Source organism: Heteronotia binoei, chromosome 2, assembly GCF_032191835.1.
Source record: "Heteronotia binoei isolate CCM8104 ecotype False Entrance Well chromosome 2, APGP_CSIRO_Hbin_v1, whole genome shotgun sequence".
NCBI lineage: Eukaryota > Metazoa > Chordata > Lepidosauria > Squamata > Gekkonidae > Heteronotia > Heteronotia binoei.
The window spans coordinates 56,773,423-56,834,128 of record NC_083224.1 but is presented as its reverse complement, the minus strand read 5'-3'; the positions used below and the strand labels follow the sequence as shown (position 1 = coordinate 56,834,128).

The 60,706-nt window shown below is 40.8% G+C and overlaps 2 protein-coding genes across 3 annotated transcripts; both read right to left on the bottom strand.

Moving 5' to 3' along the window:
• Window positions 1–812: 812 nt before the first annotated feature.
• SLA2 (Src like adaptor 2) lies at window positions 813–11,343 on the bottom strand. The gene is given in 6 exon segments (XM_060232980.1): window positions 813–1,125; window positions 1,128–1,168; window positions 1,485–1,691; window positions 7,368–7,454; window positions 8,309–8,387; window positions 11,236–11,343. Coding segments are annotated over 6 exon segments (711 nt in total). The 5' UTR covers window positions 11,330–11,343; the 3' UTR covers window positions 813–922.
• Window positions 11,344–18,152: 6,809 nt separating this feature from the next.
• Window positions 18,153–55,978, bottom strand: NDRG3 (NDRG family member 3). Of its 2 annotated transcripts, XM_060231043.1 has the most exons (16): window positions 55,823–55,978; window positions 54,411–54,446; window positions 33,385–33,490; window positions 33,014–33,134; window positions 32,436–32,498; window positions 32,090–32,150; window positions 31,681–31,767; window positions 30,069–30,125; window positions 28,472–28,575; window positions 27,277–27,342; window positions 25,950–26,001; window positions 23,162–23,209; window positions 22,338–22,373; window positions 22,195–22,246; window positions 21,138–21,176; window positions 18,153–20,429 (listed from the first exon to the last, which is right to left on the bottom strand). In XM_060231043.1, exons 1-16 carry the CDS (start codon window positions 55,877–55,879, stop codon window positions 20,251–20,253), a joined length of 1,164 nt encoding a protein of 387 aa, XP_060087026.1. In that variant the 5' UTR covers window positions 55,880–55,978; the 3' UTR covers window positions 18,153–20,250. The 2 variants fall into 2 exon arrangements, with proteins under 2 accessions (XP_060087026.1, XP_060087027.1); XM_060231044.1 differs by lacking the exon at window positions 21,138–21,176.
• Between the last annotated feature and the right edge of the window lie 4,728 nt (window positions 55,979–60,706).

Genomic DNA, 60,706 nt, shown 5'->3' with positions numbered 1-60,706 from the left:
CGTTGCTTCCCTTCAAAAGAGTGGAGGATATAAGTCCCTCATTTACAGACCTCTGTAACAGAGTGACTCCAATAATATTTACTTTCTTTAGAAGCAGCTGGAAAATAGCAAGCGCTAAACCAATCCACAAGCCACTATTGTGAACACTTGAATTTACAGGCACAGGATATGTAGTGGGGCAAGCCACACTTGGACCTTGTCCCTTAGGCAGCCCCCAGAGGGTAAATGCTGTGTGCAAATTTGTCTTAGATTTGCTCAGGGGTCGTTTTGTAGAAAAATAGGTAGTGGAGCTCATCCAGGGATTGTTATGCAGCTGTACCTTCTATTCAATGGACAAGGTAGGTAAGTGAGGAGGAGGAGGGGAGGCCATCAGAAAGGTTCAGGAGCTGTGATCCTGTGAGCTCCTGCTGAATTCAAGACCTGGATTTGCTGCAAGTACAGTGGAAAAGAAGCAGTGGTGTATGCAAGGTGATACAGATTAGATTTAGATTTGTCAAGTGATCCATTACCTTACTATTCTTGCTCTTAAGGTAGCCTTCCAGTTTGGTCTTTATGAAGAGCCCTTTTTAAAATACCTAATTGTATGGCAAACAACTATATTATGTATATTTGTGCATTATTCTTGTTCATGAAGATTAGATATCTGCAGGTGTTTTGGCAATATAGCTCTTTTTGCAGCAGAAGAGCCAGATTTGCTTTCCTCTGTACAGCCTCTCTTGCTTACTGCATTTTGTTCATAATACTCCCTCCCCTAAGTGGAGAAGCCCATTCACTCCTGCAACCCTCTCAGAACCAAAAATACACCGCCGGAGGTTTTTCTATTGGAAATCATAATTCTTTGAGTTATTTTGGTGTTAAGAAATGGAAAAAGAATAAACATAGTACTTTGGACTAAAGAGCATCCTTCTGGAACTGAGATCAATCAAAAGTCCTCCTGCATTCCATAGCATGTTGTGAATGATGATGGTGGATCTTCTGTATTCCCCTTCAAGTTCTGTGGGACAAATGGTTTCCCAAGGTGATCGTCTTTGCATTTCTTCCTCTTTTTGGTAGATGTGTCCTCTAAAGACAGATTTTCAGTCACCAACAAGTAAGAATTGATGGCTTCCCGCAGGCCCAGACTGATCGAGAATCTTCTGGCAGTGGATCCTGTGACAACAGGTCTGAATTGGACAGGGAAAAGCAATTCTGATTGAACAGGATGTGAAGGAGAAGATTGAGTATTTTTCTCATGAAGAATGAGTTTATTACTTCAGTGGTACAGCTTTTGAAGATAGATCTACTCTGTAGATAAGGATATCTTTATACTTTTAGGAAGATTACTTTACAAACTGACATGAAATGCTTTCCTTTCAAAAGCAATACTTCCTTTCCATAGAACAAGAACTAAGGGGCTTTATGCTTGTTGTCATAAACAGACTGGTCACAAAAAGCAGCAGTTGAGTAGCTCACTATGCCCTGGTCTCTTCAGACCCTTGACATACCTGTTGATCTCTTGCCAACTGAGGTTTGGCTGCTTCACTATCACTGGTTTTGAAAGGTTGGGTAACAAGCCCAAGTCATATCCTTGGATGAAGCATGGTTCTTGCAGGCGGCAATATAAGCAATCCCTGCTATCTAGAAGCAAAGAAGGAGAATTACCTGAGTTAAAAGCAAAGTTAAAAGACGAAAAACAATTATTGTTTGGAATACTTGTGGTTTCTGCAAAAAAAACCCCCCATCATCACCGAGTTGCTGAACTGGAAGACGTCACAGGAAGTGGCGTAAAGCTATCGCGAGATCTTTCAAGCATCAAGAACATGAGTCAGTGGCAAGAAAAGCAGGAAGGAACCATTGGAAGAAGGGAATTTTTAAACCTCCTGGCCTTCTGTAGGATTTTAAAACCATAGAAAAATTGCGGTGGCCATTAAAGGAAGGTCAAAAAACTTAAAAGTTTTAGAAAAAAGAACGGGACTGCAAAAATCAGTGGAGCCGGCAGATATACAATTACAGAGTGAAACATTTTGGATTATATAACTGGAACTAGTTTTGGTGGTCTTTTGGGGAAAAAGGAAAAATTCAAAAGGGTTAGAAAAATCGCGGACGCCATTTTGTGCATTTTAAAAGCTTTAAAAATTAATATCTTGAGTTAGGAAGGCCTGAGAATGGTGATTTTGGGCTCATTGAAAAGGGCATCTTCTAATTTACAAGACCCTGTGGTTTAATTCTAATTTGGAGAGATCAACTTAAGAGCCTATTTTTGCAGTGGGAAGACAGTGATGTCTGAACACAAGCCAGGACTGAAATTGACGCATGCAAGGACCAGCTCACTGAAGGAAGGGAAAATGTCTAAAATACAAGATCAACTGGATGCCATGGAGGCAAGACTGGTTAAAGTGATGAAAAACTTAATAACTGATAAGAAGCAATTAATTAAAGATATAGAATCAAGTGCAGAAGTGATGAAGACAGAAATTAAAAAAGAAATTGAGGATCTCAGGAAGGACTCACAAGCAGCATTAAATAAAGTACATGTGGTTGAAAATAAAGTGAAAGATCAAGATTCCATTATTAATAAATTGCAGAAGAAAGTAGTTCTGCAGGACTGTAAGTTAATGGAAAACCAGATACGTCTGAGGAGTACCTGAAGATGAAGGTTCTGATTTAAGGACATATATAATAAGAATCATTGCTGAATTTCTGGAAATGGACCCTGATGAATCTAACTATCTTTATGACTATATATACAGAATCAATTCATTGTTTGCCAAGAAAAATAAATTACCAAGAGATGTGGTAATAAGATTTATGTCAAGAGACATGGTGGGAATGATCTTAAGTAAACAATTTGAAAAAACATTGGAAGCAGAGTAAGAATCATGAAAGAGTTGCCAAGAAAGGTTGTAAATGACAGACTGTACAAAAAACTGACTGACAAGCTGCGGGAGAATGAAGTGAGATACACATGGATATTGTCAGAAGGTCTATGTTTTGAATATGGAGGAAAGAGGATTACAATTACAAATGTACAAGAACTGAGGAGATTTTTGGAAGAAAATAGGGGGGTTGGGGATACAGAATAAAAAAAGAATCACTATGGATTACAAATTAATATCTTGGAACATAAATGGACTAAATTCACCGCAAAAAAGAAAGGCTACATTTCATTGGATCAAGAAACAAAAATGTAGTATAATTTGTTTACAAGAAGTACATATTAAACAAGTGGATTACAAATTTTTATGGAATAAACAATTAGGCAAAGAATTTTTTTCATTGGCTAAAGAGAAAAAAAGGGGAGTGATGTTCTATATTAAACAAGAATTAGATCCAAAATTGATTTTTAAGGATGATGATAGAAGATATTTAGCTGTGGAAGTGATGTTGAATGACAAAAAGACGTTATTGGAACTGTATGCCCCAAACGGGGCAAAAGACTCTTTCTTTAAAGATATTGGGCAACAACTAGACCAAGTGATTTATGAACAAATAATGGTAATGGGAGACTTCAATGGAACAATCATAAATACTTTGGATAGATCAGGAAAAAGAAATAATGAGGGGAAATTACCAAAGTCATTTTTTGATTTAGTGAAACAAGAAAATTTGGAAGATATATGGAGGAAATTTAATCCCAAGGTGCGTGATTATACCTTCTTTTCAGCTAGGCATAACTCTTTCTCAAGAATTGATATGCTATGGGCTACAAAAGATCTTGGACTTATGATGAAAAAATTAGAGATTCTTCCTAAAGTTGGGAGTGACCACAATCCATTGATGTGGTCAGCAAAAAGTGTGAAAAAGACTAAGAGATGGAGAATAAATGAAGATTTGCTACAGAAAACAGAGATAGTGACGTCTCTAGAAAAAGAAACTAAAGCTTTCTTTCAGTTAAATAAAAAGGAGGACATTCAATTCCAAACTGTGTGGGATGCGTATAAAGCAGTAATAAGAGGTATTTTAATTACAATGAACAACAAAGATAAGAGAGCCAAAGAGAAACAAATGCTGGGCATTCAAAAAGAGATTGAAAAAAAGAAAGGGAACTAAAAACAAACCGGGGAAAAAGAAAATAATAAGAGAGATTAAAATATTGCAGAATCAACTGAGACATTTGTTAAATAAAGAGGTTGAATGGAATCTTAAGAGACTGCAACAAAAATACTTTGAAGGAGCAAATAAGCCTGGAAAATACTTGGCTTGGCAAATGGGAAAAAAGGGAAAATAAATTTATTAATAAAATTGTATTGGGAGGCAAAGAAATTGTTGACCAAGAAGGGATAAAAAGGGAATTTTATAAATACTATGCTAAGTTATTTCAAGGTCAGAAGGTGGAGAAAAGGAAAATAGATGCATATTTACAGAAAATTCAAGTAAAACCCTTAACAGAAAATATGGAAAAGGTCTTAAATGAACCAATTGAAAAAACTGAAGTTGAAGCTGCAATAAATTAAATAAAAATAGGAAAGGCACCAGGTCCAGACGGTTTTACAGCAAAATTTTATAAAGTCCTCGAAGAGACGTTAGTACCAAAACTTCAGAAGTTGATGACTACTATAAGGATTGATGGGAAAGTACCAAATACATGGAAGGAAGCAGTAATTTCGTTGATACTGAAAGAAGATAGAGACATTACAAATGTCAAAAACTATAGACCAATTTCATTACTTAACAATGACTATAAAATATATGCTAGGATACTAGCAGAACGACTCAAACAGCATTTGAATAACTTCATTAAAGAGGAACAAGCAGGATTTCTTCCTAGGAGACAAATCAGAGATAATATTAGAACTGTTACAGATATTGTTGAATATTATGAGAAACATCCTGAAAAAGAAGTGGCATTATTTTTTGCAGATGCAGAGAAGGCTTTTGATAATGTGAATTGGGACTTTACGTTTGCAGTAATGGAGAAATTGGGATTGGGATTAGGAGAAGACTTTATAAGAATGGTTAAGGCGATATGTACTGAACAACAAGCAAAACTCTGTATAAATGCAGATTTGACAGAAAAAAATGGTAGTTAGTAAAGGAACAAGACAAGGTTGCCCTCTAGCGCCACTGATATTTATAATGACTTTAGAGATTTTGCTTATGCAAAAACAAGAAGATAAGGAAATAGAGGGACTGAAATTAAAAGGTTTTTCTTACAAATACAGAGCATTTGCTGACGATGTAATGTTTATCAACAAAAATCCCATATATGTAACACCATTGCTGCTTCGTAAGATACAAAAATATGGAGAATTGGCTGGTTTCTATGTAAATAAAGAAAAATCAAAAAATTTGTGTAAAAATATGACAAAGAGCCATCAGGAAGAATTACAAAGGGTAACAGAATGTGAAGTTGCGGCGAAAGTAAAATATCTAGGTGTGGAAATTACCATGAAAAATATAGCCTTGGCGTAAAATTGATGAAGATTTAATTAAATGGAATAAATTGAACTTGTCTGTGCTGGGCAGAATTGCTGCAGTTAAGATGAATGTTCTACCAAGAATGATGTTCCTATTTCAAACAATTCCAATTGTGAAGGACAATAAACAATTTAGTAAATGGCAAAGGAAGATCTGAGAATTTGTATGGGCCAGGAAAAAACCAAGAATTAAAATGAAAATTTTAACTGATGCAAAAGAAAGAGGAAATTTTCAATTGCCGAATTTAAAATTGTATCATAATGCAGTATGTTTGGTGTGGATCAAAGAATGGATAACGTTATTAAATAAGAAATTATTGGTTCTAAAAGGTCATGGAAATGTTTTTGGTTGGCATGCTTATATGTATTATGGGAAAAATAAGATGGATGGGGTTTTCACATCACTATATAAGAAGAAACTTGTTAAATACTTGTGTCAAAATATAAAAAATACGGAGATGAGAGAAAGCCATTATGGATTGTGCCAACGGAAGTAATAAAGCTATCATTAGATACTGAAGATGAGATGCGGTTAACATTTAAACAATTATTAAGAATAAATGGAGGAAAAGTAGAATTAAAATCGGCTGAAGAACTACAGTATAAATATAATTGGTTTCAACTACAACAAATTAAGAGTTTGTTGGAACAGGACATCAAAAACGAAGGTATAAGAAAGAAGCAAACAGAATTGGAAAGAATGCTGTTGGGTGACAATGAAAAGTTGATTTCAAGAATTTATAAATTATTATTGAAATGGTCTACGGAAGATGAAGTAGTGAAATCTCAAATGATAAAATGGGCAATCAATTTTAATAAAGATGGAATCATGAGAGTATCTTTGGAAGAACTCTATCAGAATATCGACATGTTACAATATTAAAGAAAATTGCTTTAAAATGCTATATAGGTGGTATATGACCCCAAAGAAACTGGCAAAAATGAATAATCAGGTGTCAGATGTTGGAAATGTAAAAAACATGAAGGCTCTTTCTACCATATGTGGTGGACTTGTGAAAAGGCAAGACAATTTTGGCAAATGATTCAGAAAGAAATGTCAATAATTTTAGGGTATGACATTCAGAAGTCTCCAGATATCTTTTTGTTGGGATTACAAATGGAAAATTTTCTGAAATATGACAGAACGATTGTGTGGTACCTGCTTTCAGCTGCAAGGACATTGTATGCGCAGTTATGGAAGCAAAGTAAAATACCAGAAAAATGGGACTGGATTTTAAAAGTTTTGTCTTGGAGTGAAATAGACAAACTTACAAGAATCTTAAAAGACTATGATTTGGAGAAATTTAAAAGTGAATGGAAGAAATTCCAAAAATATGTGGAAAAATACTGTAAAATAAAGGGACATTTAGTAATGTTTGACAGCAGTTGAAATCCTGTGGACTAACGGATAAAAAATACAAAGGAATAATTTTCTTTGGGTTTTTTTCTTTTTTCTCTGTGATTTGTATTTTTTTAAAAAAAATTTTATAAGGGTTAAAAATATAGGGTAAGGATGGACTATAATCAATCTACAGGGTTTGATTTTTTCTTTAGTTTTCATTTTTTTTATGTTGGTTATAAGGTTTTTAATATGAAGATTCTAGGATTAGAATTACCTTGGGGTTTTTTAAATAAATTTAGTAAACGCTGGCAGGGGTCTGGAAAGGATGGGAGGAGGGAAGGGGAAAAAATGTAATGTATTGGTGTTAATTTCATATTAATTTTTTAAAGAGTATTATAACAATATATTGCAAAAATAAAATTGTTTTACATCAAGACATGTTTACTGCTTTAAAACATGTCTCATACAGGTTAAAGGGGTGGTGAAGGACTGATTCCTCAGGACCATGTCCAGTCCCTCATGGAGGTTGGTCTTTTGATACACACACAGCTACCCTTCTACTCTCCAAGACACCCTGATGAGGCCATATTTTGTTGTTGCAAAATTAAAGGAAAAACATAAAGACTTACTTGTAAGAGATTTTGGCTATGTAGTTGCTAGGAATGTAGCAGTCTTTGCCACTTGCTACTGATACAACTTTCCACGATTCACCATCCCTGTAGGATTAAAGCATACTCATTTGTTAAAATATCCCTGAGCAAAAGCCATATACAAAGCATACAACTGCAAAGACCTTTTTGACACCAGCTTTCTTGGAGATCTTTCCTTTCCCACTGCCAAGTATTAGAGGAAGGGGCAGCTGTTACAATGAAAAGTTTATCCTGTGGCAATTTGATTAGTATCCTGAGATACTAACCGTCCATACAAACAGTAGTTTTTCCTTCGCAGTTCAGGAAAGAGGTTCACCACATGGAGCTAGTTGGAGGGAGGAGTGTAACAAGGGTTTGGTCCTTCAGCTTTCTCTGTTAGTGCAGATATTTATTTTATTTATTATTTATTTGGGGATTTTTACTCTCATCCTATCCCACAAGCGGGCTCACATCAACTCATAGAATAAGAAATTAATAAAAACATTACAACAATAAAATAATAAGGTTAAAATACAAATTAATCATTTAAGAGATCAATTAGCAGCTCAGTAATTAGTTTCCATTACAGTGTGCTGTGCTTATGCCAGGATCATCAGGGCAGTGGATCATTTGATGGAATAAGTCTGCTGCTCCTGTTTTATTTATTTAGATTTAGATTTCTAGCCCTCCCTCTCCTGCACAGCAAGGCTCAAGGCGGGTTACAGTAATGCATGTAAAACAGTAAGATTAGGTCAATTAAATGTACATACAATAATTAAAATTTATATAAAATTAGTTAATCCTAAACCGATGCCAATCCATACTACGGTAACAGCCACTCCTGGAAGCACTGTATCTGCATGCCCATAATAGTAAAAATGGATAGAGAAGAGAAATGGAGGAAGAATAGGGCAGGGGAGGCCAGTATAGGCATAACTCACTCAAAGAGCAGATGCAGTTGTTCCCCCATCTTCAGTATTGGCTCTGTCTGGCCAGAAGGGAAGTTGCATATTGCAATAGCTGCAAGACAAAATACAGTTATCACTTGACTTGCCATCCCCACTGCTGCAGTATTCAAACCAACCATGTCTTCGAAACGAAACTTCATCTTAGTCTTGTGGGTTAAGTGTGGCCCAGGATGGCCCCGTTCCTTGGTTCAAATCTCATCTCAGCTACAAATAGGAAGAGGCTTTAGGCAAGCCACTTTCATTTGGGCTTATATTTGGAGATCACACTAGTCTGCCGTTGGGACTGGACTTTACAACACCACTGAGCTTAAGAAGATAGAGCTGTGCTCTTGCAAACGGATAATGGGGACAATTTTGAAGCTTTGGCTTATATGTGAATGTGATTTATGATTATTTGTTCGGGTCTGCATGTTGTGAATTGTGACTGTCTTTACAGTATTATAAGTGTATTATGATTTTTATGCACTCATAAGCACTTTATGCGATTCTTCTAAGAATACAAAATACTTTTTGCAGTAATTGGCTGTGAGCGTGCGCTTTTGTGGTTAGCTTCATAGCATGGTCTCCTCTTGTGTGGGTGGAATTTTTAAAACTGGCAAGATTTGGTCTGCGTAACTTGCACCTGCTAGCAATCCAGCTGCTAACATTTTAATCATCTGAAGCTTCTCATCTGTCTTTGGAGGCAGAGCTGTATCTGAGGAAGTGTGCATGCACATCAAAACTCATATCTTGAATAAAACTTGGTTGGCTTTAAAGGTGCCACTGGACTCTTTTCTGCTTAGAGCACTGTATAGTGCTTCAGCCTAGATTAATTGGAATATGGAGAACTTTTACATAATCATTCCTCTCATGTGATTGGCAATCCACCCAAAGATGATTAAAGAGGATATGTGTAGCACTACCTGTAGCCCCAGTTAAGCGGCATTAAATTGTGCACCTGCTTTTTAACAGGGACTGTAACCCCATCCATAACTGACAGATTTCCTCCAGTCTTGACTAGCCTTTTCATCAACTGGCAGCACCTTGGTCTTTGGATTTCTCTTTTGTTTATTAGGCCTCATGCAGCATGTTACTGTTTCCAAAACCAATGTTGTGACCCCTCTTCCAAACTTTTTTTCTTGTCCTAGTGGGATGCTGGAAGACGTTTCCCAGGGGAGGGAACGATCCAATCCCTGCTCCCCAGGGAACTTAGTTGCTGCTGGGAGGGGACTTCATGAGAATCTTGGAAGGAGGGGACAGGTCACTGTGTCCCTCCTTGGATGCAACAAGCACCTTCAGGGAAGGATCAGAACTCTGACTTTGACCATATAATGTGGGTCCTGCAGGCTGCATCATGCAGACCACAGGCGTAGCTAATAAATTGTGGTATGCAAAATATAAGCTTATAGGATCCTGTAATTAAATGCTAGAGGTCAAGCAGTTGTTCCCCAATGCTATCTTCTGAAACTATCAGACAGGTCCCCATGATTCTGTCTCAGAGAAGGTCATCCCCCCATAGGGTTGCCAATCCCCAGGTGGGGGCAGGGGATCCCCCGGTTTGGAGGTCCTCCCCCCGCTTCAGGGTCGCCAGAAAGCGGGGGGAGGGGAGGAAAATGTCTGCAGGGAACTCTGTTATTCCCTATGGAGATTTATTCCAAATGGAAAATCACGGAGAATTGATCTGCGGTTATCTGGGGCTCTGGGGGAGCAGTTTTTTGGGGTAGAGGCACCAAATTTTCAGTACAGCATCTAGTGCCTCTCCCCAAAATACCCCCCAAGTTTCAAAATGATTGGACCAGGGGGTCCAATTCTATGAGCCCCAAAAGAAGGTGCCCCTATCCTTCATTATTTCCTATGGAAGGAAAGCATTGAAAAAGTGTGCCATCCCTTTAAATGTGATGGCCAGAACTCCCTTTGGAGTTCAATTATGCTTGTCACACCCTTGTTCCTGGCTCCACCCCCAAAGTCTCCTGGCTTCGCCCCCAAAGTCCCCAGATATATCTTGAATTGGACTTGGCAACCCTATCCCCCCACCAAGATTCCAATTTCTGCTCCAAAAGCAGGCCCACAGCCAGAATGAAATTGATCCAGATAATCTATTCCCTACCACAAAAGCCTGGAGTTGTGTGGCCACAATGCACTCAGATATCTTGCCCCAAAAGGATATTCTTGCTTGCCAACAGGTTAGGCCTTCAGGCTATAAAGAATGCTTTCTAGGATAAATCTTTCCCTCAGTGATGCGTTTACCACTCAAGTGACACAACCAGGGCATTCTCTAGGGTTGACTGCTCTAGGTTTGGAAATGCCTGCAGATTTTAGGGCTGGAGCCTGGGAAGGGCAGGGTTTGGCGAGGGGAAGGATCTCAGCAGGGTACAATGCCGTAGATGCCACCTGCCAAAGCAGCCATTTTCTCCCAGTGAACTGATCTCTGTCACCTGGAGACCAATTGTAATGCTGTAAGATCTCCAGCAACCACTGGAGGTTGGCAACCCTCTGGCTAGGTACTTTATGTCAAAATGGGTAAAGGCAGAGTTGTGATAGAATGCACTTTCTCAAGCAGCATGTCCACATCTTTGGTTTGCAATAACTGAACATCATCTAAAGAAACCTGACGATAGACTATGCTCCATTGACATTCTGAATCCAATGTGCTGTAACAGTCCCATCACAGATGCAAGCAGTTTTCTTATGTGGGTGTATGGCCCACATCTGCAAAAGGCATTGCACTACAGTCTTTTGTACAAGTTGGTCTTGAATTGTCAGAGGCCAATTGCTAAATTTAAACAGGCGAGCCCCACTTCAGTTTGAAGTGCAACAAACTAGAGTCATATTTAATCACCTTATCTTCCTAGATCTAACACTACAGCTACCTTCCCAAGTTCCTGGCCCAAGGCTTGTTTGTAGCATAGTGTAATCCCCACCTGTTTGTCTTGGACCAAGGCTGATGGGTTGATGGGTTTGTGGGGTTGGCTGAGTAGCAGCTGGCTTCCTCCTGCTGGGCAAGCTTCCCATCATAGTCCTCAGCCAGCTTGTGTACTAGTACAGATCAGAGAGAGGCATTTATAAAACAACAGTGGTAAGGCAGAAGGCAATGTGGAACACAAAACTACCAACTGTGATCAAAGCCCTCAGCCGGTACTTCTGAGTGGGAAGATTTTTTAAGTTTTGTTCTGAGTTAAACTCCACAGGGAATGTTCTTTCTACTTGAAGATAGGCAGTAATGGTGGAAGCAGGAAGCAGCTAACCCTAGAATGCACAAAACCAGAGAAAATAATTAAGTCACTTGTCTATTCCTCAGGAACACCTGGAGGGCTATCTGGCCTCCTGCTGTCAAGGATTCTTTAATTGAGGGTGTCAAGGACTGAACCTAGAGCCTGCTGCATGCAGATCACCAAGCCACCATTCACCTTCCTAAATAATGGAGTGGTAGAGGTCTGTTCTTCAAATTCATGCTGTTGTCCTCTTTTTAAAATGTTTTCTTTTCAAATTAATAAAATTTTAATTTGAAATGGTGGGAGAAATTCATGCTCTGATTTGGAAGATCTGAACCTGGTACTAATTGTTTGGGGATCATGATCATTGATAACAGGAGGGGGAAGCCTTCACATATGCCCAAAGGTATCATGTTTGCAAGTATCATGGTAAATCATCAAGTTGAGTCATAGTCCCTTTGCCCTATAATGAAAGTTAGATTTACTTAACAAAAAGCTGTTTCCTGTCAATGGACCTGTCAATGGTTGCTCTTCACAATACTAATTTGTCTTCTGCCATGTTTCTAGTATCTGAAACAGAGCATGTTTTCCCTGTATTAACCAAGCTCCTTCTTGTCTGAATTCCCCTCGAGATTCCTAGCAAACCATCCCTTGACCTACTCTGGATTTATTGACAAAATTTGGGGTGGTGAGAGTAGAAAGAAGACAATTGTGTGCCAATGTTTCCCATTCCTATTGTCCTTCGAATGTATACTGTAAGGCACTGCATCAAATGTCCTGAACTTCACATAATACACTGACAATATTAAGAGCATCATGGCCAGAGAAGCACTCTTGGCCAAATGTCTGATGAGACATTCGTAGAATGGTAACCACAGTCTTTGCTGTGTTGGTAAGCCAACATGTTCAGCAGGCATGGAGTTATAATGCATGCATTTCCAGACTGGTACGCAACTCCAGTGATGCTGCTTACTGTCCTGATAGGCTATATCTGTAACATAATATATTACAAGTCCAGGAGTGCACATCACTTACCTGTCATTAGATTGTAGTACTGAAAGCAGTAAAGTTCTTTTGCAAGATGGGAGACTTAGAATCTGATGGCAGCGCAGAGTCTAATCTCAGGTCTTCAGGTTGCAACGGTTGTGTGCAGGACCTTGGCTCACATCAACACGGGAATGAACACAACCCAATTTCAGACTTATTCCTTTAACAAGACATGCCCAAAATATAACTCCTGACCAAACTGTAGGCAACTAGTCTTCTTATGCAGTATTGAGCCCTTGCTTCAAGATTTTGCAGACAACAGGCTGCTCATGTGCAGTGCTCGTGCAGGTCTTAACATCCAAGTAGTAGGACCCTCCCCTGACATACAGATTAGCTTGTTGGTTTGCATCTATGAAAGTGCCACTAGCTGCTGAGAACCCACAAACTATTCACATTTCCTATGACGCAAATGGAAAGCTGGTTGGTGTGATTTTTTTTTCTTTGCAGAAAACAAAGGAGTGTAATAGCCTGGTTCAAACATGCTGCTGTAACAAATTCCTTAGCTCTCTCAGACGATGCTCCCAAGTACAGTGTCTTGGCTTATTCCCAAACTGAATACTGCATAAACTCTGTAGACAAGGGCAGATAGCTAGCATGTATTTTATTATGAATACGTGCAACTCTATGCCTTTAAAATAAACATAGGCTACATATATTTTAGAAACAATCTAGGCTACTTTCTTCCAATAGTTTCTCCTTCCTCTCTGTTTAAGTTGCTTGGTGTCTTCTTGAATCTGTGGATCCTGGAGTGAAATACAGGAATGGGGCCCATGAGCACATCCTGAAACAGATGTTATTTCACACAGGATGTTTGCACATAAGTGAATTAGCAAGTGTGCATACTTGCATCCTCCTAATGAACTGCAAGCAGATGGGAGAGCTCTCTGGGCAAAAACAGCAGTTATTTTAGGAATAAGTAAAAAGTGAAATAAGTAAGACCTGCTTAGGGCAAACTGCCAGCATTTCCTTACAGTATGTGGCACCACAAAGAATAGATTTGTGAATAATTACAGTTGAAGTTCTTCTGTTAGTCCTTGATCTATGAAGTTGGCAGTAACTTGACAAACTCTGCACAGAAGGTGCAGGCTCTCTTCTCTACAAAGCGATACAGTGGCACAGATACAGATTTATTGTTCTGTTAAGAATTTCCCCATGGTATACCTCCCCCAACTCCTCCAGGAAGGCAAAGGCAAGTGGTGAGTCAGCATAAGACTATAAGTATAAATACACTTTCTCCATATTTAAATGCCCCTCATATAGAAAGAGGCAGGGGCTGGCCTTCAACAAAAAAGGTATGCACATGGTAAATACAGGATCAGCTCCCTGCAGTTAAGAACATAAGAGAAGCCATGCTGGATCAGGCCAACACTCTGTGTCACACAGTGGCCAAATATATATATATATATACACACACACACACACACTGTGGCTAATAGCCACTGATGAACCTCTACTCCATATTTTTTATCCAATCCCCTCTTGAAGCTGGCTATGCTTGTAGCCACCACCACCTCCTGTGGCAGTGAATTCCACATGTTAATCACCCGATGTGTGAAGTACTTCCATTTATCCTTTTTAGCCTGACTGCTCAGCAATTTCATTGAATGCCCATGAGTTCTTGTATTGTGAGAAAGGGAGAAAAGTACTTCTTTCTCTACTTTTTCCATTCCACGCATAATCTTGTAAACCTCTATCATGCCATCCCACAGTCGACGTTTCTCCAAGCTAAAGAGCCCCAAGCGTTTTAACCTTTTTTCATAGGGAAAGTGTTCCAAACCTTTAATCATTCTAGTTGCCCTTTTCTGAACTTCTTCCAACGCTATAATGTCCTTTTTGCAGTCCTTCCTCTTCTTTTCACTAGGCTGGCTCCTAGAAATGAACTCCAGCTGAGAGAAAGTGGCCTACAGCCCATAGAGTGTTGAAACAAAGATTTGGGAGGGGGGATGGTAGGATTCAGGTCTTCATGCAGGAACCTGGGCCCCCTCCAGTGTTCTACTTGATTTGCAGTAGACTTGGATTCCAACTTGTGTATCTGCACTGTCACACATTTGGCCTTAAGGAATGTAGCTGGCTAGCAAGTCCTTGCTTAATTCGCATAAGCCTTCATGTCATTGAAGGCCATGCCATGATTAAAAGTGTGCGCCTCAAGATATCTTGCCTTCCTCATAAGCCTAAAAATAGCTCTATATCACTGCTATCTCCTACTATGCTGCACAGCATGAATGTGTGACTTTGTGGGCATAAACATCTGCCATACTGCTAACCCTAGAAATGCAGGCTTCTTTACCAATTATCCTCCAGCTATACTTGGTGTAACTGTGCCTTATCCAACTTTTGCCAACGTTTTTTCCTTGCTGATAAGATGTTCTGATGTAAGTTTCTGCAGTTTATTTGGTCCCATGGAAAATGAAAAGGTTACTGTTGCCTGATACCAACATGTTCACTTGTATTTCAATCTCCTCTAAAATTGACATACCAGTTGTTCCACAGCTGTTCCGATTTATAGTCATAAATTCATTATCTATGTCAAGAGGTTTTGAGCCCCCCCTCCATTTCGAAAAAATGCTACTAGAACTATTTTTTTTTATCTCATACGAAAACTGAGAGTATCCTTAGTAAAAAATTGAGACAATTTATGCAGGTAGCACTCAAAAGATGGCATTCACACAGCATTTTGTATTACATAACTACTGCCTATTTATTTATTTATTTATTTAGTGGACTTATATCCCGTCCTTCTCACCAAAGTGTCTCAGGGCGCCTACTGGATCAGACCAGTGGTACAGCCTCCTGTTTCACAGTGTGGGGAAAACTCTTATCTACTTTCTCCATTCTGTGTGGAATTTTATAAATCTAAATCATATCCCCCTTTAGCCATCTTTAAAAAAAATACTGAAAGGTCCCAGATTCTCCAGTCTTTCCTCATATGAAAGGGTTCACCTCAGGCCCCCACATAAGATAATCAGCCTGGTGTGCTGAGAGTTGCCTCCTCCACCTCTTATCCATCTGGGATTGTAGCAAAAACCATGCTTTACTAAGGGTTTCCAATACTAGGCAAAGACAGTTTTACAGGTGCTGGGGGGAAGATCAATTCTACTCTTGCCTGTACCAGTTGTCTTCTTATTGCTCCTCCCCACTTATTTCCTCCCTCTCATATACATCTTTCTCCATGTTGCCCCCTCACCACTTATTTTTTGCATCTTCATGAGTGTACAGCATGTGCAGGACTAAGGAGACTTAAACCCACCCCCTTGATCTGCCTACTGTAATAACACAATGATAAATGGGCGAACAAGGGGGTGGGAGACTGCCCCAAGCCAACTGAACTGTTTCACTCCTATTTACCTGTCAAATATGCAGGTAGGAAACCCCTACTTTTCCCTAACCATCTTCCAATTTGCCTATTTATAAAATTTTTATCCTGCTTTTCTCACTATTTGGGATGCAGAGCAACTTAGTGCATCATTCTCCACTCAACTTTATCCTAACCATCACTTTGTGAGGTCAGTTTAGCTGAGAGATCACAATGGGCCCAGGGTCACCTGGCAGCCTTCCATGCAGAGTGCAGATTCAGACCCAGTTGTCTTAACCCTCTAAACACTATGCTTTGCCAGCCTATTTACTTAATGCAGAACAGAACAAACGGGATGCTTGCTGCATTATCCATCTTTGCCTTGTCTTTTTAATGGCTTACAATTCTGGACCCTTTTTAATTTGGCTTTAGGCTAAACTATATTAGGGCAGATGGTGCTGGTAGCCTTGAATGTAGACTAGAGGCCATGCCTCTTTGATGCTCCTATCTGCTTGCTTTGATACAGTAGACCATGCTATTGTGTAGAAACATTTGGCTGTAGCAGTATCAGGGGCTGTGCTTTGAATTGGTTTAAATCACTCCTTACAGACTGAACAGAAAGGGTTGCATGCAGCCGGATACCAGTTAGGAGTGTGGGGTTTGTCCTGAGGGGTTCCACGTGAGCAGTCCTATCCTCCATGCTATTAAAGCTCTAATTAAAGCCTTTAGGACAAATCATTTGTCATGTCAGAATTAGATGCCCATCAGCACACTGAATACACCCAGCTTCATATCACTTCATCTAAATCTCCTGCGGATGCAGTAGAGATCTTGTGCCACTAATCTGGTGGGTATGTTGTATGGCTGAATGAACAAACTAAGACCTAAATGGAGGTAATACCTGGGAAGACAGGTTTTGAAGGACAGAATGCTTTCCACTTTGATGGGGTCCAGCTGACCCTTGCTGAATCAGTCAAGAGCTCAGAGGTTGTATTGCACTAAGCAATACTACTGGATAAGCAAGTTAATGCAGCCACAAAGAATGCTTTCTTCTAACTTTTTTTATCTGGGAAGATAGTCCTCTACATTTACTCAGCTTATCTTATCACCATGGTAATATCAAGACTAGTCCACAGTAATGCACTCTATTAAGGTCTTTTTTCAAAATCAACTTGGAAGCTTCAGTTGCTGCAGAATGCTGCATGTTGATTGTTATTAGGAACCAGGTGCTGTTTACATATTACACCCATTCTGCAGTTCACTCCATTGACTCTGGTTTCCCAGTTCAGTTCAGGGTACTGGCTATCATATACAAAACCCTCCATGATCTCAGGACCTCTTCTCCTATGCCCCACCACAACTTTGGTTACCTGAAGAGAGCCTTTCCCCCACTTTTGGCTTTCCACAAATTACATAAAACAGAACTGACGGCATTTTTTATAAGGGAACAAGACTACATTAGAAAGGCATTTGGATAGTGTATATTAATCTGTTACTCTATGCTTTAATCTTATCCTTACTGCATTATGTTTCTACTTACATAGTGTTATTTATTGCATTGCTGAACATGACATGTTTAATACTTACACCCTGTTTCAAGTTTCTGCAGTCCTAGTCTGGGAGGAGACAGTCTGAAGGGTGGCTCTGCCTGGCAGTATGGCAGAGCTAGCCCATTCCGCCATACTGCCAGGCAGAGCTCTGGGAGAGGACAGAATACCCAGTTGTGAGGCCTGTCTCTGGTGATGAGCAGACCCCATTGCATTTGGTCTTGAATCTTTGGAAAATACAGGCTGCTTTGGATGGAATCGTGTGTGTGAAAAGATCCAACCTAGTATCTAGTTAGCCAAAGCTTGTTTGAACCTGCAAACATTGCACAAAATTCAAACCACAATCTAAAGCCATAACTAGCTTAAATTTATGTGCCTCGGCCAGGGTTCTCTTTTGACTGTCTAAAGAGCACAGCTACTGATCTGTTCTTTAAAAACAACCTGTAAATAAATAAATCTTTGTTATTTGCATACAATTTCTGTCTCAGTGATCTGTGTCCCTTTCGGTCACCACAAAATTTACCTCATGGCAGCAAACCCAAAGCTGCCCTAAGAACACTGAATGGAAAGTTTACAGTTCAAAGCAAATCTGGTTCCCCAAAACCTGAAGAGACTGCATGAGTTCCCTTCATCTGGAACAATATTTATTTATTTTAAAGTACTGTATTCTGGAAACTATGTACTCTTAAGCTCCATGTGTGTTTCTGAATATTAAAAGGAAGAAACAAATACAGTTACAATGAGATTTGATTTAGCTTTATTTAAATTATACAAATTCACTTTGAGGCAGAATGTCCGAAGTCCTATCTCCTGCCTGAAACACAGCCAAATATAATTTCGTCCACAAAGCATTGGCCCCAATGAGCCAGTAGGGTGCAGTAGGGAAAAGTACATTCTGCCATGACTTCCAAAAATATCACCTGCATTTCCCCATTCAATCAGCAGTTCTCTCTTGTCTCCTGCTACATCACACTCTTTTTGTCTTCTGCGGTCCAGCCAGAACAACAAAAAAGCAACTTATTTTGAATTCCAAAAAAACATTTTGGAAACTGCCTAGCTGCCAAAGGCAAACAGTCCTGAAGGAACACCATATTTGTCAGACAAAGTTTTATATCAGCCTATGAAAATATAAAAGTAGGCCTCAAACAGAACAGGATATTACAGCATACAGTACATCGATGCATTCCCTTTGCCATTCTTTATACAAGCTGGTTTTACAATGCAAGAACAAGTGACAGACCCAATTTTAAAAAGCTTTTGCAGCGAAACATCTGCTCAGGGAAAGGCTAAAAAGTGGCCAAAGTTTACTCAAAGCTACATGTAGGTTGTAACCCTAAAATAAAGCTGAGCAGGTGAAAAACTGGTTAATTTTTTCCTGCAAATATGAACAAGATGTCTCAGCTAGACAGGTATTTGAACATTTGAGATCATCATTATCCTTCTACTAGAGAACCACCATGGATCGCTAAAAAGAGCTCGTATTCTTCTAGGATGGGAAATTATCAGAAAAATGCGGGGGGGGAACCCACAGAGCTACAGAAATCTTCACTGATAAGCATGCTAAATGTAATGTATTTGTGCACCAAGCTAGTTACAAGTATTTTCAAATTTCTGATCTATCTAAAACTGAAAAAAATAGTTTCAACAATTACTGGATGTGGCATGTCTATTTGGATCTAGACTGGATGTCTCCATCTATGCTTCAGGAACAGAATTTATATTATGTGATTTCATCAGATGTATTTATGTTGACAATGGAATATATATGTTATTCAATCTACGTAGACAACAGGAGCGGTGTTGTTCCCTAAACAGGAACAGATTTACTGTGGCATAAGCTGTCTAGGGCATCCCAAACATTCTTTTTGCACTAATGGAATAAATATTTCTGCATCTTCAGCTTTAGCTTCAGACTGATTAACACCTGTATGTAATTACAGCAATTTAAGCAATACAGTTGTTGCAACAGAAGATTACTGCTTTAAACTTGATCTTAAGCTTATCCTAGTATAGAAAGCAGTGGTTCCCTTTGAAGTTGTAAAAACCAACCTAATTAAAAACCTCATCCCTACAGCCCCTGTACTGCAGTTCAGACTACTGTAGTGTATAAATCCTTATATTCTAATGAATAATGCAGCAGTTAGTGAGAATTAGACTTATCAGAAGCCTTGCCCTTTTTAAAAACACCATGGCCCCACAGGCCTTAGTCGGAGATAGCTTCCAGATAGGAAACCTTTTGGTTTCTTCCATTCAGTTCTAAGACCTAAACTCGCCTGTAAGCCTGCTAACTATGCAATATGTTAGGGTGCATTCTGAGTTTAACAGTATAGGATTGAAATTCCACCCCTGAATTTAAAAACAAAACAAAACACCTCCCTTTATTCCCACCTCAAAAACACTAAAGACTGCAGCTAAGAGCCCTAATACCCTTCAGGCAGAAACACAACTAGAAAGCAATTTTAACTGCACAAGCTACAGAAATGGTTACTTAAATTAAATTGGGGAGGGGAGATGGCAAGGCTCAACACTTTCATCTGGTTGAACAGCACAAAAAGCAAGGGGAAAGGATGGCATCAGCATACAGCGATTCTCTTCTCTAGCACCAATGGAATGTTAGCAGTTAATGTTTCTGTAGCCAGTTTTGTGTTTTGTTTTGTTTATTTTTTAAAAAAGAACCCAAAGCAATGCCCAGCAGACAGGTGAGAAGATGACAGCTAGGATGGGCAGGCACAAGTTAGAAAAAAAACTGTTAATGCCACTTTTCTGGGTGAACACTGATTCTGGGTAGGTTCAGAATAAAGGAAAGGGGTTGTCTGAATACACAAGAAGAGTGCTTGTTTAGCAGGATACTTCCATAGTCTGAGGAGAGTCACGAATGTCAGCTGCTGCAGGCATTCCAGTTGTTGCCTCTGCTGCTTTGCTGGTCTGAGACCTTGTTTGGGCACTCTCACCAGAGCCTACGCTCGAAGAAGAGTGGGTTCGGGAACGAATCAGCCTGGTCATACTAGCAGACGGCACTGTAAGAAAAGAGGCAACAATGACCAAAATTAAAGCAGCCTGTAAACTACTACAGATTCCCTTTTTGCAGTAGGAATGGAAGAAGAGAGATGCTACTGAGTAACAGATAGGGTTTTCCTAATCACTGGAAGCAGTACTTCACCCAGAGTGTGTTACTCCAGCAAACACAGGTATCCTTAACCTGTGTTTGGCCAAGCTAATGCCAACATGGTAGCATTTGCAAGGGAGAATCAGCAGGTGGGGGAGAGGGGTGCTTAACCCTATTATCTGCCAGCATTCCCCCAGCCCCTGATTTGTGTTAAAAGGTTGTGAATCCAATGGCTCTCCGTAACAGGTAGTTCCGCTCTTAAATGTAACAATGAAGTATCTGTATGGAATCAAACGGAGGATGCTGAAGGCCCACTGTGAACAACTGCCTACAGCTCTTAGCAAACGTGCTGTTAACTTGCTCAATCCACCAGGGATTCCTCGAACTACCATTAAAGAAAACCAAAAATCATAAGCATTACTCCTGAATCATTCGTGAGCTGCAAACCATGCAACAGCCAACCAAATACAAATGCAGCAAATGAAGTTGTTGTACAAAAGGTGTAAAAATAGAATGGCCTAGAAAACAGAGTTGCCAGGCCATGCCGTAAGCAGTCAGAGTTATGCAGCAGGGAGAAGGGAGATAAACTCAGCCAAGCCAGACACAAAGTTGTAGGTACCTGACTCAGCGCTGAGATGGCTGAGCTGCACGTAAGGGACTGGAAGCAAAAGGTAAGAGAAGGAATGGAAAACAGTTAGTGCATCTTGACTTGCCCAGGGCTATGCAAGCAGCTTGAGCACGAATTTTCAGCCCTTTGGGTGATCATCTGTTAGTACTGCCAACAACATGTGAAAAGTTATCTTCAGTCTTTAACAACATGATGCTATTCTCTTCCTGAACCCAAAGTTAATTTTCATGTCAGAAACCATGTGTAAGGGGGGACACAAGTGGTCCTCTCCCAATAGATACAAACATCTAGAAGCCAGTGCACACAGCAGCTGTACTGGGAGCAAATACAACATTAAAACTGAGTTTTCAGAAAAGAGCAGTAAGTCAGGTCTATCAGGAAGGCAGGAATGTTAGTTCCTTACCATCCTGTTGGCTGGTCAGCTCAGTAGATTTATAATCCAAATTCTGGTGTCTGGAATAAGAAATTCTAAACTGAGACACAGTTGCTAGGATAAGCACTTGGCATAACCTATGCGTTTCAACCATCGCTTGGTCCTGGTAATTTTTCTGGCTGCAAAGTATAATACCACTAGGGCAAACAATGCCTACCTAACTATATGCAATAGAGTTTAGACAAGGCCTGTTCCAGTTCAGTCGTATGTATGAACCATACAGGGCAGGGACGGTGGCTCAGTGGTAGAGCATCTGCTTGGGAAGCAGAAGGTCCCAGGTTCAATCCCTGGCATCTCCAAAAAAAGGTCCAGGCAAATAGGTGTGGAAAACCTCAGCTTGAGACTCTGGAGAGCCGCTGCCAGTCTGAGAAGACAATACTGACTTTGATGGACCAAGGGTCTGATTCAGTATAAGGCAGCTTCATATGTTCATATATGTTCATATGTGCGACCCATGGGCCAAACCGAACTGGCCCAGGGCTTCAATCATATGTTCATACTGGCCAATAAGGTGCTTAACTGAAAAACCCCATCATCAAAAGGTCTGTGGGATCTGCATAACAGTTAACCTCAGCTTAACATTTTTAAAAATAGTATAGTATTGTCAGTACTTACTGTAGCCCATTCCTTGCACAAAGTACTTGAAGGCTTCAGTCAATTTCCCAGGCTGGAAAATATAACAAGCAAGACTTAAAATTTAAGTAAAACAAAGTTTGTACCCTCATGTGTACCAAACCCAGACATCACTGTGATCTCACCTGAACAACCTGAGGAAGCCCTCCACAGTCTGCCATCTGAAAGAAGAGTTAGAACCAGTCATAATGATAACTATGTCTAAACCACAAATGAAGACTAAATTAATAGCAGCCCCATGGACAAAATGGGTAGGCTTCTGCAATGGGCAGTTTTATGCAGAATCATGATCTCTACGTTTCTTACCACCCATAGCTTTATAAATAAATTTTTCCAGAGAAAATGAAGCAGCTGCAGCAGAAGATTGAGCCAATAAGATTTACTAAAGGTAAAGGTAGTCCCCTGTGCAAGCACCAGTCCTTTTCGACTCTGGAGTGACGTTGCTTTCACAACGTTTTCACAGCAGACTTTTTACGGGGTGGTTTGCCATTGCCTTCCCCAGTCATCTACACTTCCCCCCCCAGCAAGCTGGGTACTCATTTTACTGGCCTTGGAAGGATGGAAGGCTGAGTCAACGTGGAGCCGGCTACCTGAACCAGGTTCCGCTGGGATCAGAGGTCGTGAGCAGAGGGCTCTGACTGCAGTACTGCAGCTTTACCACTCTGCGCCACGGGGCTCTTCCCTAAGATTTGCTATGGTTAGTTAATTCTTGTTTCTGGATGAGAGATTTGGAGGTGAGAGAAATATATTTTTGAAACATTTTTATGACAACACATTATCTGTTGCCTTTTAGTTTAAAACAACCATCGTAAGAGCAGGTATCTTATATCAATCTCCTAATTCCCCTCTCTTGTATAGGAGGCTGGCAAATATATTCCTAGAGACCTCTGTGGAAGCCACAAAGAGACCTCTCTAAAGTTCAACACAGTTGCCCACAATAGTTTATTACCTTCAAAAATGTTGTGTTTGCTGGATCCAGCCGTGAATTGCACTCAACCTGCAAAATACAGAGACACATTTCATTTACCTCCTTATATAAATCAATGGTGTGGTCTCATTTGGAATACTGTGTACAATTCTGGTCACTGCACCTTAAAAAAGATATTATTTATTTTCTTTATTTATTTATTACTTTTCATTTATATCCCGCCCTCTCCGCAAGCGGACTCAGGGCGGCTTACAACATTATAAAACAATTAATCCGATAAAACATATAAAACCATAATTTACATATCAACTTTAAAACCATTCTATAGTGCTATTTCAATCCAGTATAGGCGGTATTGACTTCTTAACTATGATCAGACCCACCGGTGTCCGGTGGCAGCCCTTTTTCCGTTAGACCACAAAAGCCTGTTTAAACAGTTCGGTCTTACAGGCCCTGCGGAACGCAGATAAATCCCGCAGGGCCCTTATAGCTTCTGGGAGGGCGTTCCAAAGTTCTGGCGCTGCCACCGAAAAAGCCCTGGATCTCGTTACACATAGCCTGGCTTCTCTTGGGCCAGGGGCGGACAACAGATTTTTTGTCCCTGATCGCAGTGCTCTCTGGGGGATATATGGGGAAAGGCGGTCCCGTAGATAGGCAGTCCCTGACCATAGAGGGCTTTAAAGGTTAATACCAACACCTTGAAGCGAACTCGGAATACAACAGGCAACCAGTGCAGCTCTCTCAGCATTGGCTGAATGTGCTCCCATCGCGGCAGCCCCATTATAGCATTGGAAAAAGTCCAGAAAAGGCCACAGGAGGTGGTGGTGGCTACAAGCATAGAGGGGATTGGATAAAAGAGGGGATTGGATAAAAATATGGAGCAGAGGTCCATCAATGGCTATTAGCCACAGCATATTATTGGAATTGGCTGGGGCAGTGATGCTCTGTACTCTTGGTGCTTGGGGGGGGGGGACTAAGTGGAAGGGCTTCTAGCCCCACTTGTGAACCTCCTGATGGCACTTGGGGGTTTTTTGGCCACTGTGTGACACAGGTGTTGGACTGGATGGGCCATTGGCCTGATCCGACATAGCTTCTCTTATGTTCTTATGAAGACACAGGCTATACTCAGGAGTCCTTGCCAAGGATCCAGGAGGAAGGGGGATTGGAAGGAAGAATAATGCATTTAAGCAGCAACACACTAGAATAAAGAACTTGGTCTAGAAGGAAAGGACTTGGTGAATAAAATGCAAAGGTAACCATCACTTCCTTAATAAAAGACCAAGCTCCTACAGATGGGACTATGAGTTCCGTTTGGTAGTACTGCAATTGTTGATGCGATTAACTACCAGTTTCCAAGAAGTAAAGAAACATACAAAAACTGGCATTTAGGGGAGGAATCCACAAGCAGAGGCCCAGAAAAATGCTTGCTGTCAATTTATTACATCAGATCCATGCTGTACAATGGGCAATTTGGACTGGAGAGACATGGACAGACATTTCTGCTTGGTTTGTTGTGCAAGTCATTCTGCCAGTTTGGTGTAGTGGTTTAGTGTGCGGACTCTTATCTGGGAGAACCGGGTTTGATTCCCCACTCCTCCACTTGCACCTGCTGGAATGGCCTTCGGCAGCCATAGCTCTGGCAGAGGTTGTCTTTGAAAGGGCAGCTGCTGTGAGAGCCCTCTCAACCCCACCCACCTCACAGGATGTCTGTTGTGGGGGGAGAAGATATGGGAGATTGTAAGCTGCTCTGAGTCTCTGATTCAGGGAGAAGGGTGGGGTATAAATCTGCAATTCTTCTTAACTTCATCTATCCTATAAAGCTGCTGTGTGCATTCAATAGGATATAATGCTATGTATATTGCTCTGAGTTCCTTGAAGTAATGGCAAGTTATAACTTTATACTAACATGCAGAGTTTTCACTGAAGGTGGGAATTAAAGATTCCATTAGTTATTATATGTTCAAAGAAACCAAGACTTCATTTATTTGATAACAACCAACAGGCAATCAAAGAGATGTTATGAGGGCCGGATCTGATGTAAATGAGACCTTGTGGGGCTGAGCCATGTGTGTCATATAATGTAATGCCAGGTAGTAGAGAGAGAAACTTTATAAAGGACACAGACAAACACAAAGATTTTGTTTTTTAAAAAAAGCTTTAAATAAAACATGCTTAAAAGATTAGCACTCTTGCAATATTTTATTTAACAGTATCTGATAACTGAAGGAAGTAACAGAGAGGGAGAAGGAAGCAGACTTCCTCACGGTCCTGATAGGAGCCTTCCAGGGGCCTGATTTGGCCCCCAAGTCACACATTTGACACCCCTGAGCTAAATTGTAAGAATGTAACCATGTGAATTGGCTTTAATAAAAGGTGTCAATGCAACTTTTGTCTATTTTTAAGGAAGCCAAAGATAGACTGGGAATGGGAAAAGGAAAAATCATTCAGTATTACATTGCCTTTCTAACATCAGAAAGGTTCATCATGCATCCTACATATCCTACTACCATTGCCATGTCACCCAATCCAGTTGACCAGACGCATGCCCAAATATGCACTAAGCATGGAGTCTCTCCCTGAATCCATCTTCATTTGTTTGGCTTTGTTAAACAAGCATAATGGATCATTCTTTAATTGTGAACCAAATTTCATCCTCACATGGATATACCCATTAACAGAAACACCCTTCTCTGTTGAGAAATACAATTAAATTGGCCAGGTGAATTTGAACAGTTTCCCCAAGACATTACAAGAGATCAACAAGATGAAAGAAGAGTGTATACAAGGCGAAATGACTAAGCGCACTTACCACAGCTTCAACTGCTGGAGAGTTATCCCCAACCACTAATAAGGCAGGACACCTGGATGAAAACCATAGGATATAACTGAACTTTGCACATATACACACATTCCCACCCTGCAATCTTTTTTTGGTTATGTATCCTGTTCAGCTCTAATCCACTGTGTGGGAGAAATTCCTGTGCAGAAAGCCTGGTTACTATAAAGGAGGACCCTCAATCCCCTCCCCCCAAATCCTTTTTTTCAGGTATGTATGTACACCCTGACCCCGACCTGGATGGCCGAGGCTAGCCCAATCTCATCAGATTTCAGAAGCCGAGCAGGGTCAGCCATGGTTTGCATTTGGATGGGAGACCACCAAGGAAGCCCAGCACCGCTATGCAGAGGCAGTCAATGGCAAACCTCCCTTGAATATTTCTTGCCTACAGGGTCTCTATAAATCAGCTTCAACTTAATGGTATTTTCCACTGCATGTACATCCTAACAGTGCTGGATTTACCCTGCAGTGAGTGAAGAAATGATCTCACCTACCTGATGAGTTTCATTAAATTAGACATTGTTCAAAGCCTAAGCTTTATTTTGCCTTTCATATTTTTCAATGAGCTAGGTGGACTTGTCTTGTTGGCCAAATCATGGTATAGTGGATAATGTCAAGAGCCTTTTTAGCTCTCAAAGGGGAAGGGAGGGGGATGAGAACATACAAGAGTATGGTAGCAGGCAGGCAGCCAGAAGTAACAGCAGATGATTCATTTAAAACAGAACTTCACATAGTTTCAAGCAAGGTCTCAAAAGTATTTTTTTTATTTTATATATATGTTATTTATAGTCTGCCTTTTTCACTTGACCTCAAGGCACACCAGAGTGTGTTAATCACCAGATGGGTTGTTCAACAAACAATACAATAGAATTAGGGTTGCAGAACCAGCCAGATGTCTAAAACCATAACAAAATAAAAGCATTAAATTATGCAAAATTCCACAATAGGATCATAGTTTCAACAAGTTATACACAGTAGTAAAGACAACAATCCCTAATTTATCCAAGTTATCTTGTAAATCATTTAGTACAGTCCAAATCTATTGCCTGCATAGAAAAGCCCTCTTGAATAGATCAGTTTTGTGGGAATGGGGGCCTTCCTGACCTCCTCAGACAGACTGTCCCGTAAAGTGGGGGGGGGGGGAGGCAAAAAGGAGAAGGGAAGTATATGGGCAGTTGTTGATTTTGCCCACTTGCAGGTTTGCAGCTGAAAAAGCCCCTACTGACATGAGCACAACTGTTATGGTGGAGTGTAGAAGGAGAGGCAGTCTGTTATTAAAAAGGGTAGAAAAGCAGCTTACTTGAGTGTTTTTGCTGTATTTTCATTCATTCCCAAGACTGGTCTCTCAATGTCCAGATCTCTACGGCTAGAAAACAAAGCAGAGCTCCAATCAAACATCATGGTGGTACTAAGGACTCATGGAGTCAATTCTGTATGATATGCAGAACAGCGCAATTACCAACTTGGATTAACGTTGACAAGGTCCCAGCTAAGACAAACAAATGGAACAGCAGATCTGAGACTGGAAAATGACATCAAGGGGACTAGCATCACACTAAAGAAATGGTTGCTATCTTAAGATAGTGTATATTTTTATTTTATTAAATGTATATCCTGCCCTCTCCACAAGCAGGCTCAGGGCAGCTAACAGACCATGGCCATAAAACATATAATCATAAAAACAGTCAATAGAAGTTTCTATAAATTAAAATACAGTATATAAAATTTAAAACTCCATTATAATAACAGGTGCAACATCATCACCAATACCATCCAGCAATCTCATGGGGTATGGCATTGATAATATTGGTGCAGTGATAGTAATAGAACAATTGGTTCTGTGGCAACTTGGCAGCAATCTCCCAGTTCACTGAAATGCAAGACAGAATAATTCCGTCTTGCAGGCCCTGCAGAACTGAGAAAGGTCCCACAGGGCTCTGATCTTATCTGGGAGTGCATCTCACCATATAGGGACTGCCACAGAGAAGGCCCTGGCGGTACTCAGTTGGGCCCTCCTTTGGTCCGGGGATCACTAAGAGATTCTGAATTCCTGAGCACAATGTATGTATAGGGGGAAGGGGGTCAGTTTCATATTCTACAAGTTGTGGGCCACAGTACCAAAAGCTGATTTATGGAATGAAATGTGATTGTTGTCCATGTCTTAAAACAGCAGTTTCATAGCCTCTTTCAAAAATCAGAAGACTGAAGCAATACGTGAAAGATAAAAGGCCTGAAACATTTACGCTAACATAACAGGATCGTATAGCAAACACGAATGAGCTTAAATAGGATTTGGCAAGACCATTCCTCAAAGTATTTTACAGCTTACAGGAGACTGTTTCCTCTAAAGTACAATGCAATCTGCATTTTGTAGTACATGATCAATATACTGGACTTCCCACATCTCTTAGTAATTACTACAGAAACACTAATTTTTTAAAACAGGGAAGATGAAAGAAAACTGGTTTCCATGCTAACTGAAAGAATTCCTGTACCTATTGTAGGAAGAGAGGAAGAGTTGAAGATTTTCTTGATTGATGTCCTGTGCTATATGAAGTCTGTATGTCTGGATCAGGTCCAGATTAGCTTGTAGTTCTTCCTGGTGAAAGATCAAGATGAGTACCCATGTTAGTCTAAAGAAGTGAGCAGTTACTCACAAAAGCTCATACCCTACCACAAATTTTGTTAGTCTTTAAGGTGCTACTGAACTCTTACTCTTTTCTACTTCTTGGTGAAGAATGACAAACATTCTTGTAGGTTGCCATGTTAAAATGTTTGTTTTTGTGAAGTGTTCTTTAAATATCTTAGGACACCATATTGATACAAGAGAGCAACAAAAGCAATATACATCCTGTAGAGAACAAAATTAAGGAGGGAGTCATGTGCAAGTAATTTCCTGCTGCAAAGAAAGTTTCATAATCATCGTCGATAATAATTCCCCTATGGTGGTGGCCAAATGGAGTGTTCCCATTGGCTGATGGGTAAACTCAAAAAACTATTGGCCCATCATGCATCAGTCACCACCTCTGAGTTCCCACGGGCTGACTCCCTATCCCCCACCTACTGCAGGCCTGGGAACACTGAACAAACCGCCAAAATAATTTTACCTCAGAGACAGACACTTCTCTGATGCTTCTCTGTGTCCTCTCCCATCAACCAGCCTCAGAAAGGCCTCATGAAACATTTCCTCAGATGCCATGGTGGCTGCCTCTTTCTTCACTCCCTCAGCCTCACCTCAGGGGCTACTGGGGAGGTTGCTAGTCAGAGGCTGTTGCTAGGCAACCAAAGATGCTTCTGTCAATAAAGGGAGAGCCCTCAGCCATAGAAACCACCCTCCAAAGCAGATTATCTCCAGGATGGGGAGAGAGATCTGTTATCTAGAGTTCAGTTGTGATCCCAGAAGATCTTCAGTTGTGATTCTAGGCCTGGCAGCACCCTCTGGGTGACCTGATGCCACCTGACAGGCATGACTTAACTAGGTCTGGGTACTTGCTCCTGTTCAGCAGTGGCCCCCCTATGACAGCCAGTGTGACTCAGCAGTTGCCAACTCCAAGTTGGGCAATTCCTGGAGATCTGAGGGGTGGAGCTTGGAGAGGGTGGGTTTGAGAAGGGGTGGGACTGCAAACAGGTACAATGCCATAGACACCACCCTCCAAACCAGCCATTTCCTCCTGGGAACCACTGTTGCCAATCTCCAGGTGAGGGCTGGAGATCACAACTGCTCTACAGATAGAAGAGATCAGCTCCCCTTGAGATGGGGGGGGGAGTGAATGCTTTCACTTGGGTTCACTTGGGTAGATGGGAAGACAGCAAGAGTGGGAGGGCACTCGCCCAGAGCCTTTTTCTTTACCCTGTTGTACTTTTCTTCACAACAGGTCTTATTCCTGTATATCAAAAATACAGAAGACACACTGTCTCACTCTATTTTGCCTTTCACAGATATTACCCAAAATGGAAAAGCTTCCTCAAACCCCCAACCTGAGATTGCAATGCTGTTCTTGTTAGCAGCTACAAGGATCAAGAACAGTTTGTAACATGTTTGAAAGTCATTACTTCTAAAAAAAACCAATATAAAATTTGGAGTTGACTTACCTGACCAAAAAGGTGAGTCAGGACAATGTCCACAATGTTAGTCGTCCACCCAGAAAACTGGAAACAAAATCCTCATTATAAAAGTGGTGAAACTGTATAAGTACTACTACTATATTTTTATACCTTGCCCTTCTTCCAAGGAGCTCAGGTGAGCACACAACATTATCCTCATCTCCATTTTATTTGCACACCCAACTTATGAGGGTTAGACAAAGAATGACTGGCCCAAGGTCACCCAGTGGTCTTCACTGGTCGAGTGGGGAACAGGGCCCTCCCAATCTTAGCCTGGGATCTGGCTCGCTAACTGGTTTTATCACACCAGACCAGCCCTATAACTAAAAACAAGGCAAATCAAAATATACAATGTCATTTCTTGAGCCCAGCAGAGCAGGGGTGGCCAACAGTAGCTCTCCAGATGTTTTTTGCCTACAACTCCCCAGCCAGCATGGCCAATGGCTGGGACTGATGGGAGTTGTAATCAAAAAACATCTGGAGAGCCACCCCTGCAGTAGAGAATATAATTTTAGTATGTCTGCATTCTGGAAAAACACAGACAAAGCATTTTTTTTAAAGTATAATTGTAATCACAGTCTAAAATACTAGAAGGTAACCAAAGCAATGCTTGAAGTTGGGAGTGTTTCCCCCAGAAATAAATATGAGGAAAATAATGTAGGATACAAAGTAACAATTTCACATTTATAAATTAATTGAGCACCTTTCTATAAAGAGATTATACATTTTAAATGTATGATTGCCATTTGGCTGACCTCTACAGGGGAGTCTTGATGGCCCTGTTTGGGCAGACAGAAGGGATAGAAATGTTGTAAATAATTGTTCAGACTGGCTTTTAACAACTAAGGGGAGGCGCCTACCATCCCACAGTCTAATTGATACCAATATATGGATAATCAGAGTGCTAAATAATAACTGGAAACACCAATGGATGCAGCCCTAAATAATAAGTAGTAAAATCAATATACATCTTGGACCTTCTGCAGAATATAAATTATGTATTTATGATTTTGTTTTTAAATCTATGTCATTTATATCTGTTGTTAGCCACACTGAGCCTGTCAGAGGAGGGCAGGATATAAATGTGATTAAATAAATAAATAAACAAATGGCAAAAGTCTAGCAACCAAGGGCCCTGCCCTCTATTTTTTCCACCATACTGTATTCAAGCACAAGACATCAATTTCCATTGCAAGTCTATTCCAGTATCATTGATATGCATGACCAACTGCATTATTTTGGTCTCCTCACCCAATGTTGTCTTTACTAGGCTCTCTCTCCCTCTCTCTGGTATCCACATATGCTGCCATTTTAGGAGCTATATATAGAAATTATATACTGTGCTTTCACTTGTAAACTTATAAACTGCTTGGCTAGATGTTTTATAGCTGGGGATTTTTCATTGGCAACCAAAATGCAGGCATAACTTACAAGCACATTACTTTGTTCTATACCTCTTACTTCAGGCATCATGAAACAAAATGCAAACAAAGGAAAGCCAAAGCAATCTTCTAGCACCATTCCACATGCTATTTTCATCATCCTTTAAAGGTAAGTTAGTATCATTACCCACATATTGGAAAAGTCACAGGAGTCATACCTTGGATGCCGCCCAGTCCATCCATCCTTTTGCACATGGGTCAATATTAATAAGCACAAGGCCTTCCACCAAGTCACGGTGATTCAACTAAAAAAAAGAATGGAAGGAGAAAGGAAGTATATTTGTGCTTTAAATGTTGTAAATGAACATGAATGAGTAACCTAGATTATACCATTTGTTAAAATGATCATATGTATGAATTACAAACATTTGGGCAAATTCTGATGTACCTGTTCCTTCAGCTTAGGGAAAAGAAAATATGGGAAGGCCAACCGCTTTAACTGGCACTGAACTATAATGATAAGAGCTCTTTCCAGACAAGGACAGGGGTTTCTGCTGTCCACAGAATAGAATAGAGCTGAGATGGACTCAAATTTTCCAGAGAAATTCAAAGATAAACAACACTTACTGCAAACCGGCTAAGAATGTAAGCACCAGCTCCAACTCCAATACCAATTATGCTTCTGAGACTAAAAAGAGAGCAAAATGAGAGCTTTCTCAATACCAGCACTATTGTCTATATCAGCTGTTTTATAGCCCTCTTCCAGAACACCAAGTGCACCACTATATATTCTACTAGTAGCAGTAGTAAGGACTAACAGATGATTAGAAGTAATCTGCATGTGGGATATGAATCACATCTGGCAAACCTTTAACCTGTTGCAATCATCTCCACTTCTAGAGAAACATAAGGGAAAGGGTATTTGGCCACTTGTAGTAATTGCTGTGATAAATCTGGGTATGTGCATACTTGCCTCAAGTGTGTAAGAACAGCAGGGAGCATTTCAGCTAGTTCATCAAGTGTGGGATACTGGAATCTGAAATATAAGAAGATGCTAGTTGGAGACTATAGGCCAGCAATGCCAAAGTGAAAATTTTACTCCAAAGCCATTTCGTTTCGCATAGAGTTCTGCAGATATACACAGCCATTCCACAAAAGCAGATCCTGGAGCTTGGCAAAATTACAGTGAAAACTTATACTAACAAATACACACAAGTAAGGGGCCAAAAAGGATCACAGTAGATTCATGAACCACCATGCCAATTTGCCTCTCATGTCTCCCAGGTTATCCCTGGGCTCACTTGGCACTGCAGAAATGCACAGGCAGTTCTGGGAAGTCAGGCCTTCTCTAATGGCCATAGTATTTCAAGAGCTTTTGATAGGCAGTATCTCAGAAGGCCAGAGAGTTCTGTATAGTAAAGGAAAAGCAGAGGTTAACTAAGCAGAGTCCTTGCCAAATATCATTAGAAATGCTATCATAACTATACTAAATGCCATCTCCATTGGAGTAGAATGGCCTTTAACCAGGGTCAGGAGAATTGCTACACTTACCCGGAAGGGAAAGGGGGAGCCCCTTCCTGCTGTCCAGGTGCATCAACATGGCACACAGCAAAGTGATGTGTGATCTCCTGCATGTCTTCAAAGTTGAAGAAAGCATTGAAGCAGGATTTATCTGAAAGAGAAACTCCAAAAATCACTCAAGTATTAACGTGCCACTTCATTCTACTATCTGCTTCTCACAGCTTACTGATCACATTCATACTTTGTGCCACAGCAAGTTATCAGATGTTTCAGAAGCAGAAGCCATGGCTCTCTTTTGCCCTTGAAGTCATTGATAAGAATGTAACTGAGCTGGCAAAACACATATAACTAGACAAAGCAAAAAAATGCACAGAGGTGATTACTTAGAAAAAAGGACTCACGGTTGAGGCCAATATCATGGTATGTGAGGATGACGGGCCTGTTTCCTTTTGGTGTCCCACGCAGAGTAACATGAACAACTCCAAAAACTGTCTCAATGTCATGCTCCTACAAAAGGAAAAAACTGGTGGTTAAAAGGTGTGGGGGGGGGGAAGAAAATCCCCTGGGAGACATCTAGGCAGGGAACCAGTAAAACCTCCATCAGATAGCTTATTTACAAAATGCCTATCCAATCCAACACAGAGCTCAAGGCAACTTACTACAAAATAAAGTATAATAATAATTTCAGCAATGACATAAAAGCCCAAATCAAGCAAATATCAACAAACCTCAGCAAATGTCTTAGAAAACATGCTTATATCCAATGGCAAGAAAATAACAAAGAGTGCCACTGGGATCTCTTAAAGAGAAGGGATTCCACAGAAGAGGGCCAGTTCTACAGTCTTCCCGTTCTCTGTACAATGAAACAAGAGTTGCAGAGCAAATGTTTTTCAAATTCCTCAAAAAGGCATTTTTAAATTCCCTAATCCAGTGATAACTGATTTCAGCACAAAAAGTCCATGCATTGTTAACTCTCAACCAATTAGGCTTGGCTGTAGTTTAATAAAACACCTTTATCCTCACACTTCATTATTGCATCTATGTGCATTTGCTTTACTTAATCCAATCTGCTTACTCCTTTGGCTCAAGCAGGTGTCTCCCTGAAAATTTCTCTGCAAGGTTGATGTGGTCTTGAGATGTATAATTTTGCTGAGTAACTGAGTACGAACACCAGATCAGCATATTGTACATTTCAAGATGACGCACACAGCCATCATCATATTTAAATCCGATCACATGGCATGAAGCACAAGCTTATCTGGATTCATTCAAAGTTGCTGAGAAATTATCTCCACAAAATAGCTACAACAATTTCCACACCTATATTAAGGAGTCTTTATCCTGTTTTCCTGTAAACAGTAGAATTCCACTCTAATTTTAGAGAAAAGAAAGAACAGTGTGCCTACGAACTGTAGCTTACTGAGGAAAATCAAACAGGTAGCAAGCAGCTTCCACAAGTTGAGCAGAAGAACCACTGATGTTACCACCTCTCTCCCCCCCTCCCCCCATATAGGAAACTATCCTGGTTTGAGAGAATAGGAAGAATCTATGGATAAGCAAGTCAAGGTTTGGACTGAATTTAAACAGCAGATGGCACCAGTGTTTCTTTAAATCTACAATGCTTTGTTTCCCTGTTGGGTGACAGTAGCCCAGTCCTGGTCTAGAAATCTCATTAGGCGAACATGGTGTGAAGTCTAATTGCTTTCTCAACAACAACTCAGTGATGGCATGCCAGCAAGAGGCAGCTCTGATGTCTGCTGTTAAGTAACTGTTCCTACCACACTGGAGATGTGACAAGACCGGTGACATTAGTTGGCAAAAGGGAGAAGAAACAAGTTACACATTTGCATTAGCCTATCTCCATAACAGTCTTTCAAAGGAAAAAGGATCAATTTAAAATGCTTATCTGATTGCCATAAGCAGAAAACCAACATTAATCCCTCTAGCTTTGAATACATATAAAATTACCACAAGACAACCAGTTCTTATTTTAACAAATAAAATTAGTTTAAGAAACCTGAGAGAAGCACAGATGGGATTTTAAAGCATGTATTGTTCAGAGAAAAAATATGAACAAAAAATGAACAAAACAGCACCAAGACAGGAAACAAGTGCACAATTTTGGATTATGAACATTTCTGCATTGAAGGTTCAGCAGGTATGCTTTTTATAGCCCATGTGGCTACTGCTGTTGTGCACTGTCAAATGTGCAACCTTAAACTCATTAGTTTCTTTAGCAGTACAGCACAACACATGGACAAGTTGCGTCACTTAGGAGCAGAGAGATGGACATTTGCCAGTTTGCAATAGCATGGCATTGACTGTGGAGGCCAGCAGTTTTATGTACAATTCTCAGAGTCTCAGCTTCTGTTTTTAAAGAAGCTTCTAGCTCACAAGACTGCAGAGAAAAACTTGAAGACATGTTGACTTTTTTCAATGAAGGAGAAATTAGAGATTCTATCAGTGGGTATCCCAGCAGCCAGGAAGCAAGGACTGGAAGCAACCCAAAAATTCATGCCAACTCAGCATACTGAAGGCTTGCCAGGAAGCAGCCAGTAATCTTAAGGCAAAGCAGTGTTAATACAGATGCAGTTAGGCTGTCAGAGGCAGCAACTGTGATTGCCTCTTCCTCCTTTGGAAAAAAAATGCCATAGAAAAACTTCTTAGTACAGTAATAACTAGGGATGGACACAAACTGGGGAAATGGAGGTTTGTAGGTTTGTCCTCATTCATGAGGCTGGGTGGGGAGATCTTCCCTCCCTCCTTTCTGCTGGTGGCAACTCCCAGAAGCCAGCAGAATGGAAGTGGGGGGGGGGGGGAGATCTTGCATAAGCTATTTAAAGGTCACATTCCCTTTAAATTGCTTTTGCAAAAGGGTTCTGCTTGGACTTCATTCACAAGCAGCTTGCAAAGCCATTTAAAGGGAATACTTGGAAGCAGGGTGGGGGAGGAGGGAAGGGATAACTGAAATGGCCTGTAACCACTTCAGCCTAAGAGGCTGAATTGGATCGAGCCATTTCAGCGATCCCTCTCACTTCCCCGCTTCCAAACACAAACCCCACAAACCTCCCGAAAACCACATGGAGGATCATGGGAGGATTGTGCTTAGGGATGGGCACAAGCCTCTGGTTCGTGAACCATGAACTGGTGATGTTCATCACAAAATTAGATTTGTGACAAGGTTCACGCTGATCCCCAAACCCTTGTTTGACTAAGATAAATAAAGGACTTCCTTTTAATACAATGTCTTTTCTCAAAGGAGAATCCTTCCAGCTTACAAGGACAACAGTGCAAGAAAAATAAGTCTTACTGGGCATGATCCAAGGCCAATTGTTTTTTAGTGGGCCTCAAGTACAAAAATGGTTTCTAGGCTATCTGCTTGGTTTAAAGTGAGAGAAACCAGGCAGAAATACGGCATGAGACACTTTGGCTCAACAGTAAAGGGATGTGCTCACCTGTACTACCACTTGATAATACAGTGTCATTATGTAAGTAGGAACAAAGAAAGATATCAGATTTTGCAATCTGTTTCGGATGGCATATAACATCAAATGGGAGAGAAAGAAAATATATGATCTGCCTGAAGTAGTATCATTGTTATTATCTGATTGTTTTATTGTTTTGTTTACTGTCTATTTTATGCTGTTAGCCGCCTTGAGTCTGTATGGAATGGGAGGGATATAAATATAACGTAAATAAATAAATAAATTGTTCATCTTGCCTGCCTTCAGTATATGACGGGGCTTTCAGGGATTACGTTACTCAAAGTGTTGCTGACCAAAGTCATAAGGCAGGTTAGATATATTTGTAACATTAAATACCATAGCACGGATACCAGAAAATATCCTTGGGAATACGGTGCTAATGCCAAGCCTTCCTTATATGGCTTGTTTTCTTCTAAAACTTTCTACTATTTATTAACTTTTCTTTATCTTAACCCTTGCTTCTCCATAGTAACCTCTGCTTTTCCTACTAGCTCTTAGATCTCTCCTCTATTACAGTTATCACATGAAGCAGACAAATACACTTCTATGTGGCTACAGTTCCATGGTAAGACTCACATAATGCAAAATTGAACATATTGTCAACTGGTCCCATCACATCAACATTCTCCAAGTCATCTAGATCAGTGTTTCCCATTTGCAGGGTCATGACCCGGTACCGGGCCACGGAAGCCTTACTACTGGGTCACAAGAAAAGCCAAAGCTAGCCCCGCCCCTTCTCTTTGTTGTACACAGGAGCTGGGCTGCCTCTCCTTCCTTCTCCCCCTCTCCCAGTGTTTGAGAGAAAAGCTGCCATCCACTGGCACTTTAGACCCATGAAGTGTTCTTCAAGGTATGAGCTTTCATGTGCCTTGCAGTATGTTCTTTTAGGGAGATTTCCCCAGGAGGCCTGGGGGGCAAAGAAGAGTGAGTGTGCGTTTTTCAGCCAGGAGGGGCAGGGAGTGGGCATTCCAGTAGCTATTTTTTTTTTACTAAACGACCCCTGGGCAGAATTTTTGCTGGCTGGGGTCATCTGATGGTGAGGAAGGCTTTTTTTCTTTGCCCCCCTTCTTTCTTTCTTTCTTTCTCTGCAAGTGATGCTCTGTCTGTATTCTTGGTGCTCGGAGTGGGGAAAGCAACAGTGGGAGGGCTTCTAGTGCCCTGGCCCCACTGGTGGACATTGTGGTGCTTTTTGGGCATTGTATGAGGGAATTTTGCACTGGATAGTTCGCTGGTCTGATCCAACATGACTCCTCTTATGTTTATGTTCTTTCTTTCCATGCCTTTCCTTTCCTTTCATTCTTTCCCTTTCTCTTTCTTTCCTTCCTTTCTTCCATTTTTGGGAGTGCCCCCCATTTGGGGGAGTGCCCTGGAAGTGACATCACAGGAAAAAGTGGAGTTTTGGTTCAGTGTGCCCAGGAAGTGACATAATTTGGTCCTTGACACCACAGGAAATGACATAATTCCTGTCTCCTGGCTCCACCCCTAAATTTGAGTGGGCCACGAAGGAGAATTGTAAAAATAACCAGGCCACGGGGAAAAAAAGTTTGGGAAACCCTGATCTAGATGATCCATATGCTCAGTTGCTTCCCAAATGTTACAGCTTCTGCTTCATAACATTTCTAATGGTCTCCATACAGCAGCCATAATGTGAATAAGCCCACAGTTACCCTGAACCTCCCACAAGCAGGAGGCGGCATCATTAGTTTTTCATACAGTATACATCTTTAGCCTTCTACAGTGCTAGGTTTTCCTTAGACATTTACGAAGTTCCCAACTTGCTTCAAGTGCTTTGTGAAAGTCCCTGTTTGTATCACTGCTGTTAAGTTTCTCTGCCATAAAGTTGTGACTGAAAAAAAAAGGATCACATGGGATACTAGTTGCTCAGACTTAAACTAGCACACTGAACTAAATTATTCATAACTATGTAGAACAGGAATATTAATAGAAAAACAGTCCAGGCACGCAGGCTATGGTTTCTATGGCACTGTGTAAATATAGATCAAGGTGTAAATTAACAGTGAAGCTTTGTGAAATGCAAGCACTACCTAGAGATTTTTAAAATGCCTTCAAAAACTCCAACATGCACCCAAGGATACAGTCCAATAAGCAATTATGTCTGCACACATTTTTGTTTCCCAGTGTAACTTTATTCAGGTCCCTACTGTCCCTTAAATCTATTTTCAGGACCACAGTTGAGTGCTGAAGGTAATGTGAAGAATCTACACAATCAGTAAACTTCATCTGAGGTGCTGTATAAAATATGGATTTAAAAACTACTAAGCAGAAACATGATTAGTACATGGACAGCTTGTGTCTTTATGAGCAAAGCTACGGCAATTTGCTTGGCTGTGGAGCCCAGCAGCTTACGTAGAAGTAGAATTGTGGAAGAGGTGAAGTGAGAGTAATCTGCTCACTAATATCACTTTCAAAAGCAGAAGTGTCCAGTGGATTCAAGCCACTGTCTTCAAGTCACTTATAGTTGAAAAAAAAGAGAAGGTACTGACTTTAGGGGCATCATCCCCAATCATATAGGACAGATTTAACATTTATCACTCACCTGAGCCAAGCAGTAACTGTCCACAAGCCAGCTCCCAAGCAGTAAGTATTCAAGCCATACATGCAAATGTTGGGTTGTATGCTTGTCTCTGGAGAGATGAGCCAAACCAGGACTGTGCCTTTTCAAGCTATGCACAGCTCTGTATTTCTTCAGAGCCCAGTAAAAGTGACCTCCTTAATGAGATAGTCATCCAGCACAACTCCCTTCATGATTCCAAAAGGTTGGAGAGGAATGGGGCTGACAGTGGACAGCCATACCCCCAAAACAGCACTGTTGCAATAATCTGTCTAAAGAACAGGTATGCTTTCATCTCTTTCAATGACACAGTTAAGACCATCCATGCTAGATCAGAGAAATGGCCCACGTAGTTTAGCATTCTTTTTTACACAACAGCCAACTATATGCCCCCTGAAGACCTACAACTGTGTTCTGTGTTCTCCAGAAGCCAAACTCTTCTCTTTGTTACCCCACACCCCAGTACTAGTATTCATTGGCTGTTGCCTTTAAACAAGAAAGCTTTCTAACTGGAACATATGTCCAGCTCACTGCTGTAAGAAAGCAACACATAATATTAATTAGCAAAAGCTAATGGACCATGAACCAATCAACCATTGTTCTTTTTTAATATGCATACAGGAACTGCCACATAATTTAATAGCAATGGTCATGTAAGCAGGAGTTGCAGATAGCAATAACGATGTGAACAAGCAAAGTCCAAGAAAAATCCTCATAACTGACTTTCAAAATATTTGAATAAAGAACTTAGAAACATGCACCCTACCTCTCCGTATAAATAAAAACTAAAGATTATTACAAACAAGAAAAGCCACCAAAATACAGAAATAAAACTATTAAAATAGAAGACTCATAACCAGCATAAGCACATTTATTCCCTGCTTCTTTTATGCTCAATACAAGGCCTTAAAAACAGCAATGATATCAAAACAAAGCAACAAATAACACTTAACAAGGAAGAAGGTCGCTAACACAATATATAAGCAGGCCAGAAAAAAATAAGTCTGGGGACAGATTTGTAAGAAGAATTAAAAAATTTCCTGCAAGATTACTGACTCAGAGACAGGTTAGCTTCTGTGGAGAGGGAGTTCCATACATGCCTTATACTGAATCAGACCACAGGTCCATCAGGGAGTTCCACATATGCCTTATACTGAATCAGACCACAGGTCCATCAGGGAGTTCCACATATGCCTTATACTGAATCAGACCACAGGTCCATCAGAATCAGACAGCAGACAGACAGCAGCTCTCCAGAGTGTTTTGCTTCCACATTTAGCTGGAAACCTGGGTCCCTTCTGCATGCCAAGCGGATGCTCTACTAATGAGGCCCTCCACAGCTTGGGTGTGACTTCTCACAAGGCCTCATCTGTAGTGGTTGCACATCTATCCTCTTATAGTGTAGGCACACAGAATAGAGTCTCAGAAGATCTTGACGAACTGAAAGACTCATACAGGAGAAAGTAGTCCTTCAAGTAGCCTAACTTGAGACAGTGTAGAACTTGATAGACGATGTTGGATTTATATCCTGCCCTCCACTCCAAACTTCAGTCTCAGAGCAGTTCACAATTTCCTTTATCTTCCTCCCCCACAACAGACACCCTGTGAAGTGGGTGGGGCTGAGAGGGCTCTCACAGCAGCTGTCCTATCAAGGACAACTCTGCCAGAGCTATGGCTGACCCTTGGCCATTCCAGCAGGTGCAAGTGGAGGAGTGGGGAATCAAACTGGGTTCTCCCAGATAAGAGTCCGCACACTTAGCCATGACACCAAATTGGCTCTAATAGAGAATATATACCTTCGTAGTTTTTAGGACTAGTGGGGGATTTTTTACCTTTTTTTACTTGGACTTGGAAAACTCAGGTTTAAATCCCTACTCACCTATGAAATTCATTTGATAACTCTGGGCCAGTTATATTACCTTATCTAACCAGCTTTGCAGGATAAAGTAGAAGAAGGAAAAACCACAAGTACTGCCTTAGATGCAGGGCAAGATAAAAATGTGACAGAAATTGATTAACTGGCATATTGAATTGTGCCCACAAGTCAGCATGCACACCCCACTTGGGCCACTGAACACAAGAGCCTTCACTGACCTGGCCTTGCCCTGCCCTCTTTGCCTGGAGGACTGTCCTGGTCACACCTGGCTCTCTCTTTCAGACAGTTGGTGGTTTCACAAGTGTCTTCGCATGACTCTGGAGGATCTATCTATGTCTGCTTGTCTGCCCATCTCTCCCTCTTTATGTCTTGGTCTATCATTTCTCTGTGTCTCTGTCTATCTCGCCACCAACCTACATGTCTGTTTTGGTCTGTCAGTCTGTATACCTCTATCTACCTGTGTCTATCTCTCTCTTTCCTTTCCAGCCCCAACTCCCCCACCAAGGCACACACCCAGTGTCTCTTTCTAGAGCCCGTTATTTTTCCCCACAATGGGCCATTGCTAGCATTCTCCATAAATAATTGTTCCAGCCAGGAACAGTGGCAAGGTACTGACCTTGTGATCACATATGCCTTTCCAAGTACCAAGCAGCCGCCTTCTCCCAGCTATTCTGGGAGAAAATAGCTGCACCTGGTTGGGAGCAGGGAGAAAAGCACAAACCTTTCACCTTGACTGATGAGTCACAAGACTGTCTCTCCTATTACCAACTATTACAGTTGCAAGCAAAAGGAAAGAAAAATATTGCCAATGTAGCCTTCAACTTCTGTAGCTACTAATATGTTGGGGAGAATATACAAACTTGCAGCTGTTTGGAAGAGTACACTCCCCCCCTCCTCCAAGTTTGGGCAGATTTCTAAAATTAGTGATGTGAACATGTTATCAGCAGACACAGATGTCATTTTTATTATACTGTACAACCTTGACAGAGGTAAATGGTATCACTATTATGTAGTCAGATCCCCTTTTTGAAGAAGAGATTGTATTTATACCCCGCCCTTCACTTGGAGTCTCAGAGTGGCTAGGGAACTGGCATCTCCCTTGCAAAATCCATTTCCAGCACAGCAAAAACATGAGACAGGACCAGTTGACTGTGACCATAATAATTTCCTTTCCCTTTTTCATCTCATGTCTCTATAATCTCCTTAAACAAACAGAGGAAGTGGGGTTAAATGCAGAAGAGATTGCTTCCAGTGAAATGACAGGTATTATTTGGTTAATTTCTCAACTGGTGCCTATACAGCCTGTACAAAGGTTCATGTCCCTATCAATTTTAATAGTATCTTGTCCCATCAGAGTGTCATTGTCAGGAGGTGCACACACATGAAGAGTTGTAATAATAAAAGAAGGAAACCAGGTCTTGCAATATAATTATACACCATTCAAGGTTGCCAGCCTCCAGGTAGAGCTTGGAGATCACCCATTATAACAGTGGATCTCCAGATGACAGAGATAAATTCGCCAGAGAAAAATGGTTTTGGAGGGTGGACTCTATGGCACTGTATTCTGCTGAGCTCTCTACCCTCCCCAATCCCCACCCTCCCAAGACTGCAGTCCCAAAATTTCCCCACCCAGAACTGGCAACCCTAACAATGCTCTATGACCTCAATCATGGCTGGAAGTGTACACTGAAGTAAGGATGATAAATACCTCAGCACACTATAATTATTTCAACCAGAAGCCTTAAAAATTCTAAAATAGTATGTTTTCCTATTAGTGTGTATAGTTTCTGTTGTTCCAAATCCACAGTGGAACACAACAGAAGATCAAGAAGGAAAAAGGTTTACATAAAAACCAACTGCCAAAATGTCTTCAGTCTGGAGACCAAGCCCTATGAGGAAAGGCTGAGGGACTTGGGGACGTTCAGTCTGGAGAAGAGGAGGGGGACATGACTGCTCTCTTTATGTATTTGAATGGCTGTCAATTAAAGGAGGGAAGGCAGCTGTTCCTGTTGGCAGCAGAGGAGAGGATTTGCAATAATGGGTTTAAATTAAAGACAAAAAGGGACTGGCAGGATATTAGGAAAACTGTTCAACAGTTGGAATCAGCTACCTAGGGAGGTGGTGAGCTCCCCCTCACTGGCAGTCTTTAAGCAGTGGCTGGACAAACACTTGTCAGCAGCACTCTAGACCATAACTCATTTGTTATGAGGGCTGGAACTGACATAAATGAGACGTCAGGCCGGGCCATGTGTGTACTTCTTTAAGATTAGGTAGCAGAGATATAAACTTTTTAAAGGACACAATCATGACTAGAGGCTTTTTTTAACAAAAAAAACTTAAAATAAAACATGCTTTAAACATTAGCACTTATTGGTCTTAAAGGTGCTTTCTTTTTATTTCTCCCATGGGATCCAGGAAACTGGGCAAAGGAAGCTGTGGTTCTTTCCCTCCCTCCCCAGGGGACTAGGAGGGGGAGGAACCTCAACCAATGGAGAAAATCTAGGTTTTGCTCTGTAGCTCCTGTGCGATTGAGCAAACCTTGCAAAGCAATTTGAGATGCAGAAGGAAATAATAATAATAATAATAATAATAATAATAATAATAATAATAATAATAATAATAATAATAATAATAATAATACTTTTTATTTATATCCCGCACTCCCCGCCAAAGCAGGCTCAGGGCGGCTCACAACATATTAATTCAATATAATACAATACAATCATATAATTCAATAAAGACTACATTATAAAACCATCGTTTAAATCAACATTCCAATTAAAATTAAAGTGAAGTGAGAGGGGGAAGGGAGCAGACAAGAGCCAGTTGCTTGGGGTCCTGATAAGCCCTCCAGGGGCTTGATTCACTCCCCAAGTTGCATGTTTGACACCCCTGCTCTAGACTGATCCTGCATTCAGCAGAGGGTTAGACTAGATGGCCTGTAGAGCCCCTTCCAAACTCTGCGATTCTATTATTCTGTATCCTTTTTTCTTGACATCACCACTATGGATTTAGAATTTTATAGAGAAGGTAATGATGCAATCTTCAGGAGATAGTCCAAATACTGAAAATGTGATGCTAAGAATACTACTAAGACCAATCCTGTAGGAAGCTGGGCTTTTATCTATCCCACTTTGTATAAATAATTAGAATCCAGAGATTAGTCCTATGAGGGTTCCTGTCCCCCAGTAGTCCCAGCTGACCAACAAAAAGCCAACAATGCCTTCGAGGTGAGGGAGTTGTTTCCCTTTCCCAAGTTAACACATGCTTGGCTTCACCAAGCTTCATCTACTAAAAAAGGTGGGCTTACTTACAATTCCTTCTTACTATAGTAACTTTGAAAATCTTGTGTGCAAAATGGTATCCGTCAGTGTCTCAGAGCACCAGTTTTCAGAAGACAACTGCAACATCCAGCTCAAAAGATGTAACACTTTTTTTTTTCATTGCAACACTTGTTTTTTTCATTGCAAGAACTAGTTTCAAGGCTAGCCATGTTGGTCTGCAGTGGAAGAGCTAGACTGAAGTTCAGTAGTACCTTAGATACCAAAAAGATTCTAGGGGGTATAAGCTTTCAAGAGTTAATGCTCAAAAGCTTACGTTCTAACAATATTTTTGGACCAGAATCTAGTTCTATAACTATCAGGGCTTTCTAGTTCCTACATAATCAGACTTGTTTTAAGTGCTTTTTCCCCCAGCTTTCATTTAATATTGGAAGCGACCTTCTCAATTAACAAGCACTGGGAGCATGAGAAGACAGAGCTGAGGTCATACTTAATTACATGACAAGTAAACACACACAAACACAATTAAAAGATCGAGCATTAAATGCCTGAAGTGGAGGCAGGCATAATACATATATACCCATGGCTCTAGCTGTGTAGGTCACAGACACCATCTGCCCATCTGCAGTGAAACCCTGGAGACCATTTAATCTACCATCTGCTGGACGAGATGCAGTCACTATACTCTCAGATTTCAAGTGCAAGGTGAAGTAGTGTGCATGAAACAGTAAGGCCAGCTGAGCAAGTTCAACCTAGAAAAAATATTTTAATATAAAGCAATTACCAAGCTAGCTGTACTTGTTTGCTATGAATAACAAAGCCACTGCTTAACTTGCTGCAAATAAATATTTTTAAAATAAAGAATTCAAGTTAACTAGAATAGAATAGCACAATGTTAGCCAATTGTCTATTCTTCAATAAAAATTCAAAGCTATTCTAGCTTCAATAGAAACTCCGCAGAGCAACCTATTGTTGTACTAAATAAATCTATATCAAGTATACACTGATATCAGCAGGTGTGATCTAACTGTAGCTCTTAACCTCTTTCACTGTGTGCCCCAAAGGGATTAACCAAGTTATTAATTTAGGCATTTTCACTTGGCCTATTAAGGCCATGGGAGGCAGACACAACAGTGTCCCAGTGCTCTTTCCAGCCAAGAAATGAGCAATAGAATCCTATTAGTGCTATTTCTCCTGGCATCAACCAGACAAGAAAAATGGACTCAAAGGGGAACTGGTGGGGCTATGCACATGATGAGATTGGCACTATGTTGCTTTTGGGACCCTTGCTTAAAAGGAGGAAAAGAGAGACAGTAGGTAAATCATCATTCTTTACTACCTTCTGAAAAAGTGTGTGTGCACATGAAAGCTTATACTTAAAGGTGCCACTGGACTCAAACATTGTTCTGCTGCTTCAGACCAAAACAGCTAACCACCTGAATCTTTCCTACCTTATTACTCTTTCCAGTCCAGGGAACATCAATGGATACTCAAGCATTCAAGAAGAGACGCTTCCATGTTTATTTGCTCATCTTTGCCAAACTGCTAACAGCACCTACAGACTATCATAAAACTGCATCCTGAACCACAACATGTAGCCAAAGCCCAGGATGTTTTAGGCAATATAGGAAGCAACCTGAGGAAAATAAAATGTATCAAAATAGCAAAAAGCTAGGCCAGGGGTGGCCAAACTTCCTTAATGTAAGAGCCACACAGAATAAATATCAGATGTTTGAGAGCCACAAGAAATGAGTATCAGATGTTTGAGAGTTGCAAGACAGGAAAGAAGGGAGGCAGGGAGGAAGAAAGAAAAGCAAATAAATGGGGGAGGGGGTAGAGATGGAAAGAAAGCAACTTTAACTTTAAATGCATTCTCTAAGCTGCCAGCTGGCTTGGCTTGGAGAAGTGATTTAAAGAGACAAATGTCTTCTCCAAGCTGACTGATGGGGAAGAAAATTTTGTGGAAGAAAATTTTTCCATGGACCGGTGGGAGTGGTGGTGCTGGGGGTTTTGCTGCCCCCATGCCCACACCCAGTCCCAGTCCCCCCATGGGGGTGCTTCAAGAGCCACACAATGTGTGTGAAAGAGCCACATGTGGCTCCCAAGTCACAGTTTGGCCACCCGAGCTAGGCTCTTTTTATGCATAATAATGACAGCTACCATCGTTGTTGTGACTTTTGTCAGAGGAATGGAACTTAACTGGGGTGCCAATTAAACTGATTCATTAAACCAAGCGTTTGATGTGTGTCAAAGCATCTCCCAGATGCTGTGTATTATTATCTTATTTTGTTTAGATATTTATCTGCCATTTTTTCTCCCTAATGAAGATCCAAAGTAGCTTACCACCTCATTTTCCTTGCATTTTAACCTAAACACCACACTCTGTGAAGTACACTAGGCTGAGAAAGAGCAAATGTCACCAAGCAAGCTTCCATGGCAAACCTGGGTGTCTCATACCCACTATATCACACTGGCTCTTGGTACTTCCATGAAAAGATAATTTCAGTGGTCTTGGGTTTGGTTTTTGTATAACGTGTGTGTCTGCACCTGAATGTCATGGCAACTTCTGGTGATTGACCCCTTCTGGGGACCAAGAGGATATTCAGAAAGGTGGCTGAATAGAGCCTACCTCTGTCCTCCTGGTTTTTCCCCACTTACGCCAGGTCAAGCATCTGGATCCCTTTCTGTCTCACCCTGATTTAGCCACTGTGATTCATGCAACAGTCACATCCAGACTAGACTACAGTAACCTGCTCTATGTAGCGCTACCTCTGAAACTAACCCGGAATTAGTCCAGAATGCAGTGGCATGTGCCCTTACAGGAACATCATCTAGTGCCCACATACATTCAGGGCTCCACCAGCTGCACTGGCTCCGATTCAAGGTGTTGATTTCAACCTTTTAAGCACTACCTGGCCTGGGACCAACATACAGGACCATCTTGCTTGGTATGTCCCCCAAAGAGTATTATGTTCAATAGCTAATAGTCTCCTGGTGATCCTTGGCCCAAAAAGCATCTCTCTAGCCTCAAATTGGGCCAGGGCCTTTTTGGCCCTGGCTCTAGCCTGTTGGAACACTTTTCCAAATGAGATCTGGGCCCAGCAGGATTTTATACAGTTCCAGAGGGCTTGTAAAACTGAAATGTTTCACCAGGCCTATGAGTGAGGCAATGACAGGAACACCTGGACTGGCCTCCCCTTGCCTTCACCTGCCCACCTACCCCGTCTGTAACATCAGCTTTAATATCAGCTTACTATCTACACACACAGACACACACACACACGAAGGACCGTTGCTCCTGGACAAGATGTATCTGTTTGATGTCATTTATTGTGACAGAAATTGTTTTAAATGGTTAATTTATTAAAGATTTCAGGTTTTCACAGCTGGTAACGTCATTAGGGTTTGTAGAATCTTTTGAGCTCAAGTGCCGTGTTCTACTGGAGAAAGTTTTCCTTCCAGACGTTTCGTTCTCAGCTGTGGAGAACATCCTCAGTGGCGTTGCAGCCGGAGCAGGCGCTCTGACCTTCTTGGCTGCTGTGCATTGATAATTAATTTATTATTATTGTTAATTTATTATTGTTTTTAACACTGTTGTTATCTGCCCTGAGCCCTGATGAGCTGGGGAGGGGAGGCTATACATTTAAATAAATGTTGACATGAATGATTAAAAAATGGTATAGATCAGTCAGCTTCAACAACTTATAGCTGAACTGGTAGAAATAGAGACCCCTACACTTGACTCAGATGCCCTCTCAATGTTTCTTTTGATTCTGGACTAGACACTACTACTGTAAAGCAGTGGCCCCCAACCTTTTTGGCACCAGGAACTGGTTTTGTGGAAGAAAATTTATCCACAGACCAGTGGGAGTGATGGTGCTGGGGTTTTTGCTGCCCCAGGCTGCCCCCATGCACACCCCCAAGTCCCAGTCCCCCCATGGGGGTCTTTAAATAAGGAATAGGCAAAGATCTCTGTCTCACTCCACGGCCCGATTGCTAACAAGCCATGGACCAGGACCGGTCCACGGCCCGGGGGTTGGGGACCCCTGCTCTAAAGGATGTTTATTCTAAAACATCATCAGTCACTTGGAGGATTTTCCTCAATTGTTCTGCTCACAGACAGTAATACATTATTTCCTTTTCTTTTTTGGAATTTGGATGGGCCAATATGACTATTTACAACTTCCATAAGCCAACATCAAAAGAAACACAAAATGAAAAGGTTTATCCCTAAACAGTTCAGCACTTATTTGGTTGAAAGTTCTGCATAAAACTTGCTAAAATCCTACAAAATTCCAGCTTCTACTAAAGCTGAATACCTTTAACATATTGTCAGTTTTCACACTGAACATGCCTCTCCCACCTGCTGCAAAGAGTACAGATCAAATAATTTGTACAATTGGGGTATCTGAAAATTAGGTGGAAGAAAACATATACAAATAGAAATAAAAAATTGGGAGTTAACACACCCAAATTGTAGGAGCAGCATCTGCACTAGCACATATCACAATTCACAAAAATAGACTAACCGGGACCACATGACACTACACTGCAAGATCTCAGCTGCCATTTGGTGGTTGCTAGGATACCTCTTATAACTTCTCTGGGCAAACTGATACAAGACGCTGGGGAAAGCCAGTCTGTGTTCTTTAACTTCCTCCATCCCCCAATAAAAGTTAGCTAATGGTAGCAGGGTAGAAAGGTGGTTAGAACAGAACATGCTTTTAATGCTAAAACTTTCCCCAGTCAGATGATCAGGGGTCCTTGGAGCTGATAGTGCATTTTGTGCTTCTAGCTCCAATCCCTCCCCCATCACCTGGTGAGAAGGGGGCTTGGAGCTGAAAATGCACATGATGAATTCATGGATCTGGCACTTGTACGGTTATGTTTTATAAAATAAAATAAAAAGTTATCACAATAATCTATCTTTTTAAATGAAAACCAGTATATCTTAACTCCCCACCTCCTCAACCTCTATCAACAGAAGTGCAAGGACATTTTTCCATTTCGTCATCATAGATATTTATTTGCAAAGACCCATTCTGTGACATGGTTTAGATATAATGCAAAACTAAGGCTTGGCAGTAAGGGAACAAAATTACTAGTTTGCACTCCCTCCTTCCCCACCCTCATGCAGTTGGAATCAACGGATGGTTACCACTTTTATACAAACCATGGTGCCCAAGTACTTCCACCCTAGCAAAGTATGGTTTGTGCTGGAGTGGAATCAATTGATCGATTCTAGCTACATGCAGTAATGGGCCAGGGGGGTAAGAAAGCACAGGGCCTGTTCATCTAACACAACCCTATGAGCTGGGCATTGTGTCTTAATATCCATTTGAGGAGAATTACCATGTATATAATTTAGGTTATGGTGTTATTTAAAATGTCATACAGCATCTGACCCAATGACAGGCTAATCAAGAGCAGGTTGTGATTTTCCCAGAAGGCACATGATGTGCAGTTCTTCAGTTTATCAAAAGCTACCAAGTGTAAAACAGCCGAGGACCACAGGAAATTTTCAGACTCATTCTTGCCCGTAGCATGCCTCCTAAAGAGACGGTAGCTCAAACTCTTTTAAGTTATATGTAAAGAAGACCGAAACAGACACTCCTCAGAAGTTGTCATAAGCATCTTAGAAGAGGGAGTTGTTCACAAGACAAAGCAGATTTATTAACTAGCACAAAGGCACAACATGTAACTGGATGTTAAGAAGGAGCTAAAATTAACAGAGCAACTGTAAAGAACATCCTGTTCAACAGTTGCCATGGCTACAAGTTGCTGTTCACAGACCCAAAAGGAAAAATGGTGGCAAGTCTCACCTGGTCTATGCTCACTTATTGCCACAGTATAAAATACAAAACTGGGGTATGCACTTGCTCTGGTAGCCTGCTTATTACTCCACTCTAAACATAAGTGTGCATAGCAGTGTCTCTATTCACACTCAGTTATGCTGGGATATTTTTCTTGATGTGCAGGTGATGTCCATATGCTCTTAGATCAATATTTAAACTAAAATACCATTTGTAAGTATGCATTTATTTCATACTTGCACAGTTATGCGATCCTCTATTGTGCAATATGAGTGGGGGCATGGCCTGAAAACCAGCCAAAAATCTGTACCACCTACAAACAGATTAAAATTTCATAATATAGTCTAATAGCCAACTGATCTGTGCATATTTATATCTGTGGATTGGGACCTCGTAGAGAGAAGGGAGATTTCTCCAAAACTGGGAAATCCCCCAGGTTTGCAGAAAAATCTGAAACCTTAAAAAAAACAGGATGGGGGAGTTAAACCGCCCAAAACAGAGGCTGGGAGCTGTTGGGGAGATGGACATGCAGGGAGCCAATCCAGCCAAGGCTGGGGGCAGGCAGAGATACGTGTGCTGGGAACCATCTGGCTAGCCCCTGGCTCAGCCAATGTGTGTGTGTGGGGGGGATGTGCAGTGAAATGATGAGGGGGGAAGAACAGTGGGTTGCCAGCAGGCAGGATCCAAGTGATTTGTTGGGGAGAAAGAAAATAGGTGGAGGAGGGAAAGACACACAGAAAGAGTCACAGGGATGGGAGAGAAAGAAAAAGAGGAATGACAGTAGGCATGATGGAGAGACAAACAGAGAGAAAGAAACAGCTAATGAGTATGAGGAAAGAAAGAACGATGAAGAAGGGATGGTAAGAGAGGGGGATAAGCAAGGGTAAGAAAATGGGATGGCTACTCCCACAAGTTCCTTGGGGGCCCCCACTTCTAAGATTTTTGCTTGCACAAACTTTGACATGGTATGATTCCTTCATTATCTCCTTTCAATTTACAGTCCTTTTGTGGTGGAAAAGAAGGAAAGGCAAGAGAGCCAACCATCCAAGTAACTGCCATGCTACAATCAAAGGCAGAACAATACCTGACTCCTTTCTGCTTAGCTCTCAAGATCTTTCATCCCAGGAGGAAGAGAATCCTAGGGGACTAATACTGGGAATGGTGGGGGGGAGGGGTTAAGAAAAATCATCTGCTTGTTTTATTGTAAGCCACTTTGAGCAACAAGGAAAAGAAGTAAAGAGAGATAGTAAATATAACAGCAAGATGCTCAGCAATTCACATCAGAAACTGATCATATATGGCAAATTAGCCTGATATCATCAGATCTCAAAAGCTAAACAAAAACAAGGGTGGCCATGGTTAGTACTTGGGTGGGAGACCACTGAGCAAGTTCAGGATTGTTATGCAGAGGCACACAATGGCAAACCACCTCTGTCTCTTGCCTTGAAAAACTCTTAAGAGATCACTGTGAGTTGGCTGTGACTTGACAGCACTTTCCACCATCAGCTGCTAAGACCTTAACCACCAAGAGAATGCAACACTTGCTTCTTCTAGAAAATGTCAGACATGACATAATACCAAATTCAGTCTTTCCCTAAATTGGGAAGAGATAACTCCCTTACTCCCATTTATGATGAAATTATTCAACCAAATAATGAAAGATAAACAAGCACTACACTCATGGTAAGACACAAGGATTACAGAGATCGTAAAAACTGGCAAACAAATAAACCAATCAGATTCCTACTGACAAAGAGCATTATTGAACCAAGATGCAAAAATCTTCACTGCAGTCCTTGCATCCAGACTGAGCATTATAATTAAGGATTATGTTTCTCCAGACCAATCAGGATTTGTACCCCAAGGGCAAATAACAGACCAAAACGTAGAATATTGGATGCCATTCAGATTAGTAAAAAAAGAGCGAGACCATTAGCTATTGCATCTCTTAATGCACAGAAGGCCTTTGATCACTTGGAATGGAATTTTATTATTGGACTTTTATGAAAATTAAATATTGGGCAATACTTAATGCAGTATACTCTGTATATCAAAAGTCCAAAGCTAGAGTGCGAATAAATGGCTTTGATTCTTCTAGCTTTCCCCCATCCAGGTAAACTAAACAGGGCTGCCTTTTGTCACCCCAGCTTTTTTATTCTTTTGTTAGGACCTCTGCAAATTGCAATAAGGGCCAATAAGCATATTAAAGGCTTAGAAATAAATGGATCAGCACATACAATCAATATGTTTGCAGATGATGTAGCAGTGCTAACAGTAAATCCCAAAGAAGTGCTACCTGAACTAATGAGAGAGATTTTTGACTATGGAGTGACTGCAGGATTACTTATTAATTATAAAAAATCTGGAATATTATATATAAATATCTACCCAAGAATGTGATATGAAATTCAAAATGAGTTAGGGTTCTCCATATTTCATAAATCATTTAAGTATCTGGGAGTTATTATCCCAAAGAATATAAATTACAGCAACTAAATTTTCATTGGGCTATCCAACAAATAAGCGTTTAAAAAATGGTCCTAGATACACTTGACAACCATGGGTAGAATTAGCACCATAAAAATGATGGCACTCCCAAAATTAAATTATTTCATTCAAACCCCATATCTATCACACCAAAGGACCTAACCAGCTGGCAATTTTTTTTACCAATGTTATTTACCAAGGTTAAAAAACCACAATTGATGAAAGCTATAAGATACAAGAGGATGGATCAAGGAGGATGGGGAGAACCCAATATAACTAAATATTACGAGGCAAACCAGTTGAGAGCTTTGGTGTCATACTTAAATGGATCTTTTGCTAAGTCTTGGATGAGCATGGAATCAGATGGGAAACATCTGAAATTAATTGAAAAAATTGTTTTTGGTGGGAAAAAGTAAGATACAAAATGGGTAAAGAACCTATTTCTATACACCACATTAAAAGTTTGGATTAAATGGAACAATAAATTACTCCCAGAGATATCCCTGCTGCTTCCTTTCATGCTGCATCCCAATTTTTCTTATTTGGATAAACCAGAAAGGTATGTTAAATGGAAAGAAAAGGGGATTTATGGAATGAGAGACTTCTATGTAGATGGGACTCCTCTTACTAAAATAACTAAAAGAAATATTGCAAGGAGAGTTAACAAATTGTTTTTTGCTATATTAATTACACTACTTAATTGTAAACTCTACAGTAAAGCAAACTATGACCAGAAAGCTGTTGAAATTTGAACAAATCCTAATGCAACATGTGACCAATGCAAAAGGAGTAATCTCTAAAATATATGCTTACTTAATTGAGACTCAAGTACACTAAATGGCTTGAAAATAATATGGGATAAAGATATAACAAAATATTTGGAATAAGATATGGTTTACCCAAACAAGGAAGACAATATCAATAGCTCTTAGAGAGAACTTCTTGAAATTATTACATAGATAGTATCTTACTCCAGCATACCTTGCAAGAATAAGTAACACAAATAATAAAAAATGTTGGAGAAATCGTAATCAGCAAGGTGATTGCACCCATATGTGGTGGTCATACCCAATAGTTTTGGGAGAAAATCTTTGTAGAAATGACAAAAATTACATATCAAAATCATCTGTCACACCAGCTTGGCTCAATTAACTCAGTTGGCATAACTCAGAACAATACTCAAAGTATGTTTCAGCCCTTTCTCAGACTATGGGGAAAAATCAAGTAAACTGTTCTCCATTCTTTAATTATATCTGTTTAAAGATTTTTTAAAAGAAAGAAAGAAATTCTGTTGGTATATATGCTGTATGTTGAGCTCTCTATCAATGCTTCAACACATGAACCTTTTTGTTGTTGCTGTTGTAAATGTTTTTTGTAATTAGGTTCTTCTTTTTATAAAGATGTATATGTATGTACGTATGTGTGTATGCACACATGTGTTATATTCCTTATTTTCGGGGGAGGGGTGTGCTTGTATATGTATCCTTGGTTTCCCCTTCCCCTTATGTTTCCTTTTAAAATTAAAATTAAAAAAAGGAAGATACAACTCCCCAGTATAAGCTAGCTTGTTTTATATCACTAACAAACAGTTCTTAATTAGAATTACAAACCCCTCACACTTTACCGGTTTGTGAGATACGTAACCTCAGTGCAGATACGCACTGACAAATCTCATATACCACTGCAGGACTTTAAGCTCCTTAACAGGGGACAATCAGATCAAGAACCTGAATCTTAGGCTTAGGAGTTGAACAGGACAGATATACACTGTTCAGTCAGAAATATAAACAAAAATCTATAGCTTGTAGGCTTTTCAAATTCACTTTCTCTCATCTGTTCAAAATTACCATACAACCAACTGTTTTCCCAAGGAAGACTGCCAATGCATGTCCATTTGGGATTCACACACTTACCTGACAGTCAAAGTCCTGGAAGTTTCGAGCTGAATTCTGTCAGAATAAGAATAAGAAACAAATAACTAATCAAGAATCCCAGAGTCCAATATGGCTACAGCTGCACTGCACCCATTTGAAATTTCTGCTTCATCATGTTTGTTTGCAGCAAATCCAGGATTCAAAAGAACTTTATTTGTTAATTATGTCTTCACTTATTTCCCTTCATATTGCAACTATGAACGCATGTGCAAGCACACACACAGTCTTTCCCGGACACAGCTGGACTCTTGGAAACTGGGATGTAGAGGATGGGAGAGAATCAGCAAATCTTGCTCCCCATTGTGCATGAAGAAGCGCCCTTTTTTTTACACAGCGAGTGGCTTGCTTCCAAGTCATTCTGCACAGAATCTTCCAGTAGTAAATCAGAAGAAAGTACTCAGATGGTATAATTACAAGGATGTTAATTTTACCACTTCTGAAGCCCAGAAGCCAGCCATAAAAACTGTATGTCCAGTGCCAATAAGCAGCTAATCACACTGTGTCGAGCAATTTGCAGCAGTTCCAACACCACCATAAGTATGCATTTCAACGTGCATACTTACATGGCTCAGAAGTACACAATTTCTAATCACTTCCAAAATCTTCATGCATATATGTCAAACACCTCAAAATTCACTCTGAAAGCTTCAGCATTTCAATCTAAAATTAACATTTGTATATTGTACCTTCTTAAACCTTCACTTGGCTAAATCTCAGCCTTTAGCTACTATGTAATTTCTCCATCCAGTGAAGTTGGCTATAGTTTTATTTCTAGATTATATGGATGCTCAGCTCTCCTGGCAATTATGAGTGTCAGGAGAAAAGGGATATTTTAAATTAGCAAATATAAATTAGAATAATATGCAGACCAGGAAAGGGCTAATATGCAAAACTAAGCATATTTTTAATGTATTTCTTATTTTACTGCTTCAGCAAGTTATAGAGAGAAACAAGAACCTAAGCAAGGCACTGTAGTCTTATCCCCCTTCTGATGACCACTGGAAATCCTGCTGAGACCTCTTTTGGCTTTGGAGATCATCTACCACTGGCACATTTTCAACACTCTCTTTGCAGCCACTACTGTTTTAATATGGTGCCATCACCATTTTACAAGGGAAAGAAGATTGGAATTTACAATCTGAAGTTCAACATAGGAGAAGCAAAACAGGGAGGAAAGGAGGATAGAGGAGAGGGCAAACTGAGAAAAAAATGCATGTTCAAGTTCAACTGAATCTAAATAGAAACTAAAACATTCTTAGAATATCTAGTTGTTCTCCCAACACCAAACAGTGCAGAACTGTGGAATGTAGCACATGTACCCACATGGTACATAATTCAAACAGTTACAATACTGAACTTTGCTAGGGTTCCAGTAAGGCCAGACAGGTTACCTTATCATTCAGAAGAGGTTTGATCTCTGTTAACTGGACATCCTGCAATTCATCCATGTTTTCTGAGATCACCAAAGCTAGCTCTGAGATAGCAAATCACAGCTGCTAAAACAAGGAAGAGACAGACATAGATTAAAATCATAACATTGAAAGAGACCTCAGGTTTACACAGAATGAATTGAGAATATGGATTAGATGGTAAGCCATAGCGATTGGACTGGTCAAAATCTTAGGAAGCTTTCTCTCCCTTTAACAACCTAGCACTGATTGAGGCATTCTTTTTGCCTGCCTGAACTACAAACAGCAAATGATCTCCCCTGAAAGGCACTACTGGTAAATAGCTCAAGAGCCTTTGGATCAAATCTCTGATCTAAACACTCTATGTAATGCTGTGCAGCTTTTTTTAACTTTTACCTTAATTTTCAAAAAATAAAATATGATCACATGAAATGTGTATGTATACCTGTATCACATACAGGGAAATGATCCATTTATACTTAACCTTTATTTTTAAAATGGTTTTTAAAATAAGCATGAAGCTATCCTGGAGGCGCACACTCGATTGTGGTGTGCCTCAAGGGGCGGTTCTCTCCCCGATGTTATTCAACATCTATATGCGTCCCCTTGCCCAGATTGCCCGAAGGTATGGGTTGGGGTGTCACCAGTATGCTGATGACACCCAGCTCTATCTGCTTATGGACGGCTGACCGGTCTGCGCCCCTGAAAATCTGGATCGGGCATTATAGGCCGTGGCTGAGTGGCTCAGACTGAGTGGACTGAGGCTAAATCTGGCAAAGACAGGGGTCCTTTGCTTGGGTCGTCGGGGACCGGGGGGGGAAATCCCCCTGCCAGTTTTTGACGGTGCGCCGTTGATAGCGGCGGACAGGGTCAAGAGCCTGGGGGTACTATTGGAGCCCTCCTTAAAGATGGAGGCTCAAACAGCAGCCACTGCCAAGTCTGCATTTTTTCATCTTAGGCAGGCAAGGCAGTTGGCTCCCTTCCTGGATCATGACTATCTAGCAACAGTGATCCATGCTACGGTCACCTCGAGGTTGGACTACTGCAATGCCCTCTACATGGGGCTGCCCTTGTGCCAAACTCGGAAATTGCAGCTGGTGCAGAATGCTGCGGCCCGGCTGTTATTGGGGCTCCCAAGATGGGGGCACATTCAGCTGGGTCTTCGGGCTCTGCACTGGCTGCCAATAATATACCGAGTCCGGGACAAGGTGCTGGTCATTACCTTTAAAGCCCTATATGGCCTAGGACCTGCCTACCTGAAGGACCGTCTCTCCTCACATGTTCCCCAGAGAGTACTGAGATCGGGAACCCAAAATCTTCTCGTTATCCTTGGGCCAAAAGAAGCCCGCCTAAAATCTACTAGGGACAGGGCCTTCTCTGTTATGGCCCCTACATGGTAGAACCAGCTGCCGGAGGAGGTGAGGGCCCTGCGGGACCTTATTCAGTTCCGCAGGGCCTGTAAGACAACCCTCTTCCGGCTAGCTTACACCGAACTTACATAGGAAATTAAATGTAGCTCTATCAGATTCTTGCTATGCATACTGCCGCAATGCTTAATGTTTTTAAGGTTTTAAATGTTTTGAATGTTTTAAATGTTTATAGATTTAAATACCAATTTAATTTTATGTTTGACTTATCTGTTGTAAGCCGCCCTGAGCCACCTTAAATCATTAAATAAATAAATCATTAAATAAATAAATAAATAAATAAATAAATGACCTCTGAAAAGATTGTGCACCACAGCCACTGGGAGCAGCCATGTTCTTCTGCTTACTCCCCCTCCGCCCCCCATTCAGCTTTACAGACACAGACACACCATCCATTCAGCCTTACAGACACAAGAGGAAGCCTTTCCAAGCAAAACCTGAAGCCTCTGGAGGTGGAAAGGCACATGGGGGCTGTGGGGGCGGGGCTTCCCCTCGCCAGCCAGCTAACTGGGAGCAGGAAGGAGCCTGGGAAAGCAGGAGAACCCCCGCTGGGACCTGGGGATTAGCAAACCCAAGTGAGACAGTTCTGTTCTTATTGGGCTCAACTATATGATACTTTCAATATTATTTGCCTGTTTTGTGAGGCAATGGCACTTAAGATTTGACTTTGCAGCCCTGACCTGGATAGCCCAGGAAAGCCCAATCTCATCAGATCTCGGAAGCTAAACAGGGTCGACCGTGGTTAGTACTTGGATAGGAGACGGTCCTTAAAATACCCAGTCAGGAAGCGGTGGCAGGCTTATTCAGCCACCCTCCTAAATATCCTCCAGGCCCCCAGTATGGGTCAGTCGTCAGAGGTTGACATGACTTCCAGGCACAGACACGCACACACACAAAAAAAGATGTGACTTTGTAGCAATTTTTAGTTTCAAGATTAGTTTCAAGGTGTATGGTTCTGACACTTCTGAAGCTCAAGGTAATATCAGACAAAGTTCTGCCTGTCTTCCATCTTGGTCAAGGGGTGGGATTTGTGGTGAATCTGGGAACCTAAATCTTGGGTTCCTAGCAACACTGGCCAAAATGTGTGGACCCCTGCATCCTGCTCTTATTTGCAATCAGTTTTTTTGGGGGTGGAAACAGTCTTCATAAAAATGGATACAGTGGCATTGCACTATGATTGTGTATTACAAATTCCAGCAGCATGTGTTGATGGCTTCCATGCATCACATTTTTGTTGTAACAAAGAGTGCATTCACACTACACTAAACACATTTTGCAACTAGATTTTTACTGTGTAATAATAGCAAAAATCCATTTGCAAAACATTATTTCGTGTAGTGTGAATGCACCTAAGTGTGGGAATAATGAGACACTGACAAACATTTAATCCAGACAAATTAAGGTTTATTTATTAAAGACTAAAATGGATGGATTTAAAAGCTTGCATGGGTTTTAACAACTGTTAAATAAGTGAACAGATAGGAATTTCTACTTCAGACAGATATACTTGTATTAAAATGTTATGCATTGACCTCAATTCAGGTATAATCATTGTTGCAGAAACCCTAACAATATGAATTCTTCCATACCACCCCCCTTTACTAATAATTTGATTCACTTTCCTAACATACTCCTTTACAGTGTTAATTTCAGCAAAAGTCTTAATGTCTGGAATAATCCAGTATGGCCATTATACATATTGCATTAGAGAAGTAGTGTCCAGAGGGATCCATGTCTTCTTCTGTATAATTGATAAATATAGCCTGCTGATGTTTCCAAGGCAACTGCACTCTCCCTAGACAAGCGAAGAGGAGCATAAGGCTGGTTAAACGGCTTGCCTGCACAAACTTAACTGCACCTTATTTTGGCCCTCATATTTGGAGTAAATGTAAAAAAAAAGCACAGAACAAGAATGGACCAAATACAACATAAAGGAAAGGCCAGCCTCTAATCTAGTTTAAGCCTTTTGTATCAACAAGTTTACAATTTGTCACTGTTGCCTCTATGCATTTATTTATTTTTATTTTATTTTATCAGATTTATATCTGATTAAATGGTGTAATGTAATGGTTAACACCACTAACCCAAAAAACAGCAGCATAGTTACTGTTATGATTGAGGAATTGTTAACATCCTACAGTTAAGTTGGCCAAAATTTTAACATCTATAGCCTTAAGATTAGGCTTTGATATCTTTGAATTTAAGTGGATTAGATCAAGTTGCCTATAGTTCTGCATCCTGCTTTATTTTATTTAAAAGATTTACAGACTTGCTTTTCTCTCAGGAAACTGCGCCCCAAGGTGGATAATAATAATAAAATCAATGCATACAAACGACCAGTTACATTGCCAGCAACAACAAATTTAAAATGAAGTCAAACACAATTTCTCATAGTGGCCAGCCAGATGCCTTCATGCCCCATTGCGGACTTGAGGAAACAGCCTTCCTCTGCTGTTGCTACCCGGAAACTGGCATTCAGAGGTACAGTGTTGAAAAAATGAGTTGTTTCATTGACACTTCACCACTAACTTACGTTCCATGAATATGTCAAATCCTCTTTTAAAGTCATCACTACACCATGTTGAAGTGAATTCTGTAAGTTGATTATGTATTATGTTTAAAAGCATTTACTTTTGGAATCCAGTAGCCAGTTTTATCGAAAGATGGAAGAACAATAGAAAGTTCTCCTGATCCACTCTCCACTCATGGTATATACATTTAATTTTATTCTACTACAGTTCCTGTGAAGGAACAAGTTTACAAGCCCCTCTGATTCCTTTTGGTTGCCCCCCTAGAAGGTTGGACCCCACCCCCCACAGCCATCCCATTGAAAAACTTCTTACCCTTGCTCCCCTGGGGGGGGGGGCCAAAAACAACCTCAGTAACTGTTGGCACCAACAACTCTTGGAAGTATTTCCTGCTAAATTGAATCATATCTCTACCATTCTGTGTATTTAAAGGCTCCACCTAGCCGCTGTGCCTCCTGCTATAGTTAGGAGTGGACCCTGCTAAGCTTCCATGATCTGTTGAGATCAGGCTAGCCTGGGCTATCCAGATCAGGGCAAGAACTTCCTATAAGACAGGCTAGCTTTACCTGAAGTTGCAAGCTCATCATTACCTCAGTTGTCTTCTGTCCATTTTCCCTGGCCATGTGGACAAGATGGAGTCCCTAGTCCATTATGGCTTGTGCCTATCAAAAACAGATGGAAGCTAAAAAGCTTTCTTTCTCATGTCCTGAGAATTTATAATTTATCCAAATGATCTCTAGGTGGAGTATGTTCCACCTGGAGGTCATTTGGTTTTTCCTGTCCCCAAAGGAAGCATTTAGAAGAACAGATTAGATTTATACCCTTCCCCTCACTACCCAAAGGAGTCTGTAAACTGCATCTCCTTTCCCTTCCCACAACAGACATCCTGTAAGGTAGGTGCGTCTGAGAGC

Excerpts from the sequence above, each read along its gene's own strand:
- NDRG3 (XM_060231043.1), bottom strand. The coding sequence starts at position 55,879 with ATGGATGAATTGCAGGATGTCCAGTTAACAGAGATCAAACCTCTTCTG. Across the intron at positions 28,576-30,068 it reads TGACTCACCTTTTTGGTCAG|GAAGAACTACAAGCTAATCT; the intron begins GTAAGTCAACTC and ends ATCTTTCACCAG. Across the intron at positions 26,002-27,276 it reads AATACAGCAAAAACACTCAA|GTGTCCTGCCTTATTAGTGG; the intron begins GTAAGCTGCTTT and ends GTTTTCATCCAG.